Consider the following 65,623-nt stretch of genomic DNA (forward strand, 5'->3'; position numbering starts at 1 on the left):
GCCCGGGGTCTCCCCGCAGGAATGGCCGACGAGGAGACGCGGACGCAGGGACAGGTCGGAACCAACCCTGGGTGGGCAAGCTGGGCGGGACGTTCCCAAGGCAGCCGGTTGTGCTGACCAAGACGTGAAGCAAAACACGATTCTTTGGAGGCAACCGACTCCTTTTCTACCTTAAGAGGCACCAGCGTCTGTTCCCGTGGCCCACGCCCTGGACGGCGGCGGGGGGTCTCCTCCCTCGGGGTCACTCTGGCTGTGCCTGAGGATTCAGCTGCCTGTGCCAGCGCCCAGGGCCGCTCCGGACCCAGTCCCATGGAGGCGTCCCCTGGAGTCTTCATATCCTGTCCGCAGAGCCGCGCGGAGTGAGGCTGATGGACGAGGGAGTGGGGGCGCAGAGAGGGAGGCGCCTCCTTCGCCAGATCGTGTCTACATCCGAGCGAGTCATTTTTTAAGGCGCCCATAACCCCGGGGATTCATTGCTCTCCTGCTTGACACATGTTGCATGTTTCAGGACACGAGGCGGCGCCCTGGCGTCAGTCCCGCTCAGACGGTGCAGAGAGGTGGGTAAGTGGGTGTCGGAGCAGAAACGCTGGTCACCAGGCCGGGTGTTACCGTCAGCGATGCTCTGTGGCCCAGGCGTTACAGAAGAGAAGCAGACGTAACAATATGAACATCCGCGTGTCGTTTTTTAGGAAATTCTCTAAAATGTTCCTTCCAGGCCCTGGCCGGTGTGGCTCCGTGGATAGAGCATCAGACTGCAGACTGAAGGGTCCCGGGTTCTATCCCGCTCAAGGACAAATGCATGGGTTCTGGGCCTGGGTTGTGGGCTCCATCCCCAGCAGGGGGCGTGCAGGAGGCAGCCAGTCAATGATTGTCTCTCATCATGGATGTTTCTATCTCTCTCTCTCCCTCTCCCTTCCTCTCTGAAATCAACAGAAATATATTTAAAAAAACGAACACAAAAGCCGCGTCTTCCCGGAGAGAGGAGGCTGCATGGCCTGCTTCATCGGCCGGGGATGTGGTCGTCCCCACACGTCCCTGTTTATCAGGATTACTTGCTCGGTCACGCTTCTGCTTCTTAACCCAGCGTCCTCCGGGGGCCGTTCTGTCTGGTGTGAACTGAGCTAATTGGCGATTTTCCTCTGCGTTGACCTCATTTCTCAGCCGCAGCCGTTATCGGCAACCGCCTCTCTCTCCGGACTCGGAGCTGTTTGGACGGCGACCCTGATTCTGTCTATTAGCCTTGCACGCGGAGAGCACTGACCTCCGTGCGCGGGGGTGGACGGGCCCTGCCCGGGTCGTCCCGCAGGCCTCGTTCACGTGCGTTCTCGCTGTGGCGCGTGCTCCGTGGAGGCTGACGTGCCCTGAGCTGACGGAACACCAGCGCAGCCGGGGATGTTCCCGTCTCCCACGTCACTGAACGTCAGCCCCACGCGAGGCGGTAGGTCCTCTTCCTCAACGTCTACTGCGGCTCACGGACGCCCTGGCTCCTCCCCACATAGACGGCGGCGTTTCCCTGGACGGCGACTAACGTGATTGAGTGTCGTCAGCTCAGCGCTGTGCCTGGACCACTCCCTTAATCCTTCCACAACCAGAGAGGGAGGTCACAGCGCGAGCCCAATTCTATGATGGGGAGCCCCGTTCTCCACCGCTGCGATGCTCGCAGGGTCGCTCCGCGGGCACCGTGCCTGTACCCCGCTCCTCCTGCCCCCCAGCGGCCCTGCCCGAGGCCCCACCCAGCGCTGCAGGCTCCGGCTCTCACCTCGGAGGCCCATCTCGGACGCTGTCCGTGGCTCTCTCTGAGGCCTCCCCTAAGAGTGGGCTGTTACTTTTTTGTGCCCAAACCGTATTACCAGCCCCAAATGTGAGTCTTGCTCTCTCACACTTGACAACATATATATATATATATATATATCTGCTTCTTTCCCGAAAGCACTGACGAAGAGAGCCGGACCTTGAGTGGGCTACTTGTCAAGCCCTGCCTTGGGCATCCAGGAACTGGCCCACCTCGGGGTGGCTGGCGTCTTACCTGCTGCTCGCTTCTCGGCTAGGAATCCCGGTTTCCTGCTTCTTTGTCGCTGCCCTGCAAGCTCTGGTTGAAGACTGGACCTTGTTGCTAGTCCACTGCAGAGACCCGACTGTCATCGGGCCTAGCGTGAGCCTGCCTTTAGCTTGTGGCCCGAGCTCCCCAGGCCTGGCCCGTCTAGAGTCCCCGAGAGGTGTGAGGGCGCTGTCCAGGGTGCTGTCCGAGGACCCCCGCTCTGGCAGGGCCGGAATTGCTACGTTCCCTGGCGCTGCCCTCCCTGGTGGCCCCGCCAGTGTCCCTGTTCTGCTTAAGCTGCAGGGAGCCGCGGGGGCTTCTGCTCTGACGCACACAGCCCAGGACTCGGCCACGGATTCGCAGGCGCCACACGAAACCGGGACCCGCTGGGCTTCGGTCTCCGTCCCCGAGGCCGCCGAAGGAGGCAGCCCTCGCAGCTGACCCCAGCGTCATCTCCGTCTCCTGGGCTCCAGGAGGGAGGCGCCGTGCAGGCCACCATGCTCTCCTCAGGGACAGCGCGGCGCCGCCATCGGGAAGTCGTGCCATCAGGAGGCTCATGGTGTCTCCTGTCCCTCGCCCCCTGACTGCAGCCTGGCGCCAGCTGCTGCTGGGCCTGGGAGCGGCTGTCTCACGCATTCGGTCCGGCCTCACAGTCGATGGTGGCGAAGTTGTCTGGCCTCAGGTGTGACAGCCCAGCCAGGAGCAGACGCTACGCTCATTACCTTCCTCTCCCTGGTAGCTACACGTGTCTCGCTAATTGCAACTCTCCAGTAATCAATAACTACGTGTTTACCCAGCCAGAGGGCTCAGTGGTTGAGCGTTGACCTATGAACCAGGAGGTCCCGGTTCCATTCCCGGTCAGGGCACATGCCCAGGTTGCAGGCTTGATCCCCAGTGAGGGGCGTGCAGGCAGCAGATCCATGATTCTCTCTCATCATTGATGTTTCTCTCTCCCTCCCCTTTCCTCTCTAAAATCAATAAAAATATATTTTTTTAAAAACTAACTATGTATTTAACAAAGGATTCAAAGAATGATGCTTTATAACGGACTCTCCTATTCTAGCTAAGTCATAGTTTTATTACCCTATGAGAGCACCCAAATAGATTTTATTGTGACAGAAGATTAATTTACTAAAATTAATGGGGGTGAGGAGAGAATATTCTCGGCTAGTTTTCACTTGCTCCCATTTACTTATAACACAATTTTCTAGTCCTCAGACGGCAGACCGATAAATACACGGGCAAATTAAAGTGAAAATCGAGGTTGACCAGGAGGGCCCTCCGAGAAGGGACTTTCTGTTAATGCGATTTCCCACCCGGTGAGGGTTGAAGGAAAACCCTCTGTTCTGCTGTTTACTGAAAATGCCTACGGGTAAGGGACTTCACTGTCCTTTGGAAGACACAGCCCTTGAGCACACGGTAAATTTGAGACAGATCTTCCTACCATGCCTCTGGCTGTCAACCCACCCCGTCCGGTCCAGGCAGCCCTGACTCCTGAAACACGTTCCTGGGAAAAGAGAACCCCCAGGCCACCCCCGGGAATCATGGCCCCACGAAACGCGGACCCCACGAGGCAGCCTCGGGGGAGTGAACGGACTCTGCCCCCAGGCGAGCTGTGATTCCAGAGACAGTGGCCGTCCTCTCACACCTCCCACAAGCAAGACACGGCCTCCAGCCTCAGCGGTGTGGACCCCGTCGAGGCAACACACACTCCCGTCCCTGCTTCCTGCCCAGATCCCGGGAGAAGCAGTGTCCCCGCCCCGAGCACAAGGGCGTGTTTCTTTCCTTTTTTATATGTATTTTTATTGATTTCGGAGAGGAAGGAAGAGGGAGAGAAACAGAGAGAGAGAGAGAGAGAGAGAGAGAGAGAGAGAGAGACATCCATGAGGAGAGAGAATCATGGATGGGCTGCCTCCTGCACGCCCCACACTGGGGATGGAGCCCGCAACCCAGGCCTGAGCCCTGACCGGGAATGGAACCGTGACCTCCTGGTTCAGAGGTCGGCGCTCAACCCCTGAGCCACGCCGGCCGGGCCCCAGGGTGCTTTTCTCCAGTGAGAACCAGGTCAAGCTGCTGGGGTAACACTCCCCAAAGTGAGGGTGCTCCCTGGCGACCAGGTCCTCGTGGAGTGTTTAACCCCAGAGGCGTCCTGAGCCTCAGCAATTCACCAGTCAATGCCAGGTGTCCCTCCCCGGTGCCCGCGGAGGTTGCTGCCCATGAGTGTTTGCATCGGCACGTGCGATTTTCCGTATTTGCTTGCTGGTCTCTCCAGTTTGGCGGGGGCGGATAGCAGTTTGCCCTGTGACCTCATTGCTCTTATGGACTTAATAAGACTTGTTGATATTTTTTTCCAATTCGTTCAGCTTTTAAGTGTAGTGAGGACAGAAGGATGGTTTCTAAGCCTCCAACAAGCAACATCAAGAATCTTACGGGATTGGGGGATGGTGGGGAGACTGCTGACGGAGTCTAGGACTCGTGTGGACTCCAACACGCTTCCAATTTCTCCTTAGTTTATAAATTTCTTTGCAAAGGAGAAACCTTCTGCCGGTTCGTTTATTGAAGGTTTTGGCTAGATCCACAACACCTTTTTTCCAGAATTCTGTTCAACTGAAATCGCCCCTGGAATCGGGGAGTATTTCTCTGATCGGCACCCGTCAACGTGCCTGCCGGGATCACTCCGTCGGAAAGATGAGAGGGGCGGCCGCGAGCCGCGTTTTCCCTGTGAGGACATCAGAGCCGCATTGCCGGCTCCTCGTCTCCTTCCTCTTCCCGCGTGTTCTCTCCCGTGTCCCCGAGACGCTGCCTCCGCTCTCACCACTGAGGTCAGGTGACCAGGCGCTTTGTCCCTCCGACCTGGTCCCTTGGGTTTCCTTTGTCGAGGTCTCACTTTCCTTTCTCATCTCCTAGCAAATAACATCTCCTGTTCCCTGGGGCGTGGGTTTTCCCGTGTAGTTTTGATTATCCACTGGCCCCCTCTGTTGTACGAAAGGAAGGAGAGGAATGTAGGGACCTGGGGAAGGTGTCCTCATGGCCAGTCATGACCCGTCAGATTCAAGTCACGGAGACCGATTTCCCTCCCCTTACAGACCCACAGCGTGGTGAGCCCAGTCCCACCCCGATGTGGTGTCACTCATTCGGAAGTTACACCCTTGATGCCCGGCCGGCGTGGCTCAGGGGTTGAGCGTCAACCTATGAACCAGGAGGTCATGGTTCGATTCCCAGTCAAGGGCACAGGCCCGGGTTGCAGGCTCAGCCCCCAGTAGGGGCCGTGCAGGAGGCAGCCGATCCATGACTCTCTCCTCATTGATGTTTCTATCTCTCTCTCCCTCTCTGAAATCAATAAAAAAATATATATTTTTATAAAAAAAAAAAAAAAAAGAAGTCACACCCTTGAAAAACCTAGTGAAAATAGAGCCATAAAACAGAAGGCTGTGTCTCAGTTGCCATCCGGGTTCTTCCCACGAGATTCTTCCCTCGTCGCCTAGAACCTCTGCTGTCCATCTCACCTGGGATTTCAGAGGGAAACGTCGACGGCTCAGCGGCTGCCGTGGCTCCCAGGGCTGGCTCCCGCCTCTTTGCTGATTTGAGTCCTCCTGTTGGGGTTCTTCAATATCAGGAGTTGGCCCCTTTCCGATACGTGGGTGCTCACCGACGTCTGGTGACCTTTGACCTTTCAGGGGTCGTGGAGAAGCTGACGGTGCCCCCAGAGGTGGATGAGTCATCGCATCCTTCCGCCGCAGACGCTGTGACATGTCAGCTTCCTCTGTCCCCGAGCACAGCTGACTCCAGACCTTCACATTTTAGTGACTTTCCTTCGAGTCCGAGTTCAGGCGTGAATCATCCGTGTTGACCCAGACGGTCTAGAAAGTGGCATGAGTAATACCCGGTCCTTCACGCGTGTATAAATAGTTAGCAAATCCACACCGGAGGTTTTATTCTTTATTTATGATTCCATCCTTAAAACGACGGGCCCTGGAAGTTGCTAGTTGAAGAAGATGTGGCGCTTAGGTACCGCCTGAGTTATGTTCATGGTCATGGTAACTCTCAGCGGGGGCTCCTCACGTGCCAGCACCCCGACATATCTTCACTCCTTTCCTACAAAAACGCCACGGCTTTCCAGGGAAGGAGGCCGAGCTCACAGAGATGAACTGATTCGCTGCACCCCGGCGACGACGTGGAAGATTCACGGCCTGGACACGGTTTTGCGCCGCGGCAGCACCTCTGCGGGATGCGGGTGAGCCCGCGCCTCGGTGGCCGCAGCCTGATTAACACTCAGCCCTCGCCTCCGCTCTCCCCGGGCGGTTATTAATGTGCAGCAGGACTAATGAACGAGGCGCCGTCCATGCATTTGTTTAATCGCTAAGTGACGGACGCTATAGATCACTGGCTGGTCATTAACGCCGCGGAGGCTACATCATGTTGTGGAGATGCTGAGAGGCCGCGGGGGGACGGAGCCCGGAGCGCGTGGCGGCCGAGGGGCCCGAGCTCGTCCGGAGACGCGGCTGGAGCACCTGCGGGACGTGTGACATGGCAAGGCCCCTTTCTCGCCTCGGTCCCTGGAGATGGAATGAGCTAAAGGGTGGGGAGGGTGTTCTGGCCAGCGTGCACGCTGTGACGTGGGCTGTCACTATTTCCGTAGACCACCGTTCGCCGGTCAACTCCCAGGACGCCTCGGGGAAGGGAGGACAGGTGTCTCCTGTCCCTGGTCTGTTATTTAAATATTTCACGCGTGGACGCCTCCATCGCTTCACGGCCCGGGTCCTGCTTCACTTCCTGTCGGCAACTGCGCACCCTGCAGACGACCCCTCGCTCGCCCTCCCCTCTGCGCCTCCTGCACAGTCTAAGCCAGAGGTCGGCAAACCGCGGCTCGCGAGCCACCTGCGGCTCTCTGGCCCCTTGAGTGTGGCTCTTCCACAAAATACCACGTGCGGGCGCGCACGTACAGTGTGATTGAAACTTCGTGGCCCATGCGCAGAAGTCGGTTTTCAGCCTGGGCGAGTCTATTTTTGAAGAAGTGGCATTAGAAGAAGTTTAAGTTTAAAAAATTTGGCTCTCCAAAGGAATTTCAATCGTTGTACTGTTGATCTTTGGCTCTGTTGACTGATGAGTTTGCCGACCACTGGTCTAGGCCCCACAGCAGGCCGCTGTGTATCTAGTGTCCCGTGAAGACGTCGCGGCGTGTTTGGGGTCTTCTAAAGCGCGTCTCTTCATTCTTCTCTCTGCAACATCCCTCGGCGTCGCGGCGTGCGAGGAAGGGAGAGTATGAATCGCCTGATGATCATTGGTAAGCTCATGCCCGCGACATATGCTAAACTCCGCCACATCCCAGAGGGCCCACACGCGGCGTGGGGTGGGCCCCTCACACACGTGTGATTTACGTGTGCCAGCGCCAGGCCATAATCAGTCTTGACTGGGAAGGGACCAGGTATTTGTCAAACACACGCAGCCAGCGTTGATCACCACTCTGTCTCCCCACGTGCGGGGAGCCGGCCCCTCCCGGCACCGTGAGCACAGCCATCGCGGTGTTTCCTCCGGGTCCGGGGACAGGGAACAGGAGTCGCTGTCCTCCGAGGGGGGTCTGTTTTCCTCCTCTCCCAGGAGAGCACAGTGGACGGCACGGGAGAGGGCAATGTGATGGCCCCGACGAGTTCCCGCGCGGCCGTGTCCCACGGGCCCACGGCGGGAATCTGTACCGCCGCCCTGTGTGTTTTAATTAGCGCGTTGACGGCATTCATTTGCATAAATCATTTCCCCTGTGATGTGAAAACAAAGCTGTGGCACACACAGCGACCTGAACAAAGGTCCGCGCGGGACGTTATTAAAATGTCATCGCGGCGAGCAGCTGGGGCCGAGCTGGCGGGGGCGGGGGGAGGCCGTCACCTGTCCCTGGGGCCCATGACCCTGGGGACACGAGGAGATCCAGGCTCCTCCATAAACGACAGAAAGTAACAATAGAGTCACACACTCACACACACACAGTTACACACACAGTCACACACACACACACAGTTACACACATTCTCTCTATCTCTCCCCCTCTCTCTCTCCCAGACACACACACACACAGGGCGTGTGCAGAGGCGACTGAATCACGGCCCTGCGCTCCCAGCCAGCCCCCGAGTCCCCATGCAGCATCCACACACTCTCGTGTCCACACGCGCCTCCTTTCTGTCCCCCGGGACCAGGCAGCGCCGCGGGGCTCCCAGGAGGGACTGCCCGCCGCTTCCCGCTCTCCCCGCCGGACGGACGCTCGGTCTGCCTCCCCACCTCCCTACCCACCTCCCCACCTTCCCACCCCTCCCCACCCACCGCGCAGATCGGCGTGCTGTGGGCACCCTGGGAGCCAGAGTGAAAGCCCCGCCTCAGCCGTGCGTGACACCCGCCACTTCCATTTGTTCACATGGGCTTCCCACGCGTGTGGGAGGGGGCGGGCGGGCGGCGAGGCGCCAGGTGCCAGGGCGGCGGCCCAGAGCCCGCAGAGCACCCGCGATGCTTCCACCCGTGTGTCCTGGCACCGAGTCTGAGCCATGGCTGCCGGCAAGGCACACACAGGGCAATGCGTCCAGAAGAGAGCGACCCACACCTGCTGAGCGCCGGTTCCGCAGCTTTCTCTTCACGTGTCCTGGGTTTCTGCTTGGGACCTGGTACAGCAGGGCACCAGGACCTCGCTAAGGGCAGTGCGTGCGGGCTGAGCCAAACCCACAGCTGTTCTCCCCCTCCCCTCTCCCAGACACGGACACACACACACACACACATAGTCACACACACAGACACACTCACTCACACACAGTCACAGACACACACTCACACACACTCACACACAGACACACTCACTCACACACAGTCACAGACACACACACACTCACAGACACACACAGTCACAGACACAGACACACTCACACACAGTCACAGACACACACACACACAGTCACAGACACACACACTCACTCACACACAGCCACACACACACACACACACACAGTCACAGACACACTCACTCACAGATAGTCACAGACACACACACACACACTCACAGACACACACACACACTCACGCACACACACTCACTCACACACAGCCACACACACACACTCACAGACACACACTCACACACACACACACACACACACACACAGTCACAGACACAGACACACTCACTCACACACAGCCACACACACACACACACACACACACACACTCCAGCACCCACACCCTCGCTCACTCTGGCTGGGATAAGAACCACGAGGACCTAGCGCCGAGGAGGAGAAGGGGTTACAGATGCTGCCTGGTGTCTAACAGGCACCAAGAGGAAATGGCCTCCCAGGCGGGCTAGCTCTCACAGTGACGGCCCTGGAGGGAACAGAAAGCCTTCGTTGTCATTCCAGTGGCTAAGCAGAACGCGGGAGCGGGGCCGGGACCGCACACTGACAGAGCAGGTGGCACGCCCAGGGCGGCGCCGGCAGCGGGCTCGTCGGGACCTCGCTGCGGTGCACGGACGGTCCCTAGAGCGTCGGCCTGGAACGAGGCCAGGGCGTCGAGGCCGTGGCGCCGTCCCTCTGGCTGCCCGGCGTCAGCGTGCGGGCTTCCTGAACCAGAGCGCGGCCTGGCTGGGCCACAGGTCTCAGAGGGGCGCTCAGAGCCGTTCACGCCGTAGGACGAACGCACTGCGGCCCGGCTCCACGCAGTGTCTCAGCCGGCGTCCTGGTGGCGAGGGAGCATCTCCCCAAATCCCAGGCTGACAGCAGACACGCTGCCCGTTAGCAGCTGCGGAGCGCGGCGTGGAGTGAGCGTCACGTTTGGTTTTTGTTGTTGTTTTTAAATAAATCTGTGGAGAGCGGCTACAGTGTCTGGACGGGTTCAAGCCTCGGACTGAGGAGAGGGCACAGTCCTCTCATGGCCACGTGCACGTCCCAGCGTGGAGGGCAGAGCCTCCCAGCACCATTGTAGCCAACAGCTGGAGTTGTCAGCTTGAACCTGTGGTCCGAACGCGTGGCCCCACGTGCCTGAGTGACGTGGGCTTGTCAGAGTTCAGGTGCGTGTAACTGAGTAGGATCGAAACCCACGAGGATGCTGTCAACATCTGGACCACGCCCTTCCTTTGCCTCGTGGCATCGGCTGTAAAATAAAGACACGGCCTGTGGTCCGTGGCGCTGTCGCTAGCTCTCCATCAGAGAGGACAGTGTCCCACCCAGACCCAGCTTCATCCTCTTGTCTGTCTTTTCTAAGCCTTTCAGCCGCCCCCACTCAGGCTCACCGAACCTGGCTGACCTGGCGCGGCACATAAGGCGCCCTGGGGCTGAGTGTGCCATGGCCGTGCCGGCCCGACACATATATCTGTATTGATTCCAGAGAGGAAGGGAGAGGGAGGGAGATAGAAACATCCATGATGAGAGAGAATCATGGATCGGCTGCCTCCTGCACGCCCCACACTGGGTGGGATGGAGCCTACAACCCGGGCCTGTGCCCTGACTGGAATCAAACTGTGACCTCCTGGCTCATAGGTCGATGCTCAACCACTGAGCCACGCTGGCCGGGCGAGGGTCACGTTTTGAGCGAGGAGCAGCTCTGTGTTAAGATGAGCCGTGGGCACAGCAACAAGGAAAGAGCAGAGGTGCCGAGGAGAACCCACGGGCCCTAAACCTGCTCCCCTGTCACCTGCTGTTGCCTGAGGTCGGGCCCAGGACACCCAGCGAGGTGCAGGCCTCCTGGCGGGGGGTGGGGTGGGTGGGGGGCGTAGCTCCCACCGGGAGGAGTGACTGTTGGAGAACAACAATGCAATCTACGCCCATAAGTAACCACACGGAATCCGCCTGGTTCCCTGGGGCCTGGCACAGGTGGCCCATGAATATTTATTGAGCCACATTGAATATTCATTGTACTGAGCGTTATCACGTCAGTGTCCGCCAGTCCCTCTGAAAGAAAGTGTTCTTTCATGGTCTCTGGCACCCCGGTCCCCACCCCACGGCATTCTCTAACGGGCATGGACGCCTCGTGTTTATCCGGGCGTTCCACAGGCAACAGCCGTGGATTCTATCGATTACCGATAGGCGTGGAACCAACGGGGAGAGAAAGATGATAGGAAGTCATTCGACAAGAGGACATTAGCGTCGGTCCTCATTGTTCACATCCAGACACAATGTCCTTTGTCGATGATGCCAATCAAACCCTGACAGGGGGCGGGGGCGGGGCGAGGGGCTTGGCTTTCCGAGAACTGCCTCGGAGACTTAAAATGGGGTCCCCTCTCCTGGGAACACTTTGGGGGGAAACCCCAGAAATAATGGGGGAGATGTGAAGGGCCGCCTCCCGTAAGGAACAAAGGGATCCTGAGCCTGCTGGTTTGGGAGGCCGACCCTGGGACAGCGACAAGGCTCGATACAAAACGGAGGCAGCCCGGCCAGCCCCACGGGAGCTGAGCCGTTCGCCGGGACTCCGAGTCGCCGCTGCCTTCCCCTCGCTCTCGCAGAAACCACTCCTTCCCCTCGAACCCGCTCAGGAGCGGGTCCGGGCAAATCCACACCCCGGGCCTGACTCTTCCTCACCGACACCAGGGTGCTACCCAGCCCCGCACAGGAAACAGGTGACGCCTTATCCCGTAAACAACGCCCTTCCCTCCGATCGCAGCCCGACGGGGTCCCCTCCCCAGGCTCTCGCTGTGCGCAGTGCGTCAGGGAGTGAAGGCTTCCTGCTGCCAGACCCGGCGCCCTCTCCCCTGCTGCTCAGGAGACTGTTCACTGATGCCCAGTCAGCTGCCAGCCTCAGGCGCTGGCGGCAGCTCCGACAGGAATCCCTGAGCCAGAGACGCCTCCTGGGGGAGGGGGTGGCTTTGACTTGCAAACACGGCCCAGGGCCCCGCAGAGCCCCGCGGAGAAGCACCTGCGTCACCATCCACACACCACCCTGGGAGCCGGTCAACCCGCACGGACGGGAGGAGGCCTCGGCAGACGCTGCTCCGCACAGATGAGCCGTCCTGGGAGCGCGGGCACCACGCACCTCCTGTGCCCAGGGCGGCCTCGCTGTGCCCGGGGCGGCCTCGCTGTGCCCGGGGCGGCCTCGCTGTGCCCGGGGCGGCCTCGCTGTGCCCGGGGCGGCCTCGCTGTGCCCGGGGCGGCCTCGCTGTGCCCGGGGCGGCCTCGCTGTGCCCAGGGCGGCCTCGCTGTGCCCGGGGCGGCCTGTGCAAACACCACCCTGAGCACAGTGGTCCGAAAGCCAGGCCAGCCCCCGGCTGTGAAATGCCTTCCTAAGTGCACGTGACTCACGCATTTAACATTTGATGTTACCTTTGAGGGAAGGAGGCCACGTCGCTGGTTAAAAGAACATTTATTCTCGACGCGCCACCGAGCGCGCCTGCCCGGCTGCTGCCAGCGTGTTTGGCACATCTCGACACTGGATCTTTGTCGCGCCAAGAGCTCTGCACCCACCCTTTGCGGCCACGTCGTGAGCGCATCTGACCATTTCTGCACGGTCCTCAAAGGCTTTCTTTCATGCGGCGTTAGCTCTGTGAGTAAACCGTCTAAGAAATCCTCTCTGTGTCAGTCTTTGCAGGTGCTGTTATTCCACCCACAAGCACCCCGTTCCGCTTGTTTTATTACGTAGATTCCTTTGTGGAATGTTTAGGGGGAGAGACACACTGTCAGGAATGGGATGGGGCAGACTCCGCATTTACGCAAAAAAAAAATAAAATAAAATGTAAACACTTTCCTATCAGCGGGTAAAGTTCCACCCAGTTTATTACGTGGGCAGGTACCCGCTATTGCATGCGACAGGATTGACAGGACTTTTAACCTTGACTGTCATGTTACCAAATTAACTGCCCCACATCTCCATTGCCGTCCTTTTAAATGCCTCTTCTCTAGCAAGCCCTTCGGGGTGACCAATGGAGAAGCCAGGCTGGCCGAGAAGGAAGGAGCGACCGCCGGTTCCGCAGAGCGTTAGGCCACAGCGAGCCAAGGCACGCCCCGGGCCCTGGCGCGGGGCTCAGCTGGTTGGAGCGCCGTCCCGACACTCGGAGGCTGCGGGCTCGGTCCCTGGCAGGGCACACGCACGAAGCAGCCGATGAGTGATCCACAAGCAGGCCAACAAGTCCACGTGTCTCCAAAAGCCACCGATGAGCTTATAGCAATAAATTAAATAAATAAGGACCGTCATTAACATTTATTATGAAAAGATTAAAAGGTGAGGGTTAATCAACATTTCCCCTGCTTTGCTTGAGCCGGCATTACTCGAACATTGTTTCGTGCTTAACAGTGTTCCTGAGAACGAACTTAGGTGCCTACCCCAATGGTACTCATATGTGACTTTTTTTAAAAATTTTTATGCAAAAGCAGATTTATTTATACACACACCAACGAAGGAAAGCAGTCTTCTGTCAAATGGAGAAGATTCTTATGTAGCTGATTTTGGGACCTACTACAATGGGAAGGCTTGCTTAGTTGCCTTCAGATGTTAGGTCTGACACTTCAACAGGCTTTTGCCTCCTTCGGGGCCTGATTCTCAAATTCCTTACAATATCCTATCTTGATTTGCGGTTTTTTTGTGCTCTTCTTCTGTCCTTTCAGGTACTTTTCTGTGAATTCTAAGACATCGCGTTCTTTGTTGGCAGAAGCTGTGGTCTTTAGGTCTAGCAGGAGCTTGGTTAACTGGTCTTCCAACTCCAGAGCACACTCTGGAGTGCTTATGCCAGTTCCCCAGTCATCTACCTCAGGCCTCTTAAACACCGGAAGGCAGGTTTTATTCCCACCTTTTCCTAGATATTCTAGGAATTCCTTTCCATTTTCCCTCTTCACATTAGCTTGGTCTTCAAAGAATGTGGCAAAACAAGGTTGTAATGATTCGTCAATGGAATTACAGGCCATAGATAAATAAGCATCACTGATGTGCAGCTCATAAGATACCACTTTATTCATAGCAACACTACACTCTTCAGGGAGCGGTAATTTGTCTTCCATTTCAGCTTTAGTGAAAACCAGGCATAAACAGTCCTCATACGTGACTTCTTACAGAGGCGTCCAGACCGCCCCCGAGGCCCCACAGGACTGCAGTGTGTCTCCCAGGGCCTGTCACTCCCTGTCTCTCCCACGCTGTGACCGGAAGCATATTTGTGCAAAGCTGTCCGGCATCAGGACTGTGGTCGTTCACGTGAAACAGCGAGCTGGGGGCAGTCCCATGTTGAGATGTGACAGTTTGGAAAGAAAGAATGGAGGGAGAGCCCTGTCTGGTCAGTTGGCTGAGTATCGTCCCATGCACTGAGAGGTCACGGTTCGATTCCCGGGCAGGGCACATGCCGGGTCGTGGGCTCCATCCCCAGGAGGGGGCGTGCAGGAGGCAGCCGATCTATGATTCCATTGATTTCTCTCTCTCTCTCTCTTAAAAATCAATTAAAAATATTAAATAAAGACCGGAGGGAGAGGAAAGGGGAGCTAATGAACCATTAGTGAGCCCCACGAATGTCACACATACATCTTACACATGGAGTGTTGCACACACATCTTACACATGGAGTGTCGCACACACATCTTACACAGGGAGTGTCGCGCACACATCTTACACATGGAGTGTCGCGCACACATCTTACACATGGAGTGTCGCGCACACATCTTATACATGGAGTGTCGCGCACACATCTTACATGGGAGTGTCACCCACACATCTTACACATGGAGTGTCGCGCACACATCTTACATGGGAGTGTCACTCACACATCTTACACATGGAGTGTCGCACACACATCTTACACATGGAGTGTCGCGCGCACATCTTACACATGGAGTGTCGCGCACACATGTTACACATGGGAGTGTCACCCACACATCTTATACATGGGAGTGTCACCCACACATCTTACACATGGGAGTGTCGCGCACACATTTTACACATGGGAGTGTCGCACACACATCTTACACATGGAGTGTCACGCACACATCTTACACATGTTGAAAATAATTCGTGCTGCACACACAGTTCATCTGTAACAAAGCCAGTGGATCAATCACTGTATGTCTGAGCAGGAAAGTTTGTGAAAGCCTAAACGAATGGATGAGGGATGACTATATAATAAATTAGGGTTCAGACTCAGAACTCCTGTGCTTCCTCACACTGCTTTCCAAGAGCAGGAGGCAAAAGAGAAAACCTCAGGACAGCAGAGGCAGCGTGAAGGAGGCAACAGCAGCTCTCCACGCCCGGGGTCCCCGGGGAAGGGCGGGGGACCATGACGGGCGGGGGGCGGCACTTCATGGGGGAGGTAAATACCGCCCGGCACAGCTTCTGAGCCGGCCCCACGGGCTCAATGTCCCCTGATGTTTGTTGACACCAAGTCGCTTGGCTTGATCTTCACCGGGACATATTGTCTCCATCTCAATCGCTGCATCCACTGTCTTTCCAGAAGGATTCATTAAAGCGCCGTCACACCGCAGCGCTGTCCCGTGTCCTGGCTGTCAGGTGTGTGCTCTGCTAGGAGATGGTCCATCGGGGCGGCCACGAGAGGAGACAAGGCTCGGGAGGGTGAAGTTGATGCACCCACATCCTGGGGGGAGAAGCACACAGGGCCACGGGGGGGGGCAGGGCCACGGGGGGGGCAGGGCCACGGGGGGGGCAGGGCCACGGAGGGGGGACAGGGCCACGGGGGGGGCAGGGCCACGGAGTGGGGGGCAGGGCCACGGAGGGGTGCAGGGCCACGGAGGTGGGAGGGGGCAGGGGCAGGGGCGGGGCAGGCTCGAGGGCAGGGTTTGGAACAGCCTTGATGGGGTTTCTGTGGGAGGGGCAGGCAGGTGGGGAGCGGTTTAAGAAGGGCCAGCCTGAATAGTTTGGGTGGGCTCTGAACTACGGGGTGGCCTCTGTTAGGGTTCCTGGCCTTGGGGTGACGCAGGCAGAGGGGTGTCGCCTCCGGGGTGAGTCTGCACCTCACAGGCAGGCTGCTGGCTGAGCTCGTTGCTGTCCCTCCGAGCTGGCCCAGGAGCCACAGTCTCTCCCCAGCCAGAGAGGTTTGTTTCAAAGACATCGAAACATCATAATAGGCAGAAAATTAAAAGATATTTATATATGTGTGTCCCTCCAAAATGTGTACCCCTTCAGCAGCTGATAGCTCAATTGATATTTCTCTTTTCAGATTCAACCCGCAGGAATCAATAATCATTCAAGGTGTGTCTACATTTTGGGGACACCCTGTACATATATAATACAATCAGAATCGTTTTATATACATATTTCACACATCAAACTCTTTTCCATGTAGAACTTGAGAACTATCTTGAAACCTAGTTATCTATAAATGAGACTGGTTTAAGGAACTAACCATGTAGCCACTGTCTGAAATTGTGTACTAAATCAGCTAATTTTCAATGGCAAAAATAAAAAGGACGATTTGGGTATATTTCTCCGACAAACAGGTATGAACACTCCTCTACTCAGGCCTCCATTTACGTGCGCCTTGCTTTATGAAGTCCTGTGCCTTCATTGTTGGTACTCCCCCTGCGGGAGTACTGGGGTGGGGGCAGGGTCTCCTGTGGGAGTACTGGGGTGGGGGCAGGGCCTCCTGTGGGAGTACTGGGGTGGGGGCAGGGTCTCCTGTGGGAGTACTGGGGTGGGGGCAGGGCCTCCTGTGGGAGTACTGGGGTGGGGGCAGGGCCTCCTGTGGGAGTACTGGGGTGGGGGCAGGGTCTCCTGTGGGAGTACTGGGGTGGGGGCAGGGCCTCCTGTGGGAGTACTGGGGTGGGGGCAGGGTCTCCTGTGGGAGTACTGGGGTGGGGGCAGGGCCTCCTGTGGGAGTACTGGGGTGGGGGCAGGGCCTCCTGTGGGAGTACTGGGGTGGGGGCAGGGCCTCCTGTGGGAGTACTGGGGTGGGGGCAGGGCCTCCTGTGGGAGTACTGGGGTGGGGGCAGGGCCTCCTGTGGGAGTACTGGGGTGGGGACAGGGCCTCCTGTGGGAGTACTGGGGTGGGGGCAGGGTCTCCTGTGGGAGTACTGGGGTGGGGGCAGGGCCTCCTGTGGGAGTACTGGGGTGGGGGCAGGGCCTCCTGTGGGAGTACTGGGGTGGGGGCAGGGTCTCCTGTGGGAGTACTGGGGTGGGGGCAGGGTCTCCTGTGGGAGTACTGGGGTGGGGGCAGGGTCTCCTGTGGGAGTACTGGGGTGGGGGCAGGGTCTCCTGTGGGAGTACTGGGGTGGGGGCAGGGTCTCCTGTGGGAGTACTGGGGTGGGGACAGGGTTCTCATTTCGTGAGGCTCAGGGCCCAAGAGCATCACCTCTCCCTGTGGGAGGGGGTTGGGGGCCCCAGGACCTCAGGACCCTACCTGCTGCCTACTCCATCGCCTCCTGTCGAGACAGGTGCCATGAGAGCTGCCACCGTTCGAGGGGGACGGGCCTGACCTCCACAGAACACAGGAGAATTCAAGACCAACGGCAACGCCAGGTGACCGACTCCCGTTAGAAGGTAACGCCGCCGTGTGCCGATGTGGGGGCGCCCGGCATCAGAGCCTGCCTCCCTGGGCCCAGCTGAGCAGAGCTTGGTGCACCCCCGGGCAATGCTGTGAGGGAGGGAGCAATCAAATTAGGAAGAAGTGACATTTCAGCATAAACAAGAGGGGGGCACTTCCCTGGGTTGTGGGCTCAATCCCCAGTGTGGGGCGTGTAGGAGGCAGCTGATCGATGGTTCGCTATCATCATTGATGTTTCTATCTCTCTCTCCCTCTCCCTTCCTCTCTGACACCAAGAAAAAAATATATTATTTTTTAAAATAAGGTTTAAAAAACTTTCCCTATGCCCTAACCGGTTTGGCTCAGTGGATAGAGCATAGGCCCACGGACTGACGGATCTCGGGCGACCAATCGATGTCTTATTTTTATAACAGAAAACAGTGTTCAGGGTGAGGAGGCCATGGAACGAGGGGAACAGAGACATCTATAGAAAAATAATTAAGAGACTTAACCACATCCGAACTATTCCCAGCTCTCATTACTCAATTTTTCATTGCTGGTGTGAAGGAGCAAAGGCATTTAAACTCCTTTGAAAACTTTTGGAAATATTAAAATATTTTGTCAAGGTTGATGGTTTCCCTTTGTTACTTTGGTTCCAGCTATACGGAGCTCAAAATGCTGTATTTTTATTTGCAAATCACGTGTCCGCAGATATCATCTGTGTGGCTGTTTGCAGAAAGCTACATGAATTATAATCCTAACTAATAATAGAGTAATATGCAAATTGACCGTACTTTTGCTACACCCACAAGCCATGCCCACCAGCCACGCCCACCAGGAAACCATGGATCGCAGGCAACCGGGGGTCGGCTCCTATGATCCGTGGCAGGCAGGGTGGGGTGCGGCTGAGCCCAAGGCCGGGAAAGCCTCCGCCGGAGGCACCAGCAGGGAGCCTTCGACGGATCGCAGGCAACTGGGGGTCCGCTCCTGCGAGGGGTTCTGCTCCTGTGGTGGATTGCAGGGAGCTGGGGTCCCCTGCCCAATGGGTGGTGTCTGCGATCACAGGGAGCTGGAGGTCCCCTTCCCAGGCCTAAAGCTTTGGCCAGAGGCTTTAGGCCTGGGCAGGGCACAGCCGGTGATTGGTGTGAACTATAGAGGAAACACCTTTTCTGACTGCCCATTGGCTAAGCTTCCTGTATGCCACTGGTAATATTCTTAGTAACTTGGGTAATAAGAACCCAAAAAGGTGATCTAGGGTTTTTCCACCACACTTATGGAGGAAAAAATGAAGGTCCGCTGCTGGAGGGCTAAGAAATGTCATATCCTGCCCTAGCCGGTTTGACTCAGTGGATAATGCCTCGGCCTGCTGACTGCAGGGTCTGGGTTGATTCTGATCAAGGGCATGTACCTAGGTTGCAGGCTTCTTCCTGGCCGGGGCCCAGATCAGGGCTCATGCAGGAGGCAACCAATCAAAGTGTTCCTCTCACTGTGATGTTTCTCTCTGTCTTTTCCTTTCTCTTCCACATTCTCTAAAAGTCAATGGAAACATATACTCAGGTGAGGATTAAAAAAAAAAGAAGAAGAAAGAAATGTCATATTCTATGAAAGACACATCTTGAAAATGCCTAAAGAAAGTTGTCATTTTTTCTTGATGAAGGGACTGGAGTCCGTGTTGATGAAAACACCTTGGTGGCTGTGGTGACTGACAGTGGCTGCAGCAGCGGGGTGATGGGGCTGGTGCCTTCCCCTGCCCAGCCCGGTTGCCTCCCACAAAGGGAGGCCAGACTGTGGCTTAGGCCCGCTTCCCATGGGGATCGGGCCTAAGCCATCAGTAGGACATTCCCTGAGGGCTCCCAGTATGTGAGAGGGGGCAGGTTGGGCTGAGGGGCCCCCCACCCCCAGTGCACAAATTTCGTGCACCGGGCCCCTAGTATGGGTCTATAATATTCCATGGTTTATAACATAAGCCAAAGTGGAGCTGTTTCCTTTGCGGTTAGCATTTTTTTTGCGTCTTTTACTTTTCTGTGCAGCTGACTTTCCTCACCCTCTCCCCTGGATCAGCTCCTTGCACGTGACCATTTAAAAAACTGCTGACCCCCTCAAACTGTGGTGTTCTCTCCCCAGAACCCTCTGGAAGGCGGGGAGCAGGAGGCGGGCTCTGCCGGGCTTTCTGCAGGGAGCGCACCCAGCAGGCCCCGCTGCTGCCCACACAGTGGCGGCTTTGTGCTGGGACGGTCCCGTGCTCGCCGCCAGCGAAGCCTTTCTGCCTTAAAGGCAACATCTATTTTCATCAATGGAACTCACGCGCAGGGCGTAGGGGGTAAATGGTGGGAGGTTTATCACGCAACAAACAAAAGCCGAAGCCGGACTGTCTTGTCTCACTCTCTTCCAACCCGCAAGTGCCACGGCCAGAAACCAGCCCTCTGCCTTCCCCCCGGTTCTCCCGGCTTCTGCCTCTCACCCATCCACTCCACACGTTACCCATCGGCGTCCTCCTTTGGGATCCGGGAGGGTATGTTCCCACCGTGCGCACACACGTGAACACACACACACACACACACATATTCTCTTTCATTTTCCCACAAGTTCTTTCACATTTATTAATTTTATCAATATTCAGTGCTTCCCTCATTACGAAGATGTAAGTTTTTACAACCGAGCCACAGAGTGTACTAAGATATTTCTTTACAACTTTTTGTTTATCTTAGAGTCAATTAAAAAAATTTTTTTGCCATGTACTTTCCCTTCTGTCCTTACACATTCCAACAGCTCTATAAAACTCTGTTCAATGTATTTAGACATTGTTATCGTTCAGGCCCATGTTCTTTCTTGGAAATATTTACTGGATCCCCCTGATCTCATGTGGCATTGGACCTGAAGGACTACTGCACAGCTGCATAGCTGCATAGGTACCTAGGTGCATAGCTGTAGAGGTACATAGGGTCATAGCTGTAGAGGTGAATAGGTGCAGAATTGTAGGTGAATAGCTATAGGTGAATAGCTATAGGGGTGAATAGCTGTAGGGGTGAATAGCTGTAGGGGTGAATAGGTGAGAGCTGTAGGGGTGAATAGCTGTAGGGGTGAATAGGTGAGAGCTGTAGGGGTGAATAGCTGTAGGGGTGAATAGGTGAGAGCTGTAGGGGTGCACAGCTGTTGGCCTCGGCCTTCTCTCCCAACCTCTAATTTACTTCTCTTTTATCTCAGGTCTCCTGGAGCCCATCTCTTCTTCCTTACTGACGTATGCCCGCATTTTGGAATTACATCTTCCAGAAGATTTTAAAGGAACAAGGCATAGGATATCCAATGTACCTACAAGTGTCTTTATTCTGTCTTCACATTGGTGGTAGTTTGGAGAAGAATATTTTTTTTTCAGTTTTCAGGAAGCCTGGTGCTGTGTTTGTCTGGGACTTAGGGGGCAGGTGGGCATTGGCAGGTAAAAAGAGGAACTTCGTGCCGTTTTACCGGGAACTTCCTGATTATAAGTGAGGCTGGGCATTTTTAAACTTTTCTGTCGTGTTTGTTCATATTCTACTCACATGCTTTACCCATTTTTTATTTGGTTGTTGGCTTTTGACATTCTTTTTGGTACGAAGTCTTTATGAATTAAAGAAATCAGCTCTTTTTAAAAGCAAATATTTCCCACAAGGACTCCAGGAACCTGAGGACAATCTGACAGCATGTTCTGAGATTAAAAAGGCAGACCCAGACATTGTATATGTAGTATTTATCCAGCAGATATATGCACACATGTGAAAATGAAGCAGGATATTCGTTGCAGAATTGCTTGTAAATGACAAGATTGGAGGCACGGAGATGCCCACCAATGAGACCTAGTTAAGTAAATCGCGGTTTACTCATTTGGTAGAATACTGTGCAGCCCTCTGAAGGGTGAGGCACTTGTAAATACAGGGATAAGAAAAGACCTCTTGGTAAGTTACGAAATAAGCTGCAGGACAGAGTGTACTGGGGTGGCCACTTTGGGGTAAAAGAAGAGCTTTGTATGGAATCAGTTTAAGCCCAGAACATTCTAGAAGGGATACCCCATAAACCGAAAGGACTGTAGCGGGAGGAGAAGGCAAACGGGTCTTCTTTTTGTAACAGCCTCACTGATATGTCGTTTACACACCATGAATCTCAGCAGCAGGAAGTGTAATTGCGTGGATTTTAGTAGGTTGTACAACCATCATCACCATCGAGCTTTAGAACATTCCCATCATGCTAGAAACGTCGTGTCCGCTTACAGCTATCCCCCATTCCTCCTGCCAGCGCCGGGCCACCACCAAGTCAACTTTTGCCTCTATTTGCCCCTTTCCCGCATTTTGTGTAAGCTTTCATACCTTTGGGTTCGTTTTCCCTATTTTAAATTTAAATTGCCTATTCAAAAATACTTATCAAAAAATCACCTAATCAATCCTATTATTAAAACCACCTAATCAATCCCACTCTCAGAAGAAGAGACGGCGGCATGGAAAAGTTCAAGTCTTTTGTGCTCTAAGCAGCTGAGAGGCGGGGCCAGGCCGGAAGACGGAGCAGATGAACAAACCCTATTTCCTGTTTTCACTGCACCAATATCAGACCTCACGTCGGCTTCGCACACACTGGAATTTAGAATTAATCATCGTGCGCCTAAGTGTAAATCTCTGCAAAAGGTCAAAACATTTACCGTTCAGAAGGGAAAGAACAAATCGTGACGCTCAGAAAAGACAGGTGTATGGCAATCATATGGGCGCTTCACGTTTTATTGCCTTATTTTGTTAGGAATCCATAAACACTAATGTAACCTTGCCATACATGACAGAGGCTGGCCATCTGCGAATGTGCAGGTTCATAATCTAGCCCGTGGTTACCTCATAAACATCACCCAAATTGAGCTTTGGATGGGGATGGGGAAATTCATCTATGACATTTTCTCAGATTTATACCACTAGGTACCAGCCAATCTCATTACTTGAGTGACGTGTTCAACCTTTCTGGAAAGCTCTACCTGGATTTATGTGTGTGAACACGGTTGGCTGTTAGAAATCCAAGCACCGACGTTGTGACGGCTTCCTTTCCGGTGGGTAACGCCAGTTAATTCAAAGAGTGAGGGTGATGGCCCAGCCCCGGACCCACTGCCGCCGTCCCTGGGCCCCTGGGCGCTGTGCGCGCCGGAAGGCACGCAGGCCTCACAAGCATCTAGCATGAAGGCCCAACTTTTCACCCCATTTCCGTTTTCAGTGAAGGCGATCCCGTGGTTTTCAGTGAAGAGACTTCCCTGGGGGTTAATGAGCACGCCTGGGGTCACACAGCTGCCAAGGGACACGGCTCCGATCTGGACGCGGCCTTTCCCGAACAGGCCTTCGTGCTGGCCACGGCTGCACGAGGCTCGTCCCTGCCTCCATGCCATCGTCTGTGCTTTGTGTGTCTTGACTTGTAAAGAGCCTTAAGTCTTTTCTAGAAAGTGATGGGTTGAAATAAGCAAGCATATTGGCTGTTGTTTGCAGGGTTGTACTTCATTAGGAGAAAAGAACAAAACAAAGAAAAATGTGTTTTTGTGAATACCATGTGATTCCTTTTGCCAGTAAGGACAGGTTTCCCCTCATGGAACGGTTCGTCTTTGCCAAGATATAGCGAGAGCCAATCAGTCAATATTGATCGAGTCCGTGTGGGGGGCACGGAGAATGATGCTCGAGTGCCTGTCCGTTGGGAGCTTCCATATTTAATTGTTGGGTGAAAATTACATGTTCAAAACCACAAATATGTGAAGCGTGATTATTAATGGCCCAATATGGGTCCTTTATGTATCATAAGTCAATGCTTAAGGCAAAGGGAAGGCAATGTAGGAAATGGATTTTTTTTTTTTTTTAGGATTGCCAATCCCTAAGGCATGTCAAGAATTTTAAATTTTTAAGGGCTTTGAAGAGGTCTATAACCAAATATGTGGACAAGAAGCTCTTTAAGGCCTATCCAACATAAAATAATATAATTTAATGGATGATACAGAAACTACCACTTAGCACAGTGAAATTCCAGCTAGTATAGGGTTAAGAGGTTTGCGTGCAGGGGGTATAGGAAAACCCCAAGTGGGCATGGGGAGGAACTGGAGAGAGAGAGGGAATCTTTCTCATTTCTCAGGATGAGACGTGCATCTGTGCAGGTGTCCAGGCCGGGGGTGAAGGTGGGCGGGAGGCAAAGGTACTGGCCGAGCAGTCCCCACTGAGCCAGTTCCCCAAAGCGGCTACCTTTTCAAACTGGGTTGAGTCGCTGATAAAAATACGTCCCAGGAACACGTCCAATATGCTATGAACATGACAGTGGAGCCTGCGAGGCAGAGAGAGGAAGGAGGAGGTTGCGTCAGTGTGGCCTTCCCGCTGGGCACCCAAGGCCCACCTCTCTCTCCCCGACCCAGGCGGAGGGACCATTTCCGGCAGGTGCCCCTAATCCTCCACCTGGCAGGCGGGAACCAGGTGCCCCGGGGCGTGGAGAACAGGCCCGTGGGTGTGATGAGCTCCACTGGCTCCTCCTGGGCCGGGGTCCCAGGCCCGGGGGTGCTGTGCAGCGGGCGGAGGGTCTGCGAGTGCAGCCCGCCAGAGTCAGGGCTCCCAGGTCGGTTCCGCGGCCCCTGGGGACCCGGCCAGGAGGGAGGAGGTGCGCAGGGGTCAGCGCTCAGGTCCCAGAGTCGCGGCCCCGCCCCCGCGCCCCGAGGCCCCGCCCCCGAGCGGCCAGGCCCCGCCCCCGCGCTCCCCCTCCCAGTAGCCCCGCCCCCCGCGCAGGCTTCGGCTTTTTCCGCCGCCTCGGCCCGCGCGCCCCGCCGCCTCGGCCATTTCCGTCGCGCGCTGGCCGCCATTTTGTCGCGGCTCGTGTGTGTCTGCTGGTGCGCGGCTCGGTCCCCGGGAGCGAGGCTTTGTCCGGTTCGGCAATGGACGGGTAGGTGCCGGGCCGGGCCGGGGGCCGGGGGCCTGGAGGGGCTCGCCCGGCGGGTCCCGTCCGCAGCCACCCGGCTGCCCCTCGCGGGCCGGCCGCCGTCCCCGCCGCCCCCTCGCACACACCCCCCGCCGCTCGGGCCGCTTGGGGGACCGGGCGCGACGGGCCGGCCCCGGGACCGGGGGCGGCGGCGGCTCCGGGGGGGAGGGACCGCTCGGGGCGCGGGCGAGGCGCCGCGGAGCCTGGGCGGCCCTGTCCCCGGAGCCACCGCGGCCGGGCACCGGGAGGCGACCGGGGGCCGCGCGGGGCCGGCGAGGCCGGGTCTGAGGAGGCCCGTGTCCGTGTCCCCGCGCGGCCTCGCCGTCCGCACCGCCGGCCCGGGTGCGGGGAGCGGGGTGCGGGGTGCGGGAGCTCCGCGGCGGCGGGCGGGGCGGGGGAGGGGCGGCCGTGTCACCGCCTTTGTTGTCGCCGGAGCCGGTGGGAGCGGGCGGGCGGCCGTTGGTGGGCCCGGGACACGCGGGGCGGGCGCCGGGCCCGGAGCGACCCCGTCACGCGGGCCACGCGACCCCAGCGCACCCCCGCCGCGCGGGCGGCCCTCGGCCCCGGTGACCCGTTTGCGGGAAAACAAAACGGGCCTCGAAAGCCTGGGCCGCCTCCCCTCCCCTCGCCCCTCCCCCGAGAGGCCGGGGCGGCGAGGCCCGGTCCCCGCGGCCCCTCCCCCAGCCCGGGAACCAACCGTCGGGACGGGCGCTCGCGGCCCGCGTGGGGGCGGGGCGGGGCCGCCGCGTTGGGAAAGGCCCTTCACCGGCGCCGGCGAAGCGGGAGGACTCGGTGCAGCGCGTGTCCAGGGCCCCCCGCACGGACTCGGTTCCCCCGAGGATGCCCGGCGCCCCCCGGGGGTCGTGGGCCGGTGGCCCCGCGCGCGAGGAGCGCGCTTCCGCTTCTCCCGGGACGACCGGGCCGGCCTGAAGTTTGAGCGGCCCCGTGCCCGGCCGGGGCCCCGGCGCCAGGTGTGGTTGGAGGCCCCTCCACCTGCCCGGTGACCCTGCAAAGTTCCCAGCCCCGGGCGCTGACACTCTCCTTCTCTCTCCACAGGATTGTCACAGATGTCACGGTTGGCGTGAAGGTAGGAGCTGCCGGAGACGGCTGGGCGCAGGGTGCGGGGCCGAGCACCGCGGGGGGCATGCTCGCTTAGCTTTGGGGACCCGCTCGCTTAGCTTTGGGGACCCGCTCGCTCGCTGCAAGGGGCTTGGGTTTTGGCGCGAGGTCCTGTGGTTCCGCACCTGCATAGACCACGACCAGACATGGAAAAGGAGGGGCGCAATGGGGTTCGGGAAATTAAAAATGCTCCCAGGCACGGCTTCTTGGGAAGAGGAAATGATATCCCAACTTTCGGAGGGGAAATTAGGGCTTTCAATGGCCGGTAAGTGATTTGACCGGAATCATATAATTTTATTAATCTAAAAAAATTTTTATACTCTTCTCCTGTCTTTATGCAGACTAAGATAGTTTTGCCAATAATAAGCCACATTTGAAACGGTTACCCTGATTCTTAAAAAGGAAAGAAACTTGTTCACACAATTAGCTTCAAGTGTGAGTCAGCCGGTCAGGGCTGGTGGCTGCCTGTTGAGGAAGGTAGGCCTCGGGCCGGAGGCGTTTGGGATTCCTCCGTCACATTTTGTCCAGGAAAAGTGCTCATTCTTTAAACCTTCGTTCTACTGGTGAGGCCTTTCATTTCCTTTTAATTCCTGCACATTTTAACATCACGATTAACGTCATTTTTTTGTTATCCAGCCTGTCTGCCCTGTTAGCATGGTCCTGTCTGGTATCTATTTTCCAAGCTTGGCATCCAAGCCTAGAGCAGCAGGTCCTCAAATACAGTTTGGGGCAAAATTGGTTTCGTTGCACATTAACTGTAGCCAGAGACTTGTTGGACGCAGTGACGTTTCCCCCTTCGGGTGTGGGAGGCTGCCTAGCGCAGTGATGCTGACTGATCACAATATTCCTTAGAATTTTAAAGTTTCATCCAGAACAGCGTGGTGGTCCTCAGAATACTTTTGGAGATACCTTATGTTTTCTTGCTTATTTTCTGTCTTATAGTGAACTAGATACTTCCCCATGTTTTAACGTTTAGGCTTTGTTGTTAAGTTCAGATGGTGTACATTGGGGGTGAAGTAATGAGCTTTTTTTTTTTCAGGGAAGGCGTATTATTTGGCAATGATATTTTCTAAGTTGTGATAGAGGAGGATTTAAAATGGGGAACAGCTCAAGAGTGCAAGATGTAGGTACTATAGCTACCATCCAAACTGGAAGTGAATTTTGAAGAGAGTAAATGATTCAAGTCTGAATTGTCCACTACTCATGGATAGGAGAGAAGGAACTGGACCAGACCCAGAGTGAGAAGGCAGGGAGCGGCGAGGCTTGGAAGAGAAGAGGATGTGCAGATAAGGCTTATTGGTTACACCAGTTTTCTATTTTTGTAGTAGTTTGAGAGAAAAATATTAGAAAATGATATAAAAATAATCGCTAACCTTTTTTTTTTGCCCATTGTGAATATAAAAGTTTGAATAACGAAAGTTATGTTTTATATGATTTTCTAGGATAGTGGTTAAGAACTTTTGCTTTAGCATCAGACCTCTAAACAAGTAATTAAGCTTTCATAAATTTTTTACAAAATAAAAGTAATGTGTGTGATTAAAAAATGTTCAGTGTGCACAGTATTTCTCACTGATTTCCAATCCTCTTTCTTGGGTGTAAGTAATTATGTTAAAATATTTCTGGTACATTTTCCCCCTGCAATTATCTCTATATATAAAAGCCAAGGGGCCGGAACGCCGGAATGACCAGAACGACCGGTCACTATGACGTGCGCTGCGGCTGGCCAACCAGCCTGATTCTGGAAGTGGCCCCTACCCCTGGCGGGCCCTGCCCCCGATCGCCTCCCCCCATCCCCCATCAGGAGCAGGGCCTGCCAACCTCCGGCGTCCCCTCCCCCCTGCCGGATAGGCCCCTGTGGGGCGGGGCAGCTGGCCGGCCCCCACCAGTGCAAGAATTCATGCACCGGGCCTCTCGTTAGTTTATATATTACCACACGTGAACAGCCTTGTTTACACAAATAGATTCATGTCATGTGTGCTGGCCTACATCTTGCCTTGCCTTTAAATAGCTTTATTGAGATATTTGATATAAGCTACACATTTAAAGTACACGTTTTGATACATGTATGCACCTATGAAACCATTACTATAATCAAGACAATGAGCATACACCACCCCCAAAGTATCATTTTGTAATCCCTCCCATCTGCCTTCCTTTCCCCAAGCAACCACTGATCTGTGTTCTCTCACTATGATTCGTGTGCATTTTTTAGAATGTTAAATAAATGGGATTGTACACTATGTACCCTTTTTTGGTCTGGCTTATTGCACTCAGCATAATTATTTTCAGACTCATATTGTGTATCAATAGCTGATCCCTTCTTACTGCTTAGCAATATTGCATTGTGTGGGTATACGGCAGTGTATTTTATTCTTTCCACTCTTGTCGATGTTTGGCATGTTCCCAGTTTGGGGCTATTAAAGCTGCTCTCAACATTCCTGCACAAGTCTGTGTGTGAACGTGTGCTTACGTTTCTCTTGGGGAAATGCCTGTGTTGGGAACTGCTGGAACATAGGCAGAGGCATTAGATAACTTTTTAAGAAACTGCAAACTATTTCCCAAAGTGGTGGAACCTTTTGACATTGCCACCAGCCGTGTGTGACATGTCCGGTCCATCCACATCCTCTCCACTGCCTGCTATTGTCTGTCTTTTTTATTACAGTCTAGTGGTAATCTCCATCTGTCTGTCCGTTTGTGGTTGGATCTGGAGACTCTCGGATTCTCTTTCTGTGTTTTGTAAGTGGTGTGTTTTTCTGTTGGAAGACATGATATCTGATTTTTTTCATCCACACATGTGGGTATTATTCCCAAAAACATTTCCTGTAATAGCTTTTTCTTCACCTTTTTTGTGCCCTGCATAATCTGCTCGATAAACATCTGTTCATCAATATTCTTAAAGGATATCGACAAAGACTTGGCTTAAAGTTTACTTAAGGTTTATATAGTAGAAATACAATATTAAAATTTAACAGAAATTGGAATTGTTGATGGTGGATGGGAATGTTTTTCAATGGAGGTTTTGTCAAGAGCAGTGGTTTGAAATTGAACAGGCTAGGGTGTGGCCTGTATAACACTGAACAGATAACCTCTGAGTTTTAGTTTTTACAGATTTTTAAATGGGCAAAGTAGGACCTACCCCAAAAGTTATTTTGAAGATTAGATAAAATAATCCATAAAAGATTTGGCTTGGAATGGCACATAAGTGCTCAAATGATGGTGATGTTTGTTATAGTTCTTTAATCTGTAAATCTGATTTGGAAGGAGCGCTTTAATGCAAGTCCAATATGGTAAATAGGAGAGCCTGGAGTCCAGGTTAAAAATAGTTGGTCAGGCCCTGGTCAGGTTGCTCAGTTGGAGTGCTATCCCATGCACCAAAAGGTGCAGGTTAGATTCCCGTTTGGGGCATTAAGGGAGGTATCCGATTGATGTCTCTCTCTACCTTCCTCTCTCTCAAATCAATTTTAAACAAGTGTTAAAAGCTCAGTCCTTTAAAAAATATAGTTGGTCAGATAGCACTAAAGAGAATTAGTGAACTAAAAAATAGAATTTACTCAGAGTTTAGCACAGAGCACTAAAGAGATGAAGATAGAAAGGTTAAAAGATAAGGTAGGAAAGGCAGATAAATTCTAACAAATATTTAATTAGAGTTCCAGAAAGAGAAATTAAAGATTGCAGAGAAGCAAAATTGGAAAAAGCCAAAGACTGATAATATTCCATAATGGATGAGTTACATGAATTCTTAGGTTTAGGAGGCATAAGGAAATCTGGACACATCACAATAAAAGAGCAAAACACCAAAGACACTGAGAAGATCTTAGATTCCCTCTAAAGGAATGAGAAGACCAAATGCTTCTTCAGCAACATGGCATCCACGATAGTGGAAATAATAGTGTCTTCAGAGAGCTGAGTGGAGATAACTATCCCCCTGTTATCACATAACCCGCTAAATTGCCCTTAAGAGCAAAATAATGACATTTTCAGGAAATACCTCCCCCCAAAAAAAGGACAAATGGGGACTTTGATAACAGACCCACTGGAATTCCAGAGGTTGTACTTCAGAAAGAAGGCCAGTGACTCCAGATGGAGGTCTGAGGTAGGAGTGAGGTTAACCAAGAAGTCAATAAGCTGAGGGTAAATTTAATTACTGAATGTACAAGAAAATAATAGCAGCGATTGATTGGGAGTTTAAAAAATAGAAGTAAAAATACTAAATTATGACACTACATAAAGCATGGCAGAGTTGTTTTGAGCCATGTTTGTTAGGGTAGCCACTAATGTGGTTATTGAGCACTCCACGTGGCTAGTCTAAATTGATCTCTAATTATCAAGTACACATGGACTTTTGAGACTTCGTATTAAAAATGTAACGGCTGATTCTATTACATTTTGAAAATGAAGTTTATTTTAATAAACACCGCCTTTATAATAATTCAAAATGTGTATACATTTTGGGGGACACCCTCTTAGTTTTATTTCACATGTTTAAACAATACATATGTGCTGTCATGCTGTGTCTTCTGTAACTTGCTCTTGTGCAATAATAGTTTATTAGTCTAAGTTTATATGTAGCTCTAATTCATTTTTCTTGTCGTAAGGTGTTTGATTATATGATTACCTAGTTGACAAATACAAGATTGTTATTTTTTCCTGTTACAAATTGCTGTTGTGAGCATTCTTGTGCATATTTCAGTAAAGTTTATGTCAAGGCTAGAGTTTTCTAAAAGTAGAATTGCTGGATTATAGGTTGTGTCTATTTTCAAGTTGATTGGATATTGGCATGTTGCTTTCCTAAGTGGTTGTGCTGATTTATACTATATTAAAGTTCATGTTTCTACACATCCTCTCTGATAAATTGGCATTATTGGACTTTTTAATGGTGTGTGCATGTTGTATGGTACCTTGTTTTATTTTGAATTCCCTGAGTATCAATGATATATTTTATTGGCCATTCATGTTTCTTCTCTATTAAATGCCTGTTCATATTGTCTATTCATCTTCTTTTTTAATGTAGTTTTTTTTTTTCTTATTGAGTCCTAGGAGTTTTTATATATTGTGATATTAAAATTTTGTTAGTTATACTTGCTATGGATAATCGTTGGCAATAAGTTTTTTAACTTTTAGAGTTTTTCTTTTTTAATTGAGAGATAATTGATAATGATTTGATCTAAGTATATACGTAAATGATTAATCTGTCCCCACACATAGCTATCAACTATAGTCACCATGCTGTACACTGCATCCCTAGAACTCAATTTATTAAAATGTCTTTCTTGTGTTTCTTTTGTTAAATAAATCAATCTACTTCTCATAGTGCAAAGTTGGTGTCTTTTGACCACCTCACCCATCTTGCCCATCTTGCCCTTCCTTCCACACTCCCTCTGCCTTTGGCCACCACCACTCTGTTCTCTGTTGCTGTGAGGTTTCTTTTTGTTTGTTTCTTCTTTTTTTAGTGTTTACATATAAGTGAGATCATACAGTATATTTGTCTTTCTCTGACTTATTTTGCTAAGCATACTATCCTCAAAGCCCATCTATGTTGTTACAGCAGAATGATTTCTTTTTATGACTGAATACTATTTCATTGTGTGTGTGTCTATATCTCACATTTTCTTCATCCGTTCACCTGTCAAAGGACACGTGTAGGTTGTTTCCATGTGTTGCTTTTAATGCTGCAGTGAGCATGAGGGGCAGGAGCTTTTGTGAAATAGTATAGTGATTTCACTTCCTTCGGAGAACTACCTAGAAATGGGATTGCTGGATCATATAATTGTACTTAAAAATTATTTTTGAGCAACTACCATATTGTTTTTCATAGTGACTGCACCAATTTACATTCCCACCACCTTGTACAAGGGTTCTCTTTTCTCTGCATCCCCACCAACACGTTTCTTTTCTTTTTGATAAGTCATTCTAACAGGTGATATCTCATTGTGGTTTTGATGGGCATTTCTGTAATGGTTAGAGATGTTGAGCACCTTTTCATGTACCTGTTGGCCATCTATCTGTATTCCTTCTTTGTAAAATGTCTATTCAGTTCCTTTGTTTATTTCTGGGCTCTATTCTGTTCCAATGATTTATGTGTCTTTTTATGCTGAAGGCTCAGATGATGGTTAGCAATTTTTAGCAGTATTCTTAAATTAAGGTATGTGCATTGTATTTTTAGACAATTCTAGTGCACACTTTGAATAGACTGTAGTATAGTATAAATATAACTTTTATTTGCACTAGGAAACCAAAAAGTCTGTGTGACTCATTTTATTGCCACATTCCTTCATTGCGATGGTCTGGAACAGAACCCACAATGTCTCTGAGGGATGCCTGTGTTATCTCATTTAATCATAAGCACTGTGATGTAGATGTTATACAAATGAGGAAGCTAAGGCTTAGAATAGTTAAGTAACTTACCAGTTACAGAGTAGGTGGAAGCTAAACTACAGAGCCCTTATTTTATTTACTTAATGCCATACTTGTCATAAAAACAGTTAATCTATCACATCAACAGACTCTAAAAAAAGAAAAACCTCATGATTGTATCACTAGAAGGAGAAAAAGCATTTGGCAGAACCGAACACCCATTTATGATAAAAAACTCACAGTAAACTAGGACTAGAGAGGAATTTCCTCAACTTGATAAAGAACATCAAAAAAGCTACAGCTAAGATCATACGTAATGTTGAGAAACTCCAGTTTTGTCACTAAGGTCAGATACATGGCAAGGATGTCCCTTCTCACCACTTGTTTTCAACATCCTGGAAGTCCTTGCCAATGAAATAAGGCAATAAAAAGACGTAACCAATATGCATATTGAGAAGAAAGGTGTAAAACTGTCATTCACAGATGACTTGAGAAACTGTAGAAAATTCGAAATCTCCTCACACTAATAAACAATTATTGCAAGGTTGCAAGATATAAATTAATATGCAAAAGGCAATTGCTGTCCTGCATATCAACAATGAACAAGTTCAATTTGAAATTAAAAACAAAATACCATTTACATTAGTCTCAAAATAATGAACTACTTTTAAGGTATAAATCTAACAAAAGATATACATAGAGGCACTGCAGAACTGATGTATGAAACCAAAGAATCAAGTAAATGGATAGGTGTTCCATGTTCATGGATACGAAGACTCAGTATTGTCGAGATCTCAGTTCTTCCCAGCTTGATCTATAAACATCGATAAAAATTCCAACCATTTATTTTGTGGCTATCAACAGAGGGATTCTAAAATTTATGTGGAGGCAAAAGGCCCAGAATAGCCATCACAGTATTGAAGGAGAAAAAGTTGGATGACTGATGCTACCCAACTTACTATGAAGCTACAGTAATCAAGACGGTGTGGTTTGGATTAAAGAGTGGACAAATAATCCAATGGGACAGAATGGAGGGTCCAGAATAGAGCCCCCCATCAATATAGTCCGCTCATCTTTGACACTGGAGAGCAAAGACCATCTCTAAAACAAATGGTGCTGGAACAACTGGACATCACATGCAAAACAATGAAGATACACACAGACAGTATACCCATCATAAGAATTTACTCAAAATGTACCTTAGACCTAAATGTAAAACACCATATTAGAAAACTCTTAGAAGATAACATAGGAGAAAGTCTAGATGACCTTGGTTATGATGATGCCTTTTAGGTAAACACCAAAGACACAATCCATGAAAAGAAACAATTGAGAAGTTGGATTTCATTAAATAAAAAAGTTCTGCTATGTGAAAGACAATATCAAGAGAATCAGAAGATAAGCCAAACTGGGAGATATCCAAAATATTAAAAAAACTCAAACTCAATAAGAAAACAACCTGTTTTTAGAATGGGCCAAAGACCTTAACAGACACCTCAGCAAAGAAGATATACAGATGGCAAATAAGCATATGTAAAGCTGTTCCTTACTGCTGGTATATGTCATCAGGGAGTGCAGATTGTGAAGCAACAGTGTGATCCTGCTACACAACCCATCAGAATAGCCAAATTGTGGAACACTGGCAACCGGAAGTGCTGGTGAGGTTGGAGCCACAGGAATGCACGGACATCCCCAGTGGAATGGGAGATGGTTCAGCCACGACAAACAGCCTGGCAGTTCTTACAAAACAAAACAAACTTTTACCAGGTGTCCATCAACCACGCTCATGGGTATTGACCCAAAGGGGTTGAAAACTTACGCACACGTGCAATCTGCATATGGATGCTTCTAGCAGCTTGGTTCATGATTGCCGAAAACTGGAAGGAATCAAGAAGCCCCCCGGTAAGTGGGTGGACAAATAAACAGGTGCGCCCAGACAATGGAATCTTTCCAGCATTAAAACAGAGTGAACTGCCAAGCCATCAGAAGGGTATGGGGAGAACCTACGTGCACATTACTAAATGGAAGAAGTCAATTCGAGAGGCTACACCGTATATGATCCCAACCATACGACTTTCTGGGAAAGGTAAAATTATTGAGAATAAAAAGGTCAGTGATTGCCAGGGGGTGCGGGTGGGGGGATATAAGCAGAGCCCAGGTTTTTATGGGAGCCCATTGGCTATGGACTTGGAGTGATTGTGATGTTTCAGTGTAGGTTCATCCTCATAATAAACCGCTCTAGTAGGGGGTATTGGCAATGGAGGAAGCTGTGCATGTGTGGAGTTACGGGTTTTATGGGAAACCGTCCCTTTCCATTTTATTGTAACCCTAAAACTGTTCTAAAAGAAGAAACTAGTGACCATTGAACATGGAGGTTGTTAAACTTGAGCCTGCATCAGAAGCACTTGGAGGGCTTGCTAGAACTCTGGGTCCCACCTCAGTTTTCATCAGTAGGGCCAGGGTAGATGTGAGAGCGTGGATTGCTAACACGTTTCCAGGTCTAGTGTTGTCTAGGGGCCACACTTTGAGAATCGCCAGGTGTCTGGTTGTGTTCATCATATCCATCATATGAAACGATGCCATGTTGACTTCCATACCGTGATGAGCAATTATAATGATGTGCATATGGTGTTAACCGGGCTCGAGATAATGTTTTCATTTTTGTTATGCTTTTATTTATTTCTCTGAGCTTGTAAAGCAATTGGGGAGATGATTATTTCTTTACCATTTTGATATTTGTTATAATGCAACTTTATGAGTTTGAACACAAATTAGCATAAAGTTTGTGGTTAATTTGTATTGTTTTGGACTTTCTGAAATGCTTTGATATGTCCTTCATATTTTTTTTTCATTTTGATAGTTGCGTTGAACTTCTTTGTACTCGTGGTTGTTTAAATCAGCTTCTATTGATTTAGTGATTTGAAATAATAATACCCATGTATGTAAATACATACCTACTTAAAATGGGCAAAACAGTTGGTTTAGCTATTTTAATGCTAATCTATTCACATATTTTTTATAAATGCACATTTTTAAAATAGCTAAATCAACATTGGTTTGAACAACTGTGCATTTCTGAGAACATGTGCATTTATAACCTTTTCTTTAAAGCAAGCATGTCAAACACAAAGGCAAGCACAGGTCAAATAAACAAGGTTGTAGTTTATGTGGGCCGCAAAAAAACAAAAACTTCAGTTTTCATAGAAACGTAGGTTTATTTCGATAGAGACGTGCTGAATACAAAGGGCTGAGATAAATGAGTCATCGTTAACATAAAATAATAGAACATTTTAACAAAAATTAATATTTTTTTCTTGAACATTAACTTACCAGACACTAAATAACTGCACAGATTAGTAAGTGTCACGCAAATAAACCTATTTCTCTTGTTCTCCGAAAGTGAAATATTTCCTGTTGCGCACACCAAACAAGTCAGTCCAAGACTAATGACTGGCCGTCGGCTGCTAAAATATTGGCTGCGGGTATCAGTGGGGAGAAATGGTGCGCCTGCGTGTAAGGCGCGTAAGGGAAATGAATGCAACATGATTATAGTAATCAGTCATTAGCGAACGTTGTAGTTCATTATTAATAATTATGTGTAACAGGATATTGTAAAAATTAAGTTACGAAATTTTTATTAAAAACGGTTCTTATATACAGTTATATTGGCCGGGCTGCAAAAATACTCGTTGTGGGTCACGAGTTTGACATGCTTGCTTTAAAGGATCTGAAGACATGATTCAGTTTCTGCTTATATAGGCAGAAATAAAGTTCTCATTGTGTGGATTTTAACTACTGAAATGTATGCATAATTAATTTTAATGATGATGATGATGAGCTGTCCAACTCAACGGGATGAAGTTGTCATTTTCCAAAGACCTGAGTTGTTCTGGATGATCCAGTGCTGTGGGTTGGAGGCTTCACGGAGTGTTTGTGAGAAAGTCCAGCTTGCTGTAGCAGTGGGTGCTCTATACAAAACTGACGTAATTCTCCGAAGCCTTTGATTATGGAACCAGGCATTTTTCCTATTTGTTGTCTTTGGACTTGGATGAAAGGGAGGAAAAGAAACTCTTGGCTTTGTGGGAAAGGGAGCAAGATCCTTACTTGAGTCAATTTTTATTTTAGGGATTAAAATTTTTGACTATTCCCCATAGTGTTAACACCTGACACTTTGTTAGTGACTATTTGAAGGGTTCCAGATAAGTGACGAAATTTCAGATTAATATTTCTAAATTTAAAGATGTCTTATGTTGCTTTTTGTTTTTATAGAGAGGATCTGACGAACTACTCTCAGGTAGTGTTCTCAGTAGTCCAAACTCTAATATGAGCAGCATGGTGGTTACAGGTAAGTCTTAACTCTTTTTAACAGTCATTTTTGCCATTTTATAGAGCAGGATACTAAAACTAAAATTTAGTCTGTTTTTATCAGAATAGATTTTATTTTTAAATGCTTTCTGTTGACATATTTTAGAGGAAATTTTACTAGAGTATATATGTGTCAAGTGAGGAAATCTGAAGATGGTGACTTCTGAGGGCAGGTAACTGATTGCTTTTTTAAGTCACAAAAATATTATATATTTTTTGTTCATGTTACAAGTTTCCTAATTCTCACCCTTCCTATACTTATGTTTTTAGCTTTTGTGTTTTGTGTGTCATAAAGTATTTTTAATTCTATAGTTCACAAATCATAAAGCTCAAACTATAGATAAAACCCCAAATTTCAACTACAAAGTTGTATTTATTCTGTGCTTTCAACTTTTTTTCTTTTGTTGTAACTATTTTAATTCTTTGAATTGACTTTTTTATGTTATCTACTTTGAAATTTAAAATGATTTATTTTTATAGTTAGGATTTTTTTTAAATTGTATACGTCTGAAATAATACTGTTGGCTTTTATGTCTGTAAATAAATGTAGACTAATTTTTAGACCTTAGTTTTATGGCTGAGACCAAAATTTTAATATGATAATGGTGATTGATTTAGTTTGCTTTATAACCCTACATTTTACATTTTTTACTGAAGACCAAAGTTCCTTTTTTCTAAAACTTTCCTGAATTGCTTGAGGAATTAAATGTGTTGGCAGTAAAAGGATTGTGAAAGACTGGACACATACTGATTTCCTTCAGGTAGTCGTTGCTTGTATACACAGGTAGGCCTGATTTTATTGCACTTCACAGATGTTACATTTTTTACAAATTGAAGGCAAGGCCCTACACCAGCGAAAGAAATTGAGAGTCACCTATGCGATTCTTGCCTTACTGCGATTGTCTCCGAGGTGGGTCTGTACCTGTACCTCAGGGCACACATACACATTCCTGACTGTTCAGCTAAGTACAAATTACAATGAAGTATTTACCCAATATAGTCCTAGTGTTGTGAAGCTGAATTTGTCCACACAAAAAACCTTCTCTGTTTATATGGTATAAGTTTTCAAATGTACATGGGATATTCACCATGATAGGTCATAAATGATGACATAAAGTGATTCTCAATAAACTTCAAATCATTGAAAGCTTAGATAGTACCTGACTATAGTGGAATTTAATAGAAATTAAAAACATTTAGAAATCTAGGAAGTTACCAAATATTTATAAATTTACACAATTCTAAAAATACGTGAATCAAAGAAGATATAAAGGTATATTTCTGACTGAATGAAAATGAAAACAATGTACCAAAATTTGTTGGATGCACCCCAAGAAGTGCAGAGGGTGAAAAAACAAGTCTGTACCTCTAATAGATACCTGTCTTCCTATATTAGAAAAGAGAACCATATTAGGAAAAAGAAAGGTTTACAGTTTTTTTCAAGAAATGGAAGAAAGCATAAATTACCACACAGTGTAGAAGGGAAAAATTATAAACATTGGTAATGCCAATAAACAAGTTAGATGAGACAAATTCCTTAAAGTCCAATTTACTAAAACTGACATAACCTGCCATTTCGTGATAGGTATAGATTAATTCTGTATCATAAAAACTGAATTTTTAATCTTTCCACGGAGGCATAGGTGGCTTCACTGTTGAATTTTATGAACTTCAAAGTAAGAAATCATCATCAATATACTTTTTTAGAAAATAGAGGAGGGGATACTCCCTAATTAACTTTATGAAGCTACTGCAACTGACAGTACCTAACGGATGGAGTAAATGACGATTTCTTTAGAGAAGACACAAAAAACACTAACCATTTATAAAGTATAGTTCATCTAAATGGAAAACTTTTATCAAAAGGCATTAATTAGAGCATATCCCCTCAATTAGAAAGCAAGGTCAGATGGGGAGAAAATGCTCATTCACATATTGGTACATACGTTTGACAGAGGACTTGGCCTTCGAGTAGGTAAAGAATTCTTCCACATCAGTAAACAGAGAGTCTGAGTTTTAAAAAGAGACAGTAGATGGTATATGAATGACTAGTAAACGCGTGAAAAGTCATCAGGAAAACACAAGTGATCACCATGTGAGAGACTACCTCAGCTAGAATCTAGGCTGAAATGAAAGCGACAACACCCAACGTTGATGAGGGTGTGGAGCAACTGGAACTATTCTCCATTGCTGGAGAGAGTGTGTAAAAGTTTTTAAACACAGGTTGGCAGTTTCTTACAAAGGTAAGGATAATCTGAGCCTCCGACCCAGTACTTTTACATCTAGGATTTTATTCATATCCTAGAGGCCCAGTGCACGAAATTCGTTTCCGCTGGGGTTGGTCTCTCAGCCCAGCCTGCACCCTCTCCAATCCAGGACCCCTCAGAGGATGTCTGACTGCCTCTCACAATCTGGGACCCCTGGCTTCTAACTGCTCCCCTGCCTGCCTGCCTGCCTGCCTGATCACCCCTAACCCCTCTGCCTGATCGCCCCTAACTGCTTCTGCCTTGCCCCGTGCCCAGGACCCAGGATTCACTCCTCTGGTCTGTCGCAGGTACCCGGGACCTGGGCTTCCCTCCCTCTGGCCAGCCACACGCACCCAGGACCCAGCCGGCTTTGCCTGGGCTGCAGCCGCAGGCGCTGGCCCAGGACCACGGGGCTGGCGGCTTGTCCCTCTCCCAGGTCGCAGCCTGGCTGGTCCCTATTCCTCTCTTGCAAGCTCATTTGTGCCTGGCTGGTCCCCATTCCTCTCTCCCCAGTGTTGAGTGTCTGAGCTGTTACGGTGTGAGGGGGTGATGACTATTTGCATATTAGCTCTTTTATTATATAGGATTAGAGGACAGCACACAAAATTCGTGCACTCGGTGTCGGGGGGGGGGGGGGGGGAGTCCCTCAGCCCGCAATCCGGGAACCCTCAGGGGATGGCTGATTGCTGCGGAGGCGGGTCTCCCACCACTGCCGCTGTGCTCACCAGCCGTGAGCCCGGCTTCTGGCTGAGTGGTGCTCCCCCTGTGTGAGTGCACTGACCACCAGGGAGCAGGTCCTGTGTTGAGCATCTGTCCCCTGGTGGTCAGTGCACGTCATAGTGACCAGTAGTTCCACTGTTTGGTTGATTTGCATATTAGCCTTTTATTATATAGGATGTGCACATATGGGCCCATATATGATTACTACTCATTAAATCACAAAAGAATGCCTGTTACTATATGCAACAACGTGAGTGAATATTAGTAAACATTATAGGAAGCAAAAGGAGCCAGACAGAAAAGAGTACATATTGTATGATTCCTTTTCTATAAAGGCAAAGAACATAATTTTTAATATAGAAACCTAAACAATAGTTGCCTGTAGGTATTGGGGATAACAGAAAGGAAGTACGGGGGATTTTCTGTGGTGATGGGCATATTCTATATCAACTAAAAAAGTTGTAAAACAAATTCAAAATACATTGGAAATAGGCTACCTCTGGGAACTGTCAGCTACTCAAAGTTTTGTCTTGCTGGACTGTAAAATAGGTGAAGGGTTAAAAGGGGATCCTTGTAGGCAGTGGTCTAGATACAGGATTTGATTTGTTACAAAGTTCTAAGCAGCTTGGACTTTACCTGATTTACATTTTAGAAAAGATTTTTGTTCCATTTGTTATTTTGTAGGGGTAGAGGGGCCTTACTGCTATACTATACATAGGGAAGACACTTAAAAACTACACTAATCTAGAGATTTTAGGGTCTCAGAATGTGGAGGAAACAATGTGTAAAGAAATCAGAACATCTGAGTTATTGGGAAGTACACTGGTTTGGGAGAGATTCATATTAATGTTAGAATCACTGGGTCAGTGGGTGATATAGCCCCATTAACAAAGGGATGAAGTGGAAAAGGATTTGTTTTGGTTGAAAAGAAGAATCTGTTACTGTACTCCTTTTTTAAATTATGCCGAGGAATGATAACGAACCTTATAAAGCAGCGGTCGCCAAGAGGTTGGCAACTGCTGTTATAAAGAATGAATCCAGTCTCTGTCATGGAGTGAAATCCCTGAAGCCTAGTTTTAACGTGAGGAAACTACATGCAAATCTTACCTTAAGTTCAGGAAACATTAACTTAGTTTACCTTTATGCACAGAGGAAACACTGAGCTTTAAGATTTTTTTTCTAATATAGAAAGATGAGCATCTGTGTGTGTTCCAACAGGCCCAGCTTTGAATCCTGTTGCTTATTATAAGAGCTTAAGAAACCTTTAAAAGCTGGTGGTTATGCCTGCCTAGAAAAACACCCCGCTGATGAGGTGTCTCGGCAGGACGGCCACAGGCCTGACTCCAGGGGACTGTCAGGGTTAGCAGATGAGAGCAGGGTGTCATTACATCTCCGCTTTACCAGGGGCTTCTCCTGACACGTCACTATGGACTCTGTGTCCAGCGTGTCTGTCTCCACGGCCTTGCTCTGTCAGAAGCTTTTCTACTGATGCCCTTATGTCGGAGAATAAAACATTTTAGAAGTGAGAAAAGTTAATGTTCACTTTAACTCACTATATATTGACTGATTTTGTAATATACTAGTTTTTTCAGAATAAAAGGGAGATGTTTCAAAATACAGCTAGCTGCTGCTAGTCCTGGGATGGGGCCTTCTTGAGAGGCATTTGTAACTGTTTGGTGGGTGGGCAGAGGCTTGACAGTTGTCACATTGCTCCCTCGAGTCGTTTCTTCCGGCTGTGGAGGTGGGCTGTCCCTTCAGTTGGGGAGACCTATTTCTGCCAGTGCTGCATGGTGTTATTTCCTAATAGCAGGGTTTACTACCATTAAAAGTGTGACGTGTTTTCGCTTCTCGGCCTTTTGGCTAAGATCAAGTGTAGTAAAAGTGTGACGTTTTGCCTTATTCTGAAACTGAAATCATCTCAAATTCTAGTACATTACTCAGAACTCTGAGATTTTAATTTTTATATGCAGACAGTTTTGATGTCATTTCATTTTATATGTGTTATAAAGTGTTCCCGCACATTGTGTCCCAGTTTGAATGTTTGTGGGGGGTTCTAGCCAACGTCCTCTTCCATGGAGAGGCCCCGAGAGCCTGCCTTCCTCTCACTGAGCCTTCTGTGTTCTCCGCCTCGTGCAGAGGCACAGAGACAGCTCGGCTGTGCAAGTTACAGCAGACGTTACAGTCACCCTGGTACAGTGTGTGCTAGCTGTTGGAGGTAACGGAAGAGCCAGCAGAGTAACGGAGTACCGTCTATCTGTTAGACCCCTTCGTTTCCGGTTAACTCTTGAGGATGTCTGCTTTCCCGTACAGGGATGTAGAGCGTGAGCATTCATTTTTCTTCGCGCAGTGATGAGGTAGTCAAGTCCATGAATGATTTACAGCATATAGATGTTGAGAGCGATAAGATATTTAGGGAGACGAGGTGGTAATATTGAATTAGCAGAGGCTCCGGGGGTAAGCACCATATGGACTGACTACATAATTATTTTTACAGCATTGCTTTCTTTGATCCCACTTTGGAATATGATATTTCCCAAACTGAACAATTTATAATTTTCGGTGAAATTATAATCCTAATATTTGCAAACTCAAATTTTTACATTTTTAAAAATTTCTGTTAGTCTGTAATATAATTAAGTTGCAAGATAATTATGTTCTTTCGCCATTGGACAATCTGTTTATGAACTTACATTATCACTTACTATTTTTTACATCCACTGTTTAGAAACATTTACCCAGTGGCGATCTTGGTTAATTGGTAGATAGGATTTTCTTTGTTTCTTTGAAACCCCAGTTTTTGAATTTTTAGGAATTATTCCAGTATACTCCGCTGTGTTTTTAGGTTCTTTTATAAACATTGCTTTGTGTTTTTAAATGCAGATAAGGAAAATTAGTATGAAGACTATTTGCTTATGTCTTTCAGCCAATGGTAATGACAGTAAAAAGTTTAAAGGAGAAGATAAAATGGATGGGGCTCCTTCTCGTGTTCTTCATATCCGAAAACTGCCCGGGGAGGTGACGGAAACCGAGGTCATTGCTCTAGGCTTACCTTTTGGGAAGGTGACCAACATCCTAATGCTGAAAGGGAAAAACCAGGTGCGCCTCTTTCAGAACCTACAGCTGTAGCCCCAGGCAGCAGGGCGCTCGCTGTCTCCTGGTCACGGAGGGCGGAGGGCAGAGGGCGGAGGGAAGTGTGGCTCTTCCTGGTGGTGGTGCTCAGGGAGCTGAGGCCGGGGCCCGAGGAGCACCTGGCGTGCCTCAGGCTCGGATGGAGCATTCCTCGCGGTGAGGCTGTGGCCGCACAGACGGAGGGCTCTCCTGCGGCTGCCCTTGGTAATCCTGGCAGGAAGGGGCACTGTCGCATCTTGGCTTTAAGCTTATTCCCGGAAGTACTGACGACAGCTTAGAAGAACACAGTCATTAATCCTGGATTCTTCATTGAGTAGACGTGTCCGTCACAGAGGGTCCGGGTCTATTAAAAATCGTTTTGTTTTTACCCTTAAGTGTTAATGCTACTAATAATCTGACGTTTAATTTTTTTCTTTTGTCTCAAATCATACTGCTTTAAAAATGACTTTGAGATCTCTTTTATTCTTTGGGTTAGGAGTGGTAAAATTCTGATGCTAGAAAAAACTTAGATTTATTTTTCTCTAGTTTTTATTTTATTTTATTATTTTATTTTATTTTATATTGTTTATCCTCACCTGAGATTTTTCCACTGATTTTTAGGGAGAGTGGAAGAGAGAAGGAAAGACAGAGAAACACATCAATTGGTTGCCTCCTGCACGCACCCAGACCAGGGCCTGGGCTGGGGAGGAGTCTGCAACCAAGATATGTGCACTTGACTGGAATTGAACCCAGAACCCTTTGGTCCGCAGGCCGACGCTCTGTCCACTGAGCCAAACCGGATAGGGCTTCTCTAGCTTTTATTGGGGACGTACATCTGTGAAGTGTGGAAACGGGTGGAAGACGAAGTACTGTGGACGCAGGTTTTGTGTGCCTCGCCTTCAGGAAAGGGCTTCCGCTGCTGCTTGTTAGAGCGAGCGTCTTAGTCACTGGGAAGGTTACATTGTAGACACTGATTTTTCTAATTCGCTGAATAGATTAGGCACATAGTAAAGCTTATTTGAATTTAATTCATAGCAGGAAATATTTTTGCATTTAAATTTTTAGGCATTTTTGGAACTAGCAACAGAGGAAGCTGCTATTACTATGGTGAATTACTATTCTGCTGTGACACCTCATCTTCGAAACCAACCGATTTACATCCAGTACTCCAATCACAAGGAACTGAAAACAGATAACACACTAAACCAAGTGAGTGTGTGTAGGCACATAAATGAAATGGCCTGCAACAGAGTAAGAATCTCATGTTAACAGAAAATACAGTTTTTAACCATTCTGAAGCTGTGTCTATGGGCATCTTGTTATTTTTAAGACATTTTCTTACAGTATGTTCCTAAGTGTTAAATATTAAGTATATTTACAAAAAAAGTATGTTGATCTCTTCATATTTTAAATTAGTACGGTGTAAATTAAATAGTATTTTTTCAATGTTTTTAAGGACCTGGTCAAAATATTCTTGTTGCAAGTTAAAATTTTATATAGAAACTGTTTATGCGGCAGGACTATTAGCATAAGCTATTTACACAACTCTCCTGCTTGGATTTTACCAGTTAAATTCCTTTGGTGGTTTGACTTTTTATAAGTTGTATTTCAGTTAGTCTCTTTAGCTAACACATTTATAGGTTAACTTAATCAGCTTTTAAAAGCTATATATGATCCTTGGTTATGTGGTATTTCAGTGAAATGAACATTTCTCTCCCTCAGCTTTATTGAGGTATACTTGACATATAACAATGTGATTTGACATGTATATATTGCGCAGTGATTACCACCATAGTGTAGCTAACATCTCAAAAAAAAAAAGAAAAGGAACACTCTACGAATGTGTATGTCCTCTTTGCAAAGCAGCCATGCTAATCTCTCTTCTGATTTTAGTATGTGACCCTCCAAAACTAGCACAGACACTCTTGTCTGTTCTCTTAGTGTTTTCTTTTGTGTCCTCCTTTCCCTTCATCACTGTTCCCTTCTGTATTCCTACTCATCTGCCAATACAGCTTTTTAAACGGTGAAGCAATGTAGAGTACTTGTCATTGTTACACTTAACAATTATTTCCTTTATAATGATTTTTTTGACCCCAGATAAGGTGGAAAGAAATTATCTTATCAGTGAATCTGTCATAATAGGAATAGCATAGTAGTTGTAGTAAAGGTAGTCATTTTGGAGCATTTAACATATGACTTAGTTGACAGATTTCCAAAAAATTCTGTACTTCAATTCTGTACATACTAGAGGCCCGATGCACAAAGACTCATGCAAGAATGGGCCTTCCTTCCCCTGGCTGCCGGCACCGCCTTCACTCCGGCCAGAGCTGCCTTTCCGCCTTCCCATGCTGCCCAGAGGCCCGGAGCGGCTAGGGGGGTGCGCAGAATGCCTGCATCGTCGCCATGGCGATGATGTAAGCATCCTGCCCTGCCCCGCCCCAGCTGCTCAGCATCTAGATATACAAATTAACCCGCTATCTTTGTTGGGTTAATTTGCGTACTCACTCCTGATTGGCTGGTGGGTGTCAGCGAAGGCACAGTCAATTTGCATCTTTTATTAGTGTAGATATATTTTTCACATTTTAAAATCTCAGAAATCAAGATGTTTGTTACAGTATTCAGTGTCATGGTTTATTAGCAATGTCATATTAGTCAAACATAAAATAATAGTGTATTAAATACCATAACATTATATGGGAAATGTCTTTCGTATTTTATCTTGACGTGTTCCTGAAAATCTAATGGTTATAAACTAAAGTGTACAACAACTTTCTAAAAACTTTGATGTCAGATGTTACACTAGTATGAAAAAAGACTTAAATTGTATTGTGAATATTCTTATTTTAAGATTGTATTAGAAATAAGACTGTGGGAAATCTTTTGGATAATAGAGTAATCCTTTTTGAAGTTTGCCATTTGCCTTTTTTATAGAGGGTGAATATTGTTAAGATTGAAATTTTATTGTTCTCTAAAACTTGCATCTTAATGTTCTTTCGGGAGTAAATTACATTGCCTATCTTGGCTTGTTCAGCATTGATCCCAATGCTAGATGATTATTTTCAAGTAAATGCTAGAATATTTGAATTAAAACAATGCCTGGCGCAAAAGGATACTTTGAGTGTTAAATTTTATTTGTGTGTGTTTAGGGAAGAAATGAGCTACGAGTGTAACATGTAGCAGAATGTAAGTGCAAACACTGCGTGTGTTTCCAAAGTCTGGTCTTTGCATTTCAGCGTGCCCAAGCTGTTCTCCAGGCCGTGACAGCCGTGCAGACAGCAAACACGCCCCTCAGTGGCACCACCGTGAGCGAGAGCGCAGTGACCCCCGCCCAGAGCCCGGTGCTCAGAATCATCATTGACAACATGTACTACCCCGTGACCCTGGATGTTCTTCACCAGGTACGTGTGTCTGCATGTGCATGTCAGCCGATGGATGGGAGAAGTAATAAGAGTAGATAACGTTTTCCTCTCCATGTTTTACCAGATATTTACTAAGTTTGGTGCTGTATTGAAGATAATCACATTTACAAAAAATAACCAGTTTCAAGCTCTCCTCCAATATGGCGATCCAGTAAATGCTCAACAAGCAAAACTGGTAAGTGTGGAGCAGTTTTTGAGATGTGATCTTTTTCCTAGGCGGATCCACGCTTGCACGTGTAGCCGTGTGAATGCCGGTGCAGCTCAGGTGCATGTGGCATTACGGGTGGTGCAGACTGGCGTCCGTGGGGGATGGAGGGTCCCGCGCTGCTGTGCTCTCTGCTGCGTTCCTAGAACTAGCACTTGTCCCCCGCCACAGCTCCCCACACCTGGTGCCACAGCCTCCGCCTCTCAGCCGTCCGCGTGCATCCCAGCGTGCACAGTGCGTTCCAAACTTGGGCACTTAGTTGCTGTGCTTCCGTGCGAGGAGCCAGAGCTCGGGAAGAGACTCAGGCCTCCCTCTCACGTGCAGCGATACTCTTCCAGATGGGTGCGGGGTGAAAGCCTCTCCTGAGCACTGGGATCCAGTAGCAGGCAGTGTCCCTTCCCGTTTGGGGGAGAACGCAGTGCTCTGTGAGCAGCTTTGGGGCCGGCAGCCCTGCACTCTGGGCTTGCTTGGTTGGAACTGGGAACACTGCTCGTAATGCAGCGTTTAGCTTCTAAGAGAATAACGACTGGGAGAAAGCAGGTGAGGGTGGAGGGTGGTGAGGGAGGGTCGGGGCAGGGCACTGCGGCCGTCGCCCAAGTCTCTGCCGGGGCTGCCGTGCTGCAGGCCAGTCCTGAATCAGAACCTTGGCTCCCCGTGGGGAGCTGCAGGAGCAAAGGCACGCTCTGCTCCGGGCTTGGTCCTCCTGCGCAGCAGAGCGCTGCCCTGACATGGACATGACACTGGCCGGCAGCCCATGCTAGGTGCCTGCCCACGCAGACGTGATTGGAATCCGTGTGCGTGTGCGTGTGCGTGTGTGGTCCCTTTCAGTTTCACCGGTATTGTTTTGAATTGGGTGAACTTGTGTTGACTTACTTTTTAGTTTTAAGCTTGGTAAACATATTCACATAAACTTAATCTGGTATGTCAAGGGAAGGGGCGTCCTTTTTCAGAGGGGGAGTCGCTGAGGGAATTACAACCCTGTGCACTGAAGCAGTCATCGAGGTCTCCATACCGGGACACTCCTGGCTGTTCCTTCCGTAGTCAGCCACATGCAGCAGAATAGTCAGACCGAGGCAGTTAAAACTCCCCACGCCCCGCAGGTGGGAAAGTGCGGGCTCACTATGAACGTATTACAGTTCTACGCCAGCGCCAGCCCTGACCTGTCGGGAGAACTGGTTTCCTTCCCGTGAGTTAGAAGCGCTCAGCGCAGCCCTCAGTTCTGAGCTGTTCGCACAGGGAGGGGCTGCTCTCACGAAGAGCGACGGTCACTCCCTGTCCCAGGCTGGTGTCCAGCGGGACTGGCCTGGGACTGACGAGGTGCAGGACAAGCACAGTGAGCGCAGCACGTGGTCCCGGGCCACCCGTCCCTGTGCCCTCCTCCAGGTGCATGCCTGTCAGCGTTAGGTCACCGGCTCGAGGGAGAGCAGGCCTCCAGCTCTGCAGCCGGGCTCCTCCCAAGGCCCTCGGGCACGTGTGGGATCTGCTCCGTCCCAGGCGGCTCTGATGCAGCTGCACGCCTCACGGGAGGGAACGGCTTTGCCCGTTTCATGGGACTTGCCAGATGCGCCTCGGTGATAGTGACCTGCAGGGCGCCCTTCGGGGCGGCAGAAACCGAAGCCCATAAAGCCTCCGCAGGCCCGGCGGGAAGTGTGGGCGTCACCGTCACCGTGTCGTGCCGGCCATTCGGGCACTGCGGTGGCAGGACTGTGTGGGACCCTTGTTAATTTTTGCAGATTTTTAAAATGAGAAGTATTTGTGCATGTGCTTAACGGGTTGTAGTGCAGATTCAAGCAGCACTTCCTCTCTCCAGAAGATAGTCCTTGTGAAAGCTGGTTCCTGTTCAGCTGGGCAGCCAGGAAAGAAGGAAGGACGAGGTCTGATCCCTCCCTGGTCGCTCTTGTGTGCAGGCTGTCAGTGTTGTTCTGTTGTCAGTCACGCCTTCTGCTAATTGTCACTCCTTAACACGCTTATGTACTTTATTCACTTTTACAGGCTCTAGATGGTCAGAATATTTATAACGCTTGCTGTACTCTAAGGATTGATTTTTCCAAACTTGTGAATTTGAATGTAAAATACAACAATGATAAAAGCAGGGATTACACTCGACCTGACCTCCCGTCTGGGGATGGACAGCCTGCACTGGACCCTGCTATCGCCGCAGCGTTCGCCAAGGAGACATCCCTCTTAGGTATGATTTCTGTTGTCTGTACCATTGACCCCATTTGCCAGTGGGAAAGGGCCTGTTCAACTCCAGTAAGTACAGTGAGACCCCCTCCCCCATTTGGAATTTAACAAATTGTGTTATATTTTACTTTTCTTGGGCAAGAAGCCATATGAATACTGTTGAGAAAAAATTTAGTGTTCTTCATAAGGTATATCAAAATTATATCAGTTCTGTGTCGTCACACCCTCCTCACCTCTCCCCAAATTGGAGAAGAAAAGCTCTAGTGGAGAAAGTGCTGAGTTCTTCATAAATATTGACACTTCCGAGTGGGTGTCGTGCTGCCAGAGTGAAGTCTAGTCCAGTAGGTCCAGGCCCCTTGTGCATATGGGGGGGGGGGGGGGACGCTAATCTGATTGTTTTCATTTCGCGCAGCATAGAAGCAGTGAGATGTTAACAGACAGATATGGAACGGGAGGAAGGCGTATTATACTCTTCTTTAAAAAATTTACACTGGAAAGAATTTTCTATAAAATTTGTTTTGGTATTTATTTGATTTCACCTTGTTTGACAATGGATAGGACCCACCTAACAGAAACAGTGCAAAAATTTGCAGCTGATAGAGTTGGAGTCAAGGTGAAGAAAAAATAAGGAAAATGTAATTTTGTAAGTAAAATGAATGAAGTCATCACTTAAGGTGAAATCTTAGTTTCCTTTTACTTGATGTGCCTGGGACATTCTTGATTTCTGACATTTGTAAAGTTGTCTTTAGAATTTCTATCCATATGGAACCAAGATTTTATGAGTCTCAAAGAAGCTCTTACAGTTAAGTTTATGTCCATCAATTAAAAAAAGGAAAAAGTATTATAATGAAATAATTCTCGAAAATAGATATTTATTTACTGTGGATATGTAACATTGCACTAGGCTTCTGTGAAAATGTGAGTGATACATCTTGAATAGAGGCACCCTAAAGCAGGAGAAGCAACTGACATTGGAAATGAATTCTGGTGACTTCAGACAAAACAGACCCTTGGTTCTAATTTTCTGCTACCTCTCGCACCAGCCATCTGCTCATTCTGAGGATAATGGATGCTTTGTTTTGATAACATTGTTTTTTGAAAAGCTGTTACTTTATGGATCTAGTTTAAGCCTTTATTCCCTCAAATCAGCTTATAAATTAACACTATTTCAGGTGTACCATTCTGTAAAGGTAAAGCTGAGAGAACCAATGAGTGACACATCCCTTTGTTGATAATTATTACTATAGATTCTTAAAGGCTTTATCAATAGAAGTTGTATTATTACGTTTATTGAGTATCTTGTAGGCCCTAGGCATTTTGTTAGGGACGTGGCAGGCACACAATTTGGCCCTAAAGGTATCAAACAAAGAAGATGACATCAAGATCTTACATGTAATTTCTGAGAAGCTTAAAAGATTCGCATGCAACTCATTAAAGAAAGTGTCACAGTCAAACACCAAGAAACCTCAGCTGATGCCACATACCCACGTGCTGGGGCCTTTGCCCGGGTTTGTATTTGGTTAGACGTCCCGGTTTTTTTCTAGGGAACTCATCGCTGTTTTCCCTGCAATCTCAAGCGTCCTACATTTTTGCATTGAAAGCATAGGAGTAAAGCCGCTCAGTTCCTGATAAATTGTTTGGTGTGTTCCAGCTCGGGGGTGAATACATTAACATATTTTTGTTTATCCTCTGCCTGAGGAGAACAGGGAAAGCGTTCTGTGGTGAACAAGTGTGAATTCGCCTTCCTTGACTCTGCGACTCCATCATGTACCTGTTCTAATGGCTTTGCATCTCCTTATGTGTAACTGGGCTTTTCTCCCCCAAAGTTCCCTAAAATAGTTTTGTGAGTAGGTGAGTTAAAAGTTTTAAAAATCAAATAATGCAGCCTTTAGTAATTTGGATAATTTATAAGAGAGAACCACTGTTATAGTTTTACTGAAAACACAAACTTTTGTACAAAGTTGAAACCATTTTATTTGCAGTTTTGTGTATAAGTGTCATTAAGAAGATTTTTAAATGATAATTTTAATAGCTGCATTGTGTGATAGTGGGCAACTTCGTTGGACATACTTCCATACGTTTTATTACTGTAAGTGGCATATGACAGGCACCTGTACATAATTGGTTCTCAGACTATTTCTTTAGGCTGGATTTCTAGAATTAGAATTACTAGATCAAGGAAAATGTTCAGGGCTTCAGATTCTTACTGCAAATGTCTTTAGAAGGCGCTGTTATTTACACTAGCACGGGCGGTACGCGAGTCCGGCCATTCTTCCCCGGCAGCATCGAGTGCTCTTTTTCTACTTTGTAGGGTCTTCATTTGATAGGAGTATGTCAGATTGTTTTATTGTTTTATGGCCTAGTTTAGGATTCCCCAAGTATGAGAGGAAGAGGGTTAAAGACTTGAAATTGAAACTTGAAGGAGTGCACATGTAAATCATGGGTAAAATAAAGCACCAAGGATCGAGGGTGGAATAAATAGGATTAAAATGAGAAGTGCCTGTTCAGGTCAGTAGTTACCGTAAGGATGGTCACAGGGTATGTGTATCAGATGATAACGGTGGAGGATACGCTAGGAGGAGAAAGCACCTCCCCTGAGGCAGGCAGGGTGCTGAGGACAGGAGGACAGCAGCCCCGGGCAGTGTCTGCAGTGAGGACATGCACAGTCACTAACCCCAGCAGGGACTCCACACCCAGACGGCCGAGTCCAAGATCTGGCCCAGCCGCCACACTTGGACGGGGTGCCAGCGTCCCTGGTGCGGGTTCCGTGTGCTAGAGCCTTTGATGAACTTGGCAGTGCCTGGCATACAGAGAGTGCTCAGTTCATGTTGGCTGTGTTTAAGGCTGGCTTCAGTTCTAGAATTCACTGTAGTGACTAGATCAAGAGGACAGTGGAAACGTTTGGGGTCTGGAAAATGGAGATACTGGTTATAACCATCCTGAGAACTGGCGGGATTGTTATTAAGCTGCGGAAATTCAGGGGCAGAGCTGGAGTCAGAAATGAAATCATTGGCCTTACAATCCATGTTCTTTTCGCCATTCTGTGTGTGTCTGAAGAAAGGGAGAAGGGGGGCAGGTGGAAGAAGAGGACTTTTGAAATGGATTGAAGAATTTAGGGGTTTCTGATCCTTGCTGAACATAATGAGATTGTAGGAGACGGGACTTCAGTCTAGTGTATTTTTTAGGGAACTCTTGGGAACAGACTAGGAAATCCACGACTGTTGGCTAACAAAATGTGGAATTGGTGCGTGCATGCGATGGTTGCTCTTACTACTTTCCAAACTCCGATGAAAGCATAGCCAGAATAGAAGCCTGATCTAGCCTCGCCTGCACTGCAAAGTGTGAGCGGGTGGTGGGAGGAAGCTAGAGCAGCGGGGCTTCACGGTCAAGCCCCGCCGGGAGAGCAGGCAGGTGAAGGTGGCTCTGGTTGTGTGGCACGGGGTGGAGGAGCGGGTGGAGGGGTCTGGAGGTGGGTGTTAGGAGGATTGGGAAGTTGAAAGAATGAATGGCTGAGGCAGGGAGAGGGGAAGAAGACAAGGGTGGAGCAAGAGAACTTCTCACTGGGGGCCAAGTGCACACAGGCGTAGCTGAGTGCGAGGAGGTGGAGGGTATGCGAGTAGACAGTCCTGCGTCAAGAATGTACTAGAACCCTGGCTGGTGTGGCTCAGTGGGTAGAGATCGGCCTGTGGACTGAAGGGTCCTGGGTTCAATTCCTGTCAGGGGTACATGCCCAGGTTGTAGGCTTGATCCCCAGTGGGGGCTTGCAGGAGGCAGCCAATCAGTGATTCTCATCATTGATGTTTCTATCTCTCTCCCTCTCTTCCTCTCTGAAATCAATAAAAATATGTTTAAAAAGAATGTACTAGAAAATGCTAAGGATTAGGAGCTTTTTGAGACTTTTTTTCATCCTCACCCAATGATATTTTCCCATTGATTTTTTTTTTAGAGTGGAAGGGAGGGGGAGAGACAGAGCGATACATCGATGTGAGAGCGACACATCGAGTGGTTACCTCCCACATGCACCCTTGACCAGGGCCAGGGATCAAGCCTGCAACTGAAGTATGTGCCCTTGACTAGAACCGAACCCTGGACCCTTCAGTTCATTGGCTGATGCTCTATCCACTGAGCCAAGCTGGCCAGGGTGGGATTTTTTAATTAAAACGATTTTTTAAGTTGATTTTAGAAAGAGAAGAACATGGATTGGTTGCCTCCCTCACGGGCCCAGACTGGGGATCGAACCCGACACCTTTTAGTGCACGGGACGACACTCCAACCAACCAAGGCACACCTGCCAGGGCAAGGTTGTTTTTAATTTTGGTAACTAGTTCTTCAGGTAAGTTTCCTTAGTAGATTCGGAGAGTTATCACTTAGAATTGAAAATGAAACCAGAAATTAAACTGATCTTAATTTTTATTATGGAAAAGAGCCAGTCAAGTGGCTTTGATGGATTTTTTTTAAAAAAGATTTATATCGTTAAAAGGGAATTTGAGAGTTGATATTGCATTTCTTCTGAGAGTGTGAGAGAGAGGAGAGAGAAGGCACCTGGACCCCATGGACACCAAGGAACTTAACAGAAGTGTCAGTGACTCTGCTAAAAGCCAGTTGAGGCAGGGAGACAGGAGTGACTTGCCAGTGTCGTTTGCACCACTGGGAGTTGTGCTGGTGCCAGCTCCGGGTGGGTGCCACGTGCGTCGGCCACAGCTGTGGAAATCTGGGGGACGGTGCTGAAGGGGGAGGGTCCCTGCTCAGCGCAGTGGCTGTGAGGCGTTCGGGATGGATCTTTATAGACGACACGGGCATCAAGTGAAGAGAGCTGCCCGCTGAACGGTACACGGCAACTCCCTGTCCGTGGCCTGAGGACTGCGGTGCGTTAAACGTGAGCGGTTAGAGATGCAGTGGCATCCCCGGTTAGGACCCCCGGGCGGGTCCACGGAGGCACCGGAGAGCACTGAGCGCGAGGAAAGGCTGGCGCAGAGGCTCCCTTTCAGACGCAGGTCCTCCAGCACTCCCCTCTGAGTTAACCTGGGCGCCTGGGTGCCAAGATGGGCTCTGGCTTAGTGATTGTAGGTCAGTGTGATGGACACATGAGCTCGTTATTCTAGTCTCTCTGCTTTGGTACATCAGAAATTTTCCAAGACAAAAAGTAAAATCTAAAAAAATGTGGAGAAATACGAAAAAACCAGGGATCCCAAACCATGGTGTGGGCAAGAGGTTGTAAAATAAGCTCAGCCAAAGCAAAACTGTAGAGCGGGAGGGCAAGAAGCAACCGCTGGAAGGGGACATTTTCACGTCAAACACTAGAGGCTAAGAAATTGTGAATCTTACAGAACCTTCAGACTGACAGTGGAAGGTCATAGTAGTTTCCAGAGTAAACAGATAAAACTTTGGCTAAAGGACAAAGGTATCTGAAACCAAAGGTGCCAGCACGTCCCTGTGGCCCAGACAACCGGGCTGGAAGGAAAGAAGAGCTACAGCGCAGCTGTGGGACCAGTGCTGAGGGCCAGGTCTGCCCAGGTATGTCTGACCCCGTGTAGCCTGGGCTTTTAGTCCTGGAAGGAGGACAAGGCCTCACGTTCCCGTCTTCCTGGTCACTGGCCTCTGGAAGGGGATAGGAGATGCTGAGGTAGACGGCAGTTCTCCAGAGAAATGACTCAAGTATCTTGAGGAGGAAAGCGCAGCAGAGACTGGGAAGGAGAGGAGCAGAGGTGAAGGTCGGGAGCGCGGACAGGCCGTGGGACGCGGTCGGTGCTCGTTCCTCCCCGGAGCACTGTGGTGGAGGAACTTGGGTTCGTGGTACCTACTTGAGTGGAATTAAGGCCAACAGATTTTGGTAAGACTTTCTTCAGGCCCTTTGAGTCCATTAAACACTATTCAGGGTGATTTGTTCAGGCAGCGATTTTCAACCCTTTTCATCTCGTGGCATGCATGAATTACTAAAATTCTGTGGCACTCCAAAAAATTATTTTTTGCCAACATGATGAAAAAAGTAGGTGTAATGTTGGTTCTTCCACACCCGATGGCTGCCGTATGGCTGTGGGCATTGGTGGTGGTGGACACTCCAGGACGTGGTCCGTGTGCCTGCTCGGCAGGGGCTGCATGTTAAACCCGTTCCCAGCCCCCCGGTGAAAATCGCTGTCCATAGAGCGGACCCCGGGGTATGAGCTGTGGTGACTGTTTGGTTGCAGGCGTGAGTTCATGAAGACCACCCCACTGTGGAAAGGGAGTCCCCGTGTTGAAGGTGGTTTTTCGATGTGGCTTCTCTGTAAGCCAGGGGCGGGCACGTCTTGACTGTCTTCCACCCGTCATGCTCCCTTCGCGTTTCCATGGGAAACGGACCGTCTCAGTGGTCGGCAAACTGCAGCTCGTGAGTCGCTGTTTGCCGCTCTGTTGACGAATGAGTTTGCCGACCACTGCCTTAGGAAAAACACTTAAACCTTTTAATAACGTACTAATGTCCTTAACCTGAGTCAAAACTTCTGGGTGAGGGTAATGCCTTACGCAGTGGTCAGCAAACTGTCAGCAGAGCGGCAAACCGGCTCGCGAGACGCAGTTTGCCGACCACTGGTCTAACTTAACATAGCCCGTCCTTTCATTCTCATGGTGGATGATTTCCCTGAAACCAGCTGTCTTTCTGTAAGACTCCCTCTCAGCAAGCGCTTTGTCTCAGTGTCACACAAATTACCTTTCAGGAACCATGGAGTGCAGCCTGAACCCCTGCAGCCTTGGTGCTTAAGTTGGTGTTTGTAAACGACTTGTGTGTGTTTCGTAAAATCCGCTTTATTTTAAAATTAGGGCTTCCTGTTGCAGCTGTTCCAGGAGCTCTGAGTCCTCTGGCCATTCCAAACGCCGCGGCAGCTGCGGCTGCGGCCGCGGCGGGCCGCGTGGGGATGCCCGGAGTCTCCGCGGGCGGCAACACGGTCCTGCTGGTTAGCAATCTGAACGAGGAGGTTAGTGGTCGGCCTGTCCTGTCCTCCCTCCCTCCATCCCATCTGTGAAGTTTCCATGTGGATTTCATTTGGCACTTGCCTTTCTGTTATGTACATTCATTAGTCAAAGTATTTTTGTATGTTTCTACTTCTGAATAAAACCTATGTACTTAAGTAATACTTTATTTCCTTAGATAGTCATATCTCTTTAAATATATATTTTTAACCTAACTACCTATTTTTCCTAAGAAAAATATGGTGAAGTACAGTAGTTTGGCTTTTTATCTTTTTGTTGTTCTCAAAGGCAAATGTAATCCAGTTTGCAGATTTAACTGTAAAAATTTTTGCTCTTTGCCTTGTCTAATTATTTGCTTGTTCATTTCATGCTTATGTGTCATTGTATTTTTTAAATCTTCTTTGATGTGAACGACTCTAATCCGTGTTTCTTTAAAGGTTCTTCCAAAGATCTTGCCGAGGCACTCTCCCCGCCTTTTAGTAATTTTTCTTTGCAGTTATTAGTCACTGTCTCCTACAAATATTTTCAGTGTTATCGCCCCCGTTAAATAGTTCACCGCTGAGTTATTTTTTAGTTGTACATTTATGTCTGGTATGTTTTATTTTGATTGCTATGAAAGCTGGTATGAAATGTGGGAGGCTCAGTGTATCAGTTTATGGTGTCTAATTTGAACATTTGTTTCATTTTTAATTGGCCTCTGTCAATACGAACATTGAGCTTATTTTATCATTGGTACTATTGTCATTCGCAGTTCTGCATGTGAAAAGGTTTGAATCAGAGTGCCTTTGTTTTTCTTTTAAAAATTCTGCCTGCATTTCATAACCAGCCATGCTTATGCGGTTACAGTTCAGATTTTACCCCCTTGTGCATGCTCCTGCCCTGTGTTGAGATGAAATGCTGTAATTTACTCTTTGATGTAGAAGTACTTTACCCATATTTGTCTTGGATGACTACATTTTACTCAGTTTTTCTTGTACAGTACATAAACCAACCATTTTCTGACCAAATTCCTGCATTTCCTATGTACTGACCTATATTTTATTTTTTTTTTGTTCCCCAATTCCTTATTTTTTTCTTCTGCATTGCTGTTTCCCTTCCCCATTTCATCCTTCTCCCTGTGTGTTCACCTTCCCTCTCCTTGTCTTTCCAAACACCCATTCCCTCCCCTGTTTGATCCTTTATTTTCCTTGTCCTTGTCTTCATTCCCTGTCTCCATTCCCTCTGTTCATGCTTCTGGGCTTGAACAAATGTTCCTCGGACCAACTTGCCCCAATTAACCGCCTTGAACCATGATCCATGACCACCTCACCATTCTGCGGGAACCACCCTTCGTATGGATGATCTGTTCATCTCCGCTCTTCCTCGACTCTCCTCTCTCCTTGTCTTACGCTGCTTGCTCTTCTCTCCTTCTAAAGATGGTTACGCCCCAAAGTCTGTTTACCCTCTTCGGTATGTTATTGTTAGCACTATACTTTTATTATTGATTTGATTTTGGTTTCACCTTAATTCTTATTTGTAGCTAGCACTTTGGCTTAAAGTTGAATAGTAAATCTTTTGCTATTTTTCTTTGCTATTTAAAACTCTCCATAGACACAAAATTTGTTTTAATGCATGCTGATTTATTTTGCATGGTCTTTAATATCATTCACATAGCTTTGAGGGTTTATCAAAATTTGTTCTTTTCAAAATTCACTGTTCAAAATCTTGATCTTTCTTTATTCATTTGTGAGAATGATGAGTTTGAATGAGTGATCATGTTGATGTCTGAATGTTTCATTAATATGTCAGAAAGATAATCTTTAGCTGACTTGCACATAAAATTAATTCCCTTTTTGGATTACCTCTCTGTGGCTCCACAAAAGGTGTTTATGGAGACGTGCAGCGCGTGAAGATTTTGTACAACAAGAAAGACAGCGCTCTGATCCAGATGGCCGACGGGCACCAGTCACAACTGGGTAAGGCGAAGCTGGGAGCTGGTGATGGAAGTTAGCTGTTCATATAGTCTGGGATTCCAGTTAATGCCAGACTACTTGAATTCTAACGTCATTTAGAAGCCAATAGAGTCACGTGGAAAACGTATTTTAAGGATACTAGGTTCTTTCAAAATGAAAAACCTGTGCCAGACACACCATTAATCCCTTTTGGAATCTTAAAAAACAGACTTTAGTCAAGTGACACCTAGTTCTGCTTATGTAAGTCATCAGTGATTTTAATTGAATTGGCATCTCATTTGACTATTATCAGAATCAGATCACATACTTAGGTCTAACCACATCCTCACACTGTGATTGACTGAAGAGCATGTTCTTAGCTGAGAATTCTGTTAGTTGAGATTCAGGAATGATGGTGCCTCAGGCTGATTGCATCGTCACAGTTGTTATTTTGAAGTTTGCCATTTCTGAGGTGAGGACTAGTGTAGTTTTGCTGTTCCATCTGACGAGACTCACCAGCTAACCACGTAATATCCGGGCCTTTTGGCCTTTGGAGACAAGCACGCTTGAATTGCAGTGTTTCTTACCAGCGATGGTGGTAGCTCAGACAATGCATAGCCCTGTGTGCATCTGTCTTTCTACTTCTTGAAGTGCAGATCTCTGCCTTTGAGGAGAGAGCTTGGGCTCACAGCGTTCCCTTTGCCGCTGTGGCCGCTCTGCTCGGGCGGCTGGTCCTTGTGGGAGCGTTTCTTCCTCCTCGCGCGGGAGCTGCGAGTGGCAGAGCCTCGGTGAACGGGTGCCCGTGGTCCTTGTGGTTGGGCAGTACCTGGGGGGGGATTAAACCAAACCCTCCCGAATCGTTTCTGCTTTTGCTTTATGTCCGGACTATTGTCATGAGTGTAGTGTGCCTAGATTGGGGGTGGGGAGGAGAGGAACTTGGGGTTGGGGTGTGGAGAGGGCAGAGAGGTGTGCTCACTTCCTTTCCTGGGGCCACGGCTGATTGGTTGTCAGGGAAGGGGGGGTGGTAATCTGGGTTTTCATTCTGTGGAGGAAGCTTTTCTGCCAGATGCCTCGTCTGGGGCAAGTGGATTAAACGTGACACCAATGGTTACTAGACACTCAGGACTTCTTTTTAAATCCGGGAATTCAGATGTTAAGCTATTAAAATCATCTTTGCTCTGTACTTTGTTAAAACTTGGGCATTGTTTATTTTTTTGTAGCCATGAACCATCTTAATGGACAGAAAATGTACGGGAAGATTATCCGTGTCACTCTCTCCAAACATCAGACTGTCCAGCTACCTCGGGAGGGGCTCGATGATCAAGGTCTCACTAAAGATTTTGGCAATTCCCCACTGCATCGTTTTAAGAAACCTGGATCCAAAAATTTTCAGAACATTTTCCCTCCTTCTGCAACCCTTCACCTGTCCAACATCCCGTGAGTATCAACCATCAGCTGGAGCTGATGAGGGTGGGCCCCTGAGACAGGAGGCGTGAAGCCGGCGGCTAACCTCTCTCCTTCGTTCTGCTCCGATCCCCAGCCCGTCGGCCGCGGAGGAGGACCTGAGGACACTGTTCGCCAACACGGGGGGCACTGTGAAGGCCTTTAAGTTTTTTCAGTAAGCACCCTCTCTGTCTTCTGGTGGCGGGGGGCAGGAAGGTTCTCTTCAAGGAGGTGGTGTTCTCTTGTTTGTAGACGTGGTTTCTGGAATGGGCAGAGCTCAGGCGTGTACCTGAGCCTGCCTGGGGTGGCCCGTGTCTCACTTCCTCTCTTGTTTCAGAAGAGATCACAAGATGGCCCTCCTGCAGATGGCCACGGTGGAGGAGGCCATCCAGGCGCTCATCGACCTGCACAACTACAACCTGGGCGAGAGCCACCACCTGCGCGTGTCCTTCTCCAAGTCCACCATCTGAGGCGGGCGGCCGCGGTCCGTGCTGTGTGTGTCACACCGGGGACTGTTCAGAACGTGGGGACCAGAGTTTGTTTTTTTCCTTTTTTTTTTCTCATGCTGTTACCATTCCTTGGTTCTAAACGAAATGGCGTATGTAAAGGCAGAGTATTAACTGCTGATTCCATCTGTTAGGGAAGCCATTTTTATTGTCTGTTTAACATTTCTGTTTAATTTTCCTTTTCTTTTTCAACTTAGTTGACATACGTGCCTTAAAGGAAAACTAGTGTTGCTATTGTGCAATTGACTAGGCATTTACAAGGATTGCTTGTCTCGGGCACACTGTTACATGGGGTACACTATGTGTAGGCAGGGGTGTGTGAAAAGGTTAAGTTTTTGTTTCTCCTGCTTGGAACGTACTTTGAATTACTGGCTTGTCACATTTCTTTCTATTTAGTCAAATAAGATACAGGATATTGAAAGAACAAAGCATTTTTTAGTTTTATTACCTTAGGCTTTATTGCTTTAAAAAAACATTGGCCTTTTTGTATCTCACCATTCTGGTCTAGATTCTGTTAGGAATGTAGGCATTAGTTGAATTAACAAGACGCAGAGTATTAATTTCTGTAAGTTTGAGCCCTACGTGGAAAGCATTGTGGAACCTTAACCTTTTGTACACGCTCTTGTGGGACGCGTCATATAACTACTGTCAGCACCAAGTAACGTCTTGTTTGTGGCTGAATATTTTCGTAGATGTTTTTTGAAGTTGACATGACTTATGTGCATTTCAATACCTATTGCCATCCTTAGTGTGTGATGACGACTGGACATGGCTGTGGATTTCTGAGCATGGAGGCGGGTCTAGCTAGTGCAGGACGGGTGCATGTCTTTCCAGGAGGCAGAGTCGCTGCAAACCTTTGCAGGAAGAGGCATTTGTGGCAGTTTTCTAAAACTGACAGCCAGGCGGGACCAAAGTTTATGTGCCTTTAGTCTTAATTTACCTTGCATTGTAATATTCAGTTTTAATAAACCTTCAAAATATTTTGTATTTAGGAATAGATCTGACTTTAATAAAAACATGGCTCAGAATCTACAGGTCAAATTAATTTGAACAGTTCTTGTCGATCTGAATTGCTGATTCTGTTTAAATGACCAATACTTTTTTGAAATTGATGTACTTAGTTTCAAGATTCATAGATTCTGTTACCTATGTAGACAGAATGGTCATGTATATTTTCTATTAGTTGAGTTTTTACATCTTTAGAAATGTAAAATCCAGTCTAGTTTGGAAGCGGCACAATTAAAAATTACTTTTCTAACAAAGTCAGGAGGTCGATGGTGGTCTACTTTCCTTGTGTGTACTCTGCTCCCTCTGTAGCATGCTCAATAAACACTGCAGCTCTGCTCACCTCTGTCTCTCTCTGCTGCCTCTCCTGTCCCTGTGCTGTGCGCCCTGGCCCTGGCAGGGGGGAGGGGGGACAGGCACACCCACATGCTGTGAGCATGCACGGGGCGGGGGGCAGGGGGGGTTGTTTTTAATTTGAAAGACGGTGACTGCTTCCCAGGAGGACCCGGAATTAACGTTTCCCGCCCGTTACAATCTGCTGCTTAGGCAGATTGTAGCTCCTGCCGTGGCTTTCCCGGCTCCCGGGGGGGTGCGGCACCCTCTCCCCCACTGCCATGCTCTCTCGCGGTTTCACCTCTCGTCCTCTCTGTCTGCTCAGGCCTCCGGGTCCCGCACAGCCCTGCGCTGTGAGCGCGCGGTGTGGGGAGGGTCTTCTCACCAAGGGACACATTCACGTAGTTGAAGCTTAACAGTGATTTCTGATTTCACAACTCTCACTTTTTAAAGGATTCCGAGTAAGGTACTGCATATATCACTCCAAATACTTTAGGCCACATTTCCCAAACAGGTACACTGGTGTCCGATAGCTTCAGTCATACATGCTGCTTAGGTTGGTGTCTGATAACTCAGTGCAAATGTGTGTGTGGAGAGGAGTGAACAGGAAGTGGCCTCTGAGTGTGTCGGGCGGGGGCGGCGGGGGAGCGTGTGGAGAGGGCATATCCTCCTCCAGCCAGGACCTAACACGGAAGTGGGGCCAGCATTGTCTGAGCGCAGGCAGGGTTTTCTTGTTTTATACTTAGTCCTTACGCTCCTCTATATTTATCCCCTTGAAGTTAATGGGTTTTTAGTTTAAAGATTTTGCAAGTAATAAAGTGTGCAAATATGCACAAAAACAGACAACATACTGAGCACATGGCGCTCCGTGCTCTCCACGCCTCAAGGTTCTCAAGATGAGGATGTTTGGACATGGACACTCCCCTCCTCAAATCTCATGGCGTCTCATTAATTTTAGGAGGTTTTAAAGTTAATTTCTTTTCAATAAACACTGAATATGAATGGTTTGAGTGTCTCGCAGACGCTGTAAAGGGAGCAGTTAGTCCTTCACGGCTGAAGCGTGTGCGGTCCTTGCACTCACCTTTCTCGGCCGGCGGGCGCAGTGCGTTTGGTCGTGGTGTCGTTTAGGATTTCTGACTCATGGAACTTCCATCTTGTATGAAAGATTCCAAACACGCAAAAAACAGGACTGTCGCAAACCTGTTAGCTCCAGTGACCAACGTGCAGCCTTTACTCCACCACTTCTCACCCCCGCGTGACCGCGGCCCCAGCCAGCAGGACAGCTGCCTCCGGTCCCAGAACCTTCATTCGTAACGCAGCCCTGAGACCAGCAGCGGTCCCGGGAGCTGTTAGAGGCTCCGAGTCTGCCTGCTGAGCGTACAGTTCCCCGGGATCGGCAGGTGAGGCCCCGCGTATACCTTTGGTTTTGTGATTTTTTTCCTCCCACTCGACTTTGCGTTTTAAAAAATTAAATGTAGTTGCCTGTGTTTGTAACTATCAGAAACACGAAGATACAAATATCATCCTATGAAACCAGACCCTGGAACGATGAATTTCTACCGAGAAACTAAGTCTCATGCGTGAACCACAGCTGGGGTGAACCTGAGGAGGGGCGGTGAAGGATTGGAGACAGAAGAGAATACAGCGGGGGCCGGGTGGCTCTCCGCCTGAGCGAAGCTTTAGTTCACAGCACACAGCACAACAAGGGCGAGATGCCTACAGCGTCCCTGCGAGTTTCAAATCTGCTTCCTTCCTGGTGCCGCCTTCTCTGAACTCTATCGAGCTGTTTAGGCAGCACTTGCTGCACCGCCCACATCCCCCAGCTACCCACACTGCAGGGCTGGACGGTAGGATCAGCTTACAGCCATAGCCTGTCGGCTGTAATTGTGCGGGGGCGGGGCTTTGCCACAAGTCAGGCGAGGCTTGATCCTGTCGGAACGCCACAGCCGCTCCACAATACGTTCTTCACTAACATCTACTTTTTTTTTTTAAAATATATTTTATTGATTTTTTACAGAGAGGAAGGGAGAGGGATAGAGAGCTAGAAACATCGATGAGAGAGAAACATCCATCAGCTGCCTCCTGCACACCTCCTACTGGGGATGTGCCCGCAACCAAGGTACATGCCCTTGACCAGAATCGAACCTGGGACCCTTCAGTCCGCAGGCCGACGCTCTATCCACTGAGCCAAACCGGTTTCGGCTAACATCTACTTTCATTCTCTTAAAATGCATCCTTTCATTGGGTGTGAGTAAACCATGGTCACAGCTGCCCAAGCCGCCGTGAAGCGGCGAGGAGCAAGGAGCACAAGGAGCCCGCCTGGATCCCGTGAAACTGCAGTGACAGGTCCCCCTGTCGTGGGTTTCTGTCGGTGCGAGGTCAGGAAGCCAGCAGGTATGTGGTTTGATGTGTTTTTCAGGAAGTTACTGGAAGCTGTTACTGGATATTCAGCCCCTACCGGTTAGGGAAGAATTCTTGGAGGTTGGTGGACAAGCGTTAGCTGGGGGGCGAGGGGAGGGGGGGTGTAGGCAGGTGTGCCCGTGTGTGTGTGTGTGTGTGTGCGCCCGTGTGTGTGTGTGTGTGTGTGTGTGTGTGTGTGTGTGTGTGTGTCTGTCACCTGGGAGCACCTAATAGTTCGCCGTGAGGTCAAGTGCAGCACAGCTGGGTCCGCGGCTGAGGCAGGAGGGGTAGAAAGGCAGCCCTGGGCAGATGCCAGCGCAGACCCCGCGGTCCGATGAGGACACCAGAGCCAAGCCTTCCGGTCCTCGCGCTCCTCACCCTCCCTCCATCAGTGCCGGTCCCAGCGCAGACCTGCGTGCCCCCGAGCAGTGAGCGTGTCGGACCGTTCGCTGCTTCGCACCGGAACCGCGGTCGGGGCCGGTCACTGGACACTGCTTACAGCCGTGGGCTCACCCCCGGGCTCACTGGGCTCTGGATCTGGTTTGTAAACAGGGAGGGCCCTGCAGTGTCCGCAGCTCGGAGTTCTTCCCGGGGCGTTACATTTCAAATAGTGAAAAGGCAGCGAGACAACATTCAGCTACAGATTTTCAGGTTTTCGTATAATCATGACCTTGAGGCATTTTGAACTTGAGCTTTGTTTGAAATTCACAAACGTGATTATAATTTCAAGAAGCACTGTCTTAAAGTTGTCTTATTGCTGTAATGAAGCTGCTAGAAATTTCATTTATTCTCCAGGTAAATCTCAGGAAACCTAGTTTATCAGAGGAAATCAGTCAGTGCCGAGACGCGGCTTCGAGTCGGGCGCAGATTTACTCCTATCAGTCCCAGTTTTATCGCCTGTTCTATTTATTTTCTAATATAAATTTCAATTTAGCATCCTCGGAGGCTGATGCTGCGTATATTACTACTTGTATCATGTGTGTGTCTTCCTTTATTTACCTCGGTACCGGGGAGTGGGCCGCTCGGCCGTGCGTGCGGGGTGAGCCGGTGCCGGTGCCGGGGTGCCGTCCACTCTGGCAGAGGCTTCACGGCGGCTTGGGCAGCTGTGACCATGGTTTACTCACACCCAACACTTAAGTCTAATGGTTGACATGGCCGTTGTTTCAAAAAATAGCCTTTTGTGGTGACAAAAGCTCTCCATTCTAGAAATTGCTCCAACTGCCTTTCTTAGAAAGCGCATGAGCGTATCAGAGCTCAGTTCTCGAATGGAGGGAACTCGCCTGGTCCTGAAACGGGAGGGCATATACCAGACGACCGATTTCTCTACCGACCTAATGCCGAGCTGGTTTTGCTCCTAGAGGCATGTCTATTTTTTTGTTAAATTCAAACCTTTCCGTCTGACCTCATGACGAATAGGCGGGTCCCATTCCATTTGTATTTGATCGGGCAAGATCAAAAGACGCCTTGGAACACGCTCCGCTGCCCCTCCCCATGGCGGCCCCCTCAGTAACGGCCCCTCTTTACCGGGAGGACAGTTTGACTCGCCCATCTGCACTGCTGCCTCTTTCAGGAGAGGGTGCTGTGAGTCAGATGGTAGAACCCGGAGAAAAGCAACGCTGCGGCTCTGCCCGCCGTAACCCACACACGGGCCCACTCAGGGTCCTCCTGGGAATTCCCATTTTATCCATGTCCTTCCTGAGCTCGGAGTACACGTGTTAAGCGAAGAATCGGGTTTGTCTTTTAATTAAAAACGACGGCTTAGCATTGGGAAGAATCCCACTGACCAGTCTAAGCCCTCGGGCTTTTAAGGTTCCTCCCACCTGAATAGACCCCTTTCCCCACGAGGCTGCGGGCAGCGGGCTCTGCGGCCCAGTGAATAGAACCGAGTGTCCACATGGCACCGGCTCAGCCGTGAGTGCAGAGGGCGTGGAGCCTGGACCGTCCAGGACACGGCGAGGGGGACGCGCTTTTGTCAATCGTCTGGCTTCCTGAGGTCTGACCGGCCCGGAGTGAGCGTTGGCTCAGCAGAGAAGTTGATGCTCTGACCTGGAACAGGAGGTCAATCACTTCCTCTCCACCCCCACCCCCTGGGACCAGAGCAATCCCGGCCCCCATTCCAGCTGCAGGGACAGCCAACCTTGGCGGCTCTGCCCCTGGGTCTGAGCATCCGCATGCCCTTCAGGGCGTTTGGATAAATCAGAAACAAGACAGACCGCTGAGGGGCTGGCCCTGTGGCCCTGGGAGGCGCCCAGACAAACAGGAAGCAGCGCTTCCTCCCCAGGAGCAAGGAGAGGAGGCTCCCGAGGGGCCGGGCACCAGCACCACGTGGGTCGCCCCTTCCTGGCAGCTGCTGGGACTGGCCCAGCTGGACTGCAGGCTGCATGGAGGGAGAGCAGCACCCCGATCCCTAACGAGCGGCCCGGCTGGCCAGCGGCTCTCCCTGGGAGAATTCATTGGTGGCAGCCCCACCGGGAAGGTGCCGCCAGGTGGCTGCGCTGGGTCAGAGGCGGCTGTGAATTAGCTGCAGACAAGCTTGGAAGGAAGGCTCGGTCTGCGCAGCCCCCCCCCCCCCGCGCCCCGCTCCTCCTTGGGGTGAGGAGCTTTAGTCCAAGGTGACATGGAGCCCCAAACCTCCCCTGGGCGCCCGCAGGGAGGAGGGCCAAGGACGGGTGTGGGGAGGTCCCGGCAGAGAAGCGGGACTGAGGCCGAGGAAGCTCTAGAGCCGAGGAGGCTGTGACCACGCACTGACTGCTCTTCCCACGGAGTCGGCACTGGGTGAACTGGCCAACTCGGGGGAGGGGGGGGTGAGGGCAGTGCTGGGGCCACACCTCAGGGGACTCAGAGGACGGAGGACCTGGGAGGAGGCACGCAGGTCCCATCACGGCCTGAGCACTGGTGCCGTGGGGCCTCAGGCGGGCGCTTGCCCCGCGCCTGGCATTTGGGGCCAGTGGTGTCCTGTG

The 65,623-nt window shown here is 49.0% G+C and overlaps 1 protein-coding gene, 1 long non-coding RNA gene and 1 pseudogene across 8 annotated transcripts; 2 read left to right on the plus strand and 1 right to left on the minus strand.

The window, feature by feature from the left end:
- Nucleotides 1–22,171: 22,171 nt before the first annotated feature.
- Nucleotides 22,172–25,204, minus strand: LOC114233645 (uncharacterized). The gene is made up of 3 exons (XR_003619799.2): nt 25,081–25,204; nt 23,663–23,741; nt 22,172–22,874 (listed from the first exon to the last, which is right to left on the minus strand). It is a non-coding gene; the product is annotated as an uncharacterized LOC114233645 (long non-coding RNA).
- PTBP2 (polypyrimidine tract binding protein 2) lies at nt 24,232–60,272 on the plus strand. 7 transcript variants are annotated; one of them, XM_008147077.3, is made up of 14 exons: nt 24,232–24,347; nt 25,440–25,470; nt 36,126–36,201; nt 42,111–42,283; nt 43,361–43,504; nt 45,529–45,693; nt 45,779–45,889; nt 47,912–48,107; nt 54,896–55,050; nt 56,461–56,494; nt 56,908–57,000; nt 58,197–58,413; nt 58,517–58,594; nt 58,757–60,272. In XM_008147077.3, exons 1-14 carry the CDS (start codon nt 24,340–24,342, stop codon nt 58,887–58,889), a joined length of 1,614 nt encoding a protein of 537 aa, XP_008145299.1. In that variant the 5' UTR covers nt 24,232–24,339; the 3' UTR covers nt 58,890–60,272. The 7 variants fall into 7 exon arrangements, with proteins under 7 accessions (XP_008145299.1, XP_008145300.1, XP_008145302.1 ...); XM_008147078.3 differs by having other exon boundaries at nt 58,760–60,272; XM_008147080.3 differs by having other exon boundaries at nt 54,911–55,050; nt 58,760–60,272.
- Nucleotides 41,028–41,205, plus strand: LOC114233652 (U2 spliceosomal RNA; annotated as a pseudogene).
- Nucleotides 60,273–65,623: the final 5,351 nt, after the last annotated feature.

Source organism: Eptesicus fuscus, chromosome 22 (genome assembly GCF_027574615.1).
Source record: "Eptesicus fuscus isolate TK198812 chromosome 22, DD_ASM_mEF_20220401, whole genome shotgun sequence".
Taxonomy (NCBI): domain Eukaryota; kingdom Metazoa; phylum Chordata; class Mammalia; order Chiroptera; family Vespertilionidae; genus Eptesicus; species Eptesicus fuscus.

Coding starts and splice junctions, on each gene's coding strand:
- PTBP2 (XM_008147077.3), top strand. Junction 36,202..42,110: donor GAGCAGCATGGTGGTTACAG/GTAAGTCTTAAC, acceptor TATGTCTTTCAG/CCAATGGTAATGACAGTAAA. Junction 56,495..56,907: donor AAGTCTGTTTACCCTCTTCG/GTATGTTATTGT, acceptor GCTCCACAAAAG/GTGTTTATGGAGACGTGCAG.